Source organism: Schistocerca cancellata, unplaced genomic scaffold (assembly GCF_023864275.1).
Source record: "Schistocerca cancellata isolate TAMUIC-IGC-003103 unplaced genomic scaffold, iqSchCanc2.1 HiC_scaffold_1147, whole genome shotgun sequence".
Taxonomy (NCBI): Eukaryota; Metazoa; Arthropoda; class Insecta; order Orthoptera; family Acrididae; genus Schistocerca; species Schistocerca cancellata.
The window spans coordinates 3518090-3590178 of record NW_026047146.1 but is presented as its reverse complement, the minus strand read 5'-3'; positions in this window follow the sequence as shown (position 1 = coordinate 3590178).

Below are 72089 nucleotides of genomic sequence, written 5' to 3'. Positions count from 1 at the left end.
GGAGAAGTCATAGAACCCGTAGTATATCTTAGCGTCGCAAGGTCTGTGTTAATGCAGTAAAGAGCGAATAGTGCATCGAAAAGGAGATACTCATATCCAAAAAGAAAATCCTGTCGTTTCCATAGAAATGTTACTCGATGTAGATGGGATGTCATAGAACCCATAGTATTACATAGCGACGCAATTTCTGTATTAATTCGTCAATGTGAGGGAGCGAGGGATGCGGTGGAGAAGGAATAGTGCATCGGAAAGCAGATACTCTTGTCCCAAAAGAAAATTCTGTCGTTTCCATAGAAACGTTACTCGATGTAGATGAGATGTCGTAGAAGCCATAGTATTTCATAGCGACGCAATTTCTGTGTTAATTCGTCAATGTGAGGGAGCGGGGTTGCAGTAAAAAAGGAATAGTGCATCGCAAAGGAGATACTCGTATCCCAAAAGATAATCCTGTCGTTTCCATAGAAACGTTACTCGATTTAGAAGGAGATGTCATAGAACCCATAGTATCTCATAGCGACGCAATTTCTGTGTTAGTTCGTCAATGTGAAGGAGCGAGGGATGCAGTAAAGAATGAATAGTGCATCAGAAAGGAGATACTCTTATCTCAAAGGAAAATCCTTTCGTATCCATAGAAACGTTACTCGGTTTAGAAGCAGAAGTCATAGAACCCGTAGTATTTCATAGCGTCGCAAGGTCTGTGTTAATTCGTCAATGTGAGGGAGCGAGGGATGCTGTAAAGAAGGAATAGTGCATCGGAAAGGAGATACTCGTATCCCAAAGGGAAATCCAGTCGTTTCCATAGAAACGTTACTCGATTTAGATGGAGATGCCATAGAACCCATAGTATTTCATAGCGACGCAATATCTGTATTAATTCGTCAATGTGATGGAGCGAGGGATTCAGTGAAGAAGGAATAGTGCATCGGAAAGAAGATACTAGTATCCCAAAATAAAATTCTGTCGTTTCCATAGAAACGTTACTCGATGTAGATGAGATGTTATAGAACCCATAGTATTTCATAGCGACGCAATTTCTGTGTTAATTCGTCAATGTGAGGGAGTAGTTTTGCAGTAAAGAAGGAATAGTGCATCGGAAAGGAGATACTCGTATCCCAAAAGAAAATCCTGTCGTTTCCATTGAAACGTTACTCGATTTAGATGGAGATGTCGTAGAACCCATAGTATTTCATAGCGACGCAATTTCTGTGTTAATTCCTCTATGTGAGAGTGCGAGGGATGAAGTAAAGAAGGAATTGTGCATCGGAAGGGAGATATTCGTAACCCAAAAGACGATCATGTCGTTTCCAAAGAAACGTTACTCGATTTAGAAGGAGATGTCATAGAACCCACAGTATTTCGTAGCGACGCAATTTCTGTGTTAATTCGTCAAGGTGAGGGAGCGAGGGATGCAGTAAAGAAACAAAGGTGCATCGGAAAGGAGATTGTCGTATCCCAAAAAAAAAAAAAAATCCTATCGTTTCCATAGAAACGTTACTCGATTTAGAAGTAGATGTCATAGTACCGATAGTATTTCATAGCGACGCAATTTCAGTGTTAATTCGTCAATGTGAGGGAGCGAGGGATGCAGTAAACATGGAATAGTGCATCGAAAAAGAGATACGCGTATTTAAAAAGGAAATCCCTTCTTTTTTATAGAAACGTTACTCGATTTAGAAGGAGACGTCATTGAACCCATAGTATTTCATAGCGACGCAGTTTCTGTGTTAATTCTTCTATGTGAGGGGGCGAGGGATGATGTAAAGAAGGAATAGTGCAACGGAATGGAGATATTCGTATCCTAAAACAGCATCATGTCGTTTCCATAGAAACGTTACTCGGTTTAGAAGGAGAAGTCATAGAACCTGTAGTATTTCATAGCGTCGCAAGGTCTGTGTTAATTCGTCAATGTGAGGGAGCGAGGGATGCTGTAAAGAAGGATTAGTGCATCGGAAAGGAGATACTCGTATCCCAAAGTAAAATCCTGTCATTTCCATAGAAACGTTACTCGATTTAGATGGAGATGTCATAGAAGCCATGGTATTTCATAGGGTCGCAATCTCTGTGTTAATTCGTCAATGTGAGGCTGCGAGGGTTGCGGTAAAGTAGGAATAGTGCATCGGAAAAGAGATACTCGTATCTCAAAGGAAAATCCTTTTGTATCTATAAAAATGTTACTCGGTTTAGATGGAGAAGTCATAGAACCCGTAGTATTTCATAGCGTCGCAAGGTCTGTGTTAATTCGTCTATGTGACGGAGCGAGATATGCAGTAAGGAAGGAATAGTGCATCGGAAAGGAGATACTCAATACCAAAAAGAAAATCCTAACGTTTCCATAGAAATGTTACTCGACGTAGATGAGATGTCATAGAACCCATAGTATTTCATAGCGACGCAATTTCTGTGTTAATTCGTCAATGTGAGGGAGCTAGGGATGCAGTGAAGAAGGAATAGTGCATCGGAAAGGAGATACTCATATCCAAAAAGAAAATCCTGTCGTTTCCATAGAAACTTTACTCGATGTAGATGAGGAGTCGTAGAAGCCATAGTATTTCATAGCGACGCAATATCTGTGTTAATTCGTCAATGTGAGGGAGCGAGAGATGCAGAAAAAAATGAATAGGGCTTCGGAATGTAGATAGTCGTATCCCAAAAAAAAAAAAACCAATCGTTTCCATGGAAACGTCACTCCTTTTAGATGGAGAAGTCATAGAAGCCATGGTATTTCGTAGGGACGCTATCTCTGTGTTAATTCTTCAATGTGAGGGAGCGAGCGACGCAGTAAAGAACGAATAGTGCATCGGAAAGGAGATACTCGTATCCCAGAAGAAAATCGTGTTGTTTCCATAGAAAAGTAACTCGATTTAGAAGGAGATGTCATAGTACCGATAGTATTTCATAGCGACGCAATTTCTGAGCTAATTCGTCGATGTGAGTTAGCGATGGATGCAGAAAAGGAGGAATAGAGTATCGGAAAGGAGATACCCGTATCCGAAAAACAAATCCTGTCGTATTAATAGAAACGTTACTCGATTTAGAAGTAGATGTCATAGAACATATGGTATTTCATAGCGACGGAATTTCTGTGTTAATTCGTCAATGTGAGGGAGCGAGGGATGCAGTAAAGAAGGAAGAGTGCATCGGAAAGGAGATGCTCGTATCTCAAAGGAGAATCCTTTCGTATCCATAGAAACGTTACTCGGTTTAGAGGGAGATGTCATAGAACCCATAGTATTTCATAGCGTCGCAATTTCTGTGTTAATTCGACAATGTGAGGGAGCGAGGTATGCTGTAAAGTATTAATAGTGCATCGGAATAGAGATACTCGTATCCCAAAGGAAAATCCTTTCGTTTCCATAGAAAAGTTACTCGATTTAGATTGAGATGTCGTAGAACCCATAGTATTTCATAGCGAAGCAATCTCTGTGTTAATTCGTCAATGTGAGGGAGCGAGAGATGCAGTGAAGAAGGAATAGTGCATCGGAAAGGTGATACTAGTATCCCAAAAGGAAATTCTGTCGTTTCCACAGAAACGTTACTCGATGTAGATGAGATGTCGTAGAACCCATAGTATTTCATAGCGACGCAATTTCTGTGTTAATTCGTCAATGTGAGGGAGCGAGGGATGCAGTAAAGTAGGAATAGTGCATCGGAAAGGAGATACACGTAACTCAAAGGAAAATTCTTTCGTATCCATAGAAACGTTACTCGCTTTTGAAGAAGAAGTCATAGAACCCATAGTACTTCATAGCGTCGCAATTTCTGTGTTAATTCGTCAATGTGTGGGTGCGAGGGATGCAGTAAAGAAGGAATAGTGCATCGCAAAGGTGACAGCCGTATCCCAAAAGAAAATCCTTTCGTTTCCATAGAAACGTTACTCGATTTGGGAGGAGAAGACATAGAACCCATAGAATCTCGTAGCGACGCAATTTCATTGTTATTTCGTCTATGTGAGGGAGCGAGGGATGCAGTGAAGAAGGAATAGTGCATCGGAAAGGAGATGCTCATATCCCTAAAGAAAATCCTGACGTTTCCATAGAAACGTTACTCGATTTAGAAGGAGATGTCATAGTACCGATAGCATTTCATAGCGACGCAATTTCAGTGCTAATTCCTCAATGTGTGGGAGCGAGGATTGCAGTAGAGAAGGAGTAGTGCATCGGTAAGGAGATACTCGTATCCCATAAGAAAATAAGGTCCTTTCCATACAAACGCTTCTCGATTTAGAAGAAGAAGTCAGAGAAGCCATAGTATTTCATAGGGACGCAATGTCTGTGTTAATACGTCATTGTGAGGGAGCGAGGGATGCAGTAGAGAAGGAATAGTGTATCGAAAGGAGATACTCGTATTTTAAAGGAAAATCTTTTCGTATCCATAGAAACTTTACTGGGATTAGAAGGAGAAGTCATAGAACAAATAGTATATTATAGTGCCGCTATTTCTGTGTTAATTCGTCAATGTGAGGGAGCGAGGGATGCAGTAAAAGAGGAATAGTGCATCATAAGGAGATATGCGTATCCTAAAAGAAAATCCAGTCGTTTCCATAGAAACGTTTCTCGATATAGAAAATAATGTCATATAACCCATTGTATATCTTTGCCACGTAATGTCTGTGTTAATTCATCAATATGAGGGAGCGAGGGTGCAGTAAAGAAGGAATAGAGCATCGGAAACGAGATAGTCGTATCCCAAAATAAAATCCTTTCGTTTTCGTAGAAACGTTACTCGATTTAGGAGTAGAAGTCATAGAACCCACAGATTCTCGTAGCGACGCAATATCAGTGTTAATTCGTCAATGTGAGGTAGCGAAGGATGCAGTAAAGAAGGAATAGTGCATCGGAAAGGAGATACACATATTCCAAAGGAAAATCCTGTCGTTTCCATAGAAACGTTACTCGATTTAGAATGAGAATTCATAGAAATCATAGTATTTCATAGCGACGCAATTTCTGTGTTAATTCGTCAATGTGAGGGAACGAGGGATGCAGTAGAGAAGGAATAGAGCATCGGAAAGGAGATAGTCGTATCCCAAATGAGAATCCAGTCGTTTCCATAAAAACATTACTCGATTTAGAAGGACATGTCATAGAGCCCATAGTATTTCATAGCCACGCAATTTGGGTGTTAATTCGTCAATGTGAGGGAGCGAGGAATGCAGTAAAGAAGGATTAGTGAATCGGAATGGAATAGTCGTATCAAAAAAGAAAATCCTGTCGTCTCCATAGAAACGTTACTCTATTTAGAAGGAGTTCACATAGAACACATAGTATTTCATAGCGACGTAATCTCTGTCTTAATGCGTCATTGTGAGAGAGCGAGGGAAGCAGTAAAGAAGGAAAAGTGCATCGGAAAGGAGAAACTCGTATCCCAAAAGAAAAGCCTGTATTTTCCATGAAAACGTTACTCGATTTAGAAGGAGATGTCATTGAACACATAGTATTTCATAGCGACGCAATTTTTGTGTTAATTCGTCTATGTGTGGGAGCGAGGGATGCAGTAAAGAAGGAATAGAGCATCTGAAAGAAGATAGTTGTATCCCAAAAGAAGGAGACGTCATAGAACACATAGTATTTCATAGCGACGCAATTTCTATGTTGATTCGTCAATGTGAGCGAGTGAGGGATGCAGTAAAGAAGAAATAGTGCATCGGAAAGGAGATAGAAGGAGATAGTCGTAACCCCCCCCCAAAAAAAAAAAAAAAAAAAAAAAAAAAAAAAAAAAAAAAAAAAAAACTCGTGTCGTTTCCATAGAAACATTACTCGATTTAGAAGGAGATGTCATAGGCCCCACAGTATTTCATATCAACGCAATTTCTGTGTTAGTTCGTCAAACTGAGGGAGCGAGGGATGCAGAAAAGAAGGAATAGTGCATCGGAAAGTAGAATCTCGTATCAAAAACTAAAATCCATTCGTTTCCATAGAAACGTTACTCGATTTAGAAGGAGAAGTTATAGAACCCATAGTATTTCATAGCGACGCAATTTCTGTGTTAATTCGTCAATGTGATGGTGCGAGGGATGCAGCGAAAAGGAATAGTGCATCGGAAAGGAGATACTCGTATCCCAAAAGAAAATCCTGTCGTTTCCATAGAAACGTTACTCGATTTAGAATGAGAATTCATAGAAACCATAGTATTTTGTAGCGTCGCAATTTAGGTGTTAATTCGTCATTGTGATGGAGCGAGGGAAGCAGTAAAGAAGGAATAGAGCATCGGAAAGGAGATAGTCGTATCCCAAAAGAAAGTCCATTCGTTTCCATAGATACGTTACCCGATTTAGAAGGAGAAGTCACAGAACCCTTAGTATTTCATAGCGACGCAAAGATAGATCCATTATCATTTAGCTACAAAATAGCAGGTCAGCAACTGGAAGCAGTTAATACCTTAAATTATCTGGGAGTACGCATTAGGAGTGATTTAAAATGGAACGATCATATAATGTTGATTGTCGGTAAAGCAGATGCCAGACTGAGATTCATTGGAAGAATCCTAAGGAAATGCAATCCGAAATTAAAGGAAGTAGGTTACAGTACGCTTGTTCGCCCACTGCTTGAATACTACTCAGCAGTGTGGGATCTGTACCAGATAGGGTTGATACAAGACATAGAGAAGATCCAATGGAGAGCAGCGCGCTTCGTTACAGGATCATTTAGTAATCGCGAAAGCGTTACGGAGATGATAGATAAACGCCAGTGGAAGACTCTGCAGGAGAGACGCTCAGTAGCTCGGTACGGGCTTTTGTCAAAGTTTCGAGAACATACCTTCACTGAAGAGTCAAGCAGTATATTGCTCCCTCCTACGTATATCTCGCGAAGAGACCATGAGTATAAAATCAGAGAGATTAGAGCCCACACAGAGGCATACCGACAATCCTTCTTTCCACGAACAATACGAGACTGGAATAGAAGGGAGAACCGATAGAGGTACTGAAGGTACCCTCCGCCACACACCGTCAGGTGGAATGCGGAGTATAGATGTAGATGTAGATGTAGAATCTCTGTGTTAATGCGCCAATGTGATAGAGCGAGGGATGCAGTAAAGAAGGAGTAGTGAATCGGAAAGAAGATAGTCGTATCCCAAAAGAAAATCCTGTCGTTTCCATTGAATCGTTACTCGATTTAGAAGGAGATGACATCGAACCCATAGTATTTCATAGCGACCCAATTTCTGTGCTAATTCGTCAATAAGAGAGGGCGAAGGATACAGTAAAGAGGGAATAGTACATCGGAAAGGAGATAGTCGTATCCCAAAAGAAAATCCTGTCGTTTCCATAGAAACGTTACTTGATTTAGAAGGAGATGTCATAGAAGCCATAGTATTTCATGGCGACGGAATTTCTGTGTTAATTCGTCAATGTGAGGGAGCAAGGGATGCAGCAAAGAAGGAATAGTACATCGAAAATGAGATACTCGTATCCCAAAAGAAAACCTTGTCGTTTATATAGAAACGGTACTCGATTTAGAAGGAGATGTCATAGAACTCATAGTATTTTATAGCGTCGCAATTTCTGTGTTAATTCGTCAATGTGAGAGAGCGAGGGATGCAGTAAAGTAGGAATAGTGCATCTGAAGGAAAATAGGCGTATCCCAAAAGAAGGAGATGTCATAGAACACATCGGAAAGGAGATAGTCGTATCAAAAAAAAAAAAAATCGTGTCGTTTCCATAGAAACGTTACTCGATTTAGGAGATGTTATAGGACCCACAGTATTTCATAGCAACGCAAAACAAAATCCTGTCGTTTCCATTGAAACGTTACTCGATTCAGAAGGAGATGTCATCGCACCCATAGTATTTCATAGCGACGCATATCTGTGTTAATTTTTCAATGTGAGAGAGCGAGGGATGCAGTAAACAAGGAATAGTGCATCGGAAAGGAGATACTAATATCCCAAAAGAAAATCCTGTCGTTTCCATAGAAACGTTACTGCATTTGAAAGGAGATGTCATAGAACTCATAGTATTTTATAGCGACGCAATTTCTGTGTTAATTCGTCAATGTAAGGCAGCGAGGGACGCAGTGAAGATGAAATAGTTCATCGGAAAGGAGATACTCGTATCACAAGAGAAAATTGAGTCGTTTCCATAGAAAAGTTACTCGATTTACAAGGAGAAGTCATAGAACCCATGGTATTTCATCACGACACAACTTCTGTGTTAATTCGTCAATGTGACGGGGCGAGGGATGCAGCGAAGAAAAAATAGTGCATCGGAAAGGAGATACTCGTATCGCAAAACAAAATCATCTCGTTTCCATTGAAACGTTACTCGATTTAGAATGAGAATTCATAGATACCATAGTATTTCGTAGCGTCGCCATTTCTGTGTTAATTCGTCAATGTGAGGGAGCGAGCGATGCAGTATAGAGGGAGTAGTGCATCGGAAAGGAGATACTCGTATCCCAAAAGAAAATCCTAACGTTTCAATAGGAACGTTACTCGATTGAGAAGGATAAGTCATAGAACACATAGTATTTCATAGGGACGGAATTTCTGTGTTAATTCGTCAATGTGAGTGAGCGAGGGATTCAGTAAAGAGGTAATACTGCATCGGTAGGAGAAACTCGTGTCCCAAAAGAAAATCCTGTAATTTCCATAAATACTTTACTCGATTTAGAAGGAGACGTCATAGAACCCACAGTATTTCATAGCGACGCAATTACTGTGTTAATTCGTCAATGTGAGGGCGCGAAGGATGCAGTAAAGAAGGTGTAGTGCATCGGAAAGAAGATAGTCGTATCCCAAAAGAAAATACTGTCGCTTCCATAGAAACGTTACTCGATTTAGTAGGAGATGTCATGGAACCTATTGTATTTCATTGCGACGAAATTTCTGTGTTAAATTGTCAATGTGAGAGAGCGAGGGATGCAGTAAAGAAGGAATAGTGCATCGGAAAGGAGATACTCGAAACCTAATAGAAGATACTGTCGTTTCCGTAGAAACGTTACTCGATTTAGGAGGATATGTAATAGAACCCATAGTATAACATAGCGACGCTATTTCTGTGTTAATTAGTCTATGAGAGGGAGCGAGGGATGCAGAAAAGGAGGAATAGAGCGTCGGAAATGAGATACTCGTATCCCAAAAGAAAATCCTGTCGTTTCCATAGAAACGTTACTCCATTTAGAAGGAATGTCATAGAATCCATAGTATTTCATAGCGTTGCAATTTCTGTGTTGATTCGTGAATGTGAAGGAGCGAGGGTTGCAGCAAAGAAGGAATAGTGCATCGGAAAGGAGATAGTCGTTTCCCATAATAAAATCCGGTCGTTTCCATAGAAACGTTACTCGATTAAGAAGGAGAAGTCATAGAACCTATAGTATTTCATAGCGACACAATTTCTGTGTTAATTCGTCAATGTGAGGGAGCGAGGGATGCAGTAAAGCAGGAATAGTGCGTCGGAAAGGAATTAGTCGTATCCCAAAAGAAGATCTTGTCGTTTCCATAGAAACGATACTCGATTTAGATGGGGATGTCGTAGAAGCCATAGTATATCTTAGCGACGCAATATGTGTGTTAATACGTCAATGTGAGGGAGCGAGGGATCAGTACAGAAGGAATAATGCATCGGAAAGGAGATACTCGTATCCCAATAAAAACGCTTTCTTTTCCATAGAAACGTTACTCGATTTAGAAGAAGAAGTCATAGAACCCATAGTATCTCATAGCGACGCAATTTCTGTGTTAATTCGTGAAAGTGAGGGAGCGAAGGATGCGGTAAAGAAGGAGTAGTGCACCGGAAAGAAAATAGTCGTATGCCAAAAGAAAATTCTGTCGTTTCCATAGAAACGTTACTCGATTTAGAAGGAGATGTCATAGAACGCATAGTATTTCATAGCGACGTACTTTCTGTGCTAATTTGTCAATGTGAGAGAGCTAGGGACGCAGTAAAGAAGGAATAGTGCATCGGAAAGGAGATAGACGTATCCCAAAAGAAAATCTTGTCGTTTATATAGAAACGGTACTCGATTTAGAAGGAGATGTCATAGAACTCATAGTATTTTATAGCGTCGCAATTTCTGTGTTAATTCGTCAATGTGAGAGAGCGAGGGATGCAGTAAAGTAGGAATAGTGCATCTGAAAGAAAATAGGCGTATCCCAAAAGAAGGAGATGTCATAGAACACATCGGAAAGGAGATAGTCGTATCAAAAAAAAAAAAAAAATCGTGTCGTTTCCATAGAAACGTTACTCGATTTAGGAGATGTTATAGGACCCACAGTATTTCATAGCAACGCAAAACAAAATCCTGTCGTTTCCATTGAAACGTTACTCGATTCAGAAGGAGATGTCATCGCACGCATAGTATTTCATAGCGACGCATATCTGTGTTAATTTTTCAATGTGAGAGAGCGAGGGATGCAGTAAACAAGGAATAGTGCATCGGAAAGGAGATACTAATATCCCAAAAGAAAATCCTGTCGTTTCCATAGAAACGTTACTGCATTTGAAAGGAGATGTCATAGAACTCATAGTATTTTATAGCGACGCAATTTCTGTGTTAATTCTTCAATGTAAGGCAGCGAGGGACGCAGTGAAGATGAAATAGTTCATCGGAAAGGAGATACTCGTATCACAAGAGAAAATTGAGTCGTTTCCATAGAAAAGTTACTCGATTTACAAGGAGAAGTCATAGAACCCATGGTATTTCATCACGACACAACTTCTGTGTTAATTCGTCAATGTGACGGGGCGAGGGATGCAGCGAAGAAAGAATAGTGCATCGGAAAGGAGATACTCGTATCGCAAAACAAAATCATCTCGTTTCCATTGAAACGTTACTCGATTTAGAATGAGAATTCATAGATACCATAGTATTTCGTAGCATCGCCATTTCTGTGTTAATTCGTCAATGTGAGGGAGCGAGCGATGCAGTATAGAGGGAGTAGTGCATCGGAAAGGAGATACTCGTATCCCAAAAGAAAATCCTAACGTTTCAATAGGAACGTTACTCGATTGAGAGGATAAGTCATAGAACACATAGTATTTCATAGGGACGGAATTTCTGTGTTAATTCGTCAATGTGAGTGAGCGAGGGATTCAGTAAAGAGGTAATACTGCATCGGTAGGAGAAACTCGTGTCCCAAAAGAAAATCCTGTAATTTCCATAAATACTTTACTCGATTTAGAAGGAGACGTCATAGAACCCACAGTATTTCATAGCGACGCAATTACTGTGTTAATTCGTCAATGTGAGGGCGCGAAGGATGCAGTAAAGAAGGTGTAGTGCATCGGAAAGAAGATAGTCGTATCCCAAAAGAAAATACTGTCGCTTCCATAGAAACGTTACTCGATTTAGTAGGAGATGTCATGGAACCTATTGTATTTCATTGCGACGAAATTTCTGTGTTTAATTGTCAATGTGAGAGAGCGAGGGATGCAGTAAAGAAGGAATAGTGCATCGGAAAGGAGATACTCGAAACCTAATAGAAGATACTGTCGTTTCCGTAGAAACGTTACTCGATTTAGGAGGATATGTAATAGAACCCATAGTATAACATAGCGACGCTATTTCTGTGTTAATTAGTCTATGAGAGGGAGCGAGGGATGCAGAAAAGGAGGAATAGTGCGTCGGAAATGAGATACTCGTATCCCAAAAGAAAATCCTGTCGTTTCCATAGAAACGTTACTCCATTTAGAAGGAATGTCATAGAATCCATAGTATTTCATAGCGTTGCAATTTCTGTGTTGATTCGTGAATGTGAAGGAGCGAGGGTTGCAGCAAAGAAGGAATAGTGCATCGGAAAGGAGATAGTCGTTTCCCATAATAAAATCCGGTCGTTTCCATAGAAACGTTACTCGATTAAGAAGGAGAAGTCATAGAACCTATAGTATTTCATAGCGACACAATTTCTGTGTTAATTCGTCAATGTGAGGGAGCGAGGGATGCAGTAAAGCAGGAATAGTGCGTCGGAAAGGAATTAGTCGTATCCCAAAAGAAGATCTTGTCGTTTCCATAGAAACGATACTCGATTTAGATGGGGATGTCGTAGAAGCCATAGTATATCTTAGCGACGCAATATGTGTGTTAATACGTCAATGTGAGGGAGCGAGGGATCAGTACAGAAGGAATAATGCATCGGAAAGGAGATACTCGTATCCCAATAAAAACGCTTTCTTTTCCATAGAAACGTTACTCGATTTAGAAGAAGAAGTCATAGAACCCATAGTATCTCATAGCGACGCAATTTCTGTGTTAATTCGTGAAAGTGAGGGAGCGAAGGATGCGGTAAAGAAGGAGTAGTGCACCGGAAAGAAAATAGTCGTATGCCAAAAGAAAATTCTGTCGTTTCCATAGAAACGTTACTCGATTTAGAAGGAGATGTCATAGAACGCATAGTATTTCATAGCGACGTACTTTCTGTGCTAATTTGTCAATGTGAGAGAGCTAGGGACGCAGTAAAGAAGGAATAGTGCATCGGAAAGGAGATAGACGTATCCCAAAAGAAAATCCTGTCGTTTCCATAGAAATGATACTTGATTTAGAAGGAGATGTCATAGAAGCCATAGTATTTCATGGCGACGGAATTTCTGTGGTAATTCAATAATGTGAGGGAGCGAGGGATGCAGCAAAGAAGGAATAGTGCATCGGAAAGGAGATAGTCGTATCAAAAAAAAAAAAAACAAAAAAAAACGTGTCGTTTCTATAGAAACGTTACTCGATTTAGAAGGAGATGTTATAGGACCCACAGTATTTCATAGCAACGCAATTACTGTTATAATTCGTCAATGTGAGGGAGCGAGGGATGCAGTAAAGAAGGAATAGTGCATCGGAAAGGAGATACTCGTATCACAACAGAAAATCCAGTCGTTTCCATAGAAAAGTTACTCGATTTACAAGGAGAAGTCATAGAATCCATAGTATTTCATAGCGACGCATCTTCTGTGTTAATTCGTCATTGTGAGGGGGCGAGGGATGCAGCGAAGAAGGTGTAGTGCATCGGAAAGGAGATACTCGTATCCCAAAAGAAAATCCTGTCGTTTCCCTGGAAACGTTACTCGATTCAGAAGGAGATATCATACACTCCTGGAAATTGAAATAAGAACATCGTGAATTCATTGTCCCAGGAAGGGGAAACTTTATTGACACATTCCTGGGGTCAGATACATCACATGATCACACTGACAGAACCACAGGCACATAGACACAGGCAACAGAGCATGCACAATGTCGGCACTAGTACAGTGTATATCCACCTTTCGCAGCAATGCAGGCTGCTATTCTCCCATGGAGACGATCGTAGAGATGCTGGATGTAGTCCTGTGGAACGGCTTGCCATGCCATTTCCACCTGGCGCCTCAGTTGGACCAGCGTTCGTGCTGGACGTGCAGACCGCGTGAGACGACGCTCCATCCAGTCCCAAACATGCTCAATGGGGGACAGATCCGGAGATCTTGCTGGCCAGGGTAGTTGACTTACACCTTCTAGAGCACGTTGGGTGGCACGGGATACATGCGGACGTGCATTGTCCTGTCGGAACAGCAAGTTCCCTTGCCGGTCTAGGAATGGTAGAACGATGGGTTCGATGACGGTTTGGATGTACCGTGCACTATTCAGTGTCCCCTCAACGATCACCAGTGGTGTACGGCCAGTGTAGGAGATCGCTCCCCACACCATGATGCCGGGTGTTGGCCCTGTGTGCCTCGGTCGTATGCAGTCCTGATTGTGGCGCTCACCTGCACGGCGCCAAACACGCATACGACCATCATTGGCACCAAGGCAGAAGCGACTCTCATCGCTGAAGACGACACGTCTCCATTCGTCCCTCCATTCACGCCTGTCGCGACACCACTGGAGGCGGGCTGCACGATGTTGGGGCGTGAGCGGAAGACGGCCTAACGGTGTGCGGGACCGTAGCCCAGCTTCATGGAGACGGTTGCGAATGGTCCTCGCCGATACCCCAGGAGCAACAGTGTCCCTAATTTGCTGGGAAGTGGCGGTGCGGTCCCCTACGGCACTGCGTAGGATCCTACGGTCTTGGCGTGCATCCGTGCGTCGCTGCGGTCCGGTCCCAGGTCGACGGGCACGTGCACCTTCCGCCGACAACTGGCGACAACATCGATGTACTGTGGAGACCTCACGCCCCACGTGTTGAGCAATTCGGCGGTACGTCCACCCGGCCTCCCGCATGCCCACTATACGCCCTCGCTCAAAGTCCGCCAACTGCACATACGGTTCACTTCCACGCTGTCGCGGCATGCTACCAGTGTTAAAGACTGCGATGGAGCTCCGTATGCCACGGCAAACTGTCTGACACTGACGGCGGCGGTGCACAAATGCTGCGCAGCTAGCGCCATTCGACGGCCAACACCGCGGTTCCTGGTGTGTCCGCTGTGCCGTGCGTGTGATCATTGCTTGTACAGCCCTCTCGCAGTGTCCGGAGCAAGTATGGTGGGTCTGACACACCGGTGTCAATGTGTTCTGTTTTCCATTTCCAGGAGTGTAGAACCCATAGTATTTCATAGCGATGTACCTTCTGTGTTAATTCGTCAGTGTGAGGCTGCGAGGGATGCAGCGAAGAAGGAATAGTGCAGCGGAAAGGAGATACTCGTATCGCAAAACAAAATCCTGTCGTTTACATTGACACGTTACTCTATTTAGACGGAGATGTGAAAGAACCCAAGGAATTTCATAGCGACGGAATTTCAGTGTTAATTCGTTAATGTGAAGGAGCGAGGGATGCAGTAGAGAAGGAATAGTGAAACGGACAGGTGATAGCCGTATCCCAAAAGAAAATCCTGTCGTTTCCATAGAAACGTTACTCGACCAGAAGGAGATGTCATCGAACCCATAGTATTTCATAGCGACGCAAATTCTGTGTTTATTTTTCAATGTGAGAGAGCGAGGGATGCAGTAAAGAAAAAAATAGTGCATCGGAAAGGAGATACTCGTATCCCAAAAGGAAATACTGTCGTGACATAGAAACGTTACTGGATTTGAAAGGAGATGTCATAGAACTCATAGTATTTTATAGCGACGCAATTTCTGTGTTAATTCGTCAATGTGAGGGAGCGAGTGATGCAGTGAAGAAGGAATAGTGCATCGGAAAGGAGATACTCGTATCCCAAAACAAAATCCTGTCGTTTCCATAGAAACGTTACTCGATTTAGAATGAGAATTCATAGATACATTAGTATTTCGTAGCGTCGCAATTTGTGTGTTAATTCGTCAATATGAGGAATCGAGGGATGCAGAAAAGAAGAAATAGTGCATCGGAAAGGAGATAGTCGTATCCAAAAACAATATCGTGCCGTTTCCATTGAAACGTTACTTGATTTTGAAGGAGATGTCATAGGATTCACAGTTTTTCATATCAACGCAATTTCTGTGTTAATTCGTCAATGTGAGGGAGCGAGGGATGCAGTAAAGAAGGAATAGTGCATCGGAAAGGAGATACTCGTATCACAAAAGAAAATCCAGTCGTTTCCATAGAAAAGTTACTCGATTTACAAGGAGAAGTCATAGAACCCATAGTATTTCATAGCGACGCAACTTCTGTGTTAATTCGTCAATGTGAGGGGGCGAGGGATGCAGCAAAGAAGGAATAGTGCATCGGAAAGGAGATACTCGTATCGCAAAACAAAATCCTGTCGTTTCCATTGGAATGTTACTTGATTTAGAATGAGAATTCATATATACCATAGTATTACGTAGCGTCGCAATTTCTGTGATAATTCGTCAGTGTGAGGGAGCGAGAGATGCAGTAAAGAAGGAATAGTGCATCGGAAAGGAGATACTCGTATCACAAAAGAAAATCCATTCGTTTCCATAGAAAAGTTACTCGATTTACAAGGAGAAGTCATTGAAACCATAGTATTTCATAGCGACGCAACTACTGTATTAATTCGTCAATGTGAGGGAGCGAAGGATGCAGTAAAGAAGGAATAGTGCATCGGAAAGGAGATACTCGAATCCTAAAAGAAAATACTGTCGTTTCCATAGAAACGTTACTCGTATTAGGAGGATATGTAATAGAACCCATAGTATTTCATAGCGACGCTATTTCTGTGTTAATTCGTCAATGTGAGGGAGCGAGGGATGCAGAAAATGAGGAATAGTGCGTCGGAAATGAGATACTCGTATCCCAAAAGAAAATCCTGTCGTTTCCATAGAAACGTTACTCCATTTAGAAGGGATGTCATAGAGCCCATAGTATTTCTTAGCGTTGCAATTTCTGTGTTGATTCGTCAATATGCGGGAGCGAGGGAAGCAGTAAAGAAGGAATAGTGCATCGGAAATGAGATAGTCGTATCCCAAAAGAGAATCCTGTCGTTTCCATAGAAACGTTACTCGATTTAGAAGAAAAAGTCATAGAACGCGTAGCATTTCATAGCGACGCAATTTCTGTGTTAATTCGTCAATGTGAGCGAGCGAGGGAAGCAGTAAAGGTGGAATAGTGCATCGGAAAGTAGATACTCTTATCCCAAAAGAAAATCCTGTCGTCTCTCTAGAAACGTTACACGATTCAGAAGGGGATGTCATAGGACTCATAGTATTTCATAGCGACGTAATTCCTGTGTTAATTCGTCAATGCGACGGAGCAAGGGATGCAGTAAAGGAGGAATAGTGCAACGGACAGGAGATAGTCGTATCCCAAAAGAAAATCCTGTCGTTTAGACACAACTGATACTCCATTTAGAATTTGAACTCATAGAACCCATAGTATATCATAGCCCCACAATATCTGTGTTAATTCGCCAATGTGGGGGAGCGAGGGTTGCTGTAAAGATGGAATAGTGCAACGGACAGGAGATAGTCGTATCCCAAAAGAAAATCCTGTCGTCTCCATAGAAACGTTACGCGATTAAGATGGAAATGTCATAGAACCCATAGTATATCATAGCGACGCTATTCCTGTGTTGATTCGTCAATTTGAATGCGCGAGGAATGCAGTAATGAAATAAAAGTGCATTGGCAAGGAGATATTCGTATCCTAAAAGAAAATCCAGTCTTTTCAGTAGAAACGTTATTCGATTTAGAAGGAGAAGTCATGGAACTCATAGTATTTCATAACGACGCAGTTTCTGTGTTAATTCGTGAATCTGAGGGAGCGATGGATGCAGTAAAGGAATAATAGTGCATCGGAAAGGAGATACCAGAATCCCAAAAGAAAATTCTGTCATTTCCATAGAAACGGTTCTCGGTTTAGAAGAAGATGTCATAGAACCCATAGTATTTCATAGCAACGCAATTTCTGTGTTAATTCGTCTATGTGAGGGAGCGAAGGATGCAGTAAAGAAGGAATAGTGCATCGGAAAGGAGATAGTCGTATCCCAAAAGAAAATCCTGTCGTTTCCATGGAAACGTTACTCTATTTAGAAGGAGATGTCAAAGAACCCATAGTATTTCATAGCGACGGAATTTCAGTGTTAATTCGTCAATGTGAGGGAGCGAGGGATGCAGTAGAGAAGGAATAGTGCAACGGACAGGAGGTAATCGTATCCCAAAAGAAAATCTACATCTACATCTACATCTATACTCCGCGAGCCACCTTACGGTGTGTGGCGGAGGGTACTTATTGTACCACTATCTGATCCCCCCTTCCCTGTTCCATTCACGAATTGTGCGTGGGAAGAACGACTGCTTGTAAGTCTCCGTATTTGCTCTAATTTCTCGGATCTTTTCGTTGTGATCATTACGCGAGATATATGTGGGCGGTAGTAATATGTTGCCCATCTCTTCCCGGAATGTGCTCTCTCGTAATTTCGATAATAAACCTCTCCGTATTGCGTAACGCCTTTCTTGAAGTGTCCGCCACTGGACCTTTTTCAGCATCTCCGTAACGCTCTCGCGCTGACTAAATGGCCCCATGACGAATCGCGCTGCTTTTCGCTGGATCATGTCTATCTCTTCTATTAATCCAACCTGGTAAGGGTCCCATACTGATGAGCAATACTCAAGAATCGGACGAACAAGCGTTTTGTAAGCTACTTCTTTCGTCGATGAGTCACATTTTCTTAGAATTCTTCCTATGAATCTCAACCTGGCGCCTGCTTTTCCCACTATTTGTTTTATGTGATCATTCCACTTCAGATCGCTCCGGATAGTAACTCCTAAGTATTTTACGGTCGTTACCGCTTCCAATGATTTACCACCTATGGCATAATCGTACTGGAATGGATTTCTGCCCCTATGTATGCGCATTATATTACATTTATCTACGTTTAGGGAAAGCTGCCAGCTGTCGCACCATGCATTAATCCTCTGCAGGTCTTCCTGGAGTACGTACGAGTCTTCTGATGTTGCTACTTTCTTGTAGACAACCGTGCCATCTGCAAATAGCCTCACGGAGCTACCGATGTTGTCAACTAAGTCATTTATGTATATTGTAAACAATAAAGGTCCTATCACGCTTCCTTGCGGTACTCCCGAAATTACCTCTACATCTGCAGATTTTGAACCGTTAAGAATGACATGTTGTGTTCTTTCTTCTAGGAAATCCTGAATCCAATCACAAACCTGGTCCGATATTCCGTAAGCTCGTATTTTTTTCACTAAACGTAAGTGCGGAACCGTATCAAATGCCTTCCTGAAGTCCAGGAATACGGTATCAATCTGCTCGCCAGTGTCTACGGCACTGTGAATTTCTTGGGCAAATAGGGCGAGCTGAGTTTCACATGATCTCTGTTTGCGGAATCCATGTTGGTTATGATGAAGGAGATTTGTATTATCTAAGAACGTCATAATACGAGAACACAAAACATGTTCCATTATTCTACAACAGATTGACGTAAGCGAAATAGGCCTATAATTATTCGCATCTGATTTATGACCCTTCTTGAAAATGGGAACGACCTGCGCTTTCTTCCAGTCGCTAGGTACTTTACGTTCTTCCAGCGATCTACGATAAATTGCTGATAGAAAGGGGGCAAGTTCTTTAGCATAATCACTGTAGAATCTTAAGGGTATCTCGTCTGGTCCGGATGCTTTTCCGCTACTAAGTGATAGCAGTTGTTTTTCAATTCCGATATCGTTTATTTCAATATTTTCCATTTTGGCGTCCGTGCGACGGCTGAAGTCAGGGACCGTGTTACGATTTTCCGCAGTGAAACAGTTTCGGAACACTGAATTCAGTATTTCTGCCTTTCTTCGGTCGTCCTCTGTTTCGGTGCCATCGTGGTCAACGAGTGACTGAATAGGGGGATTTAGATCCGCTTACCGATTTTACATATGACCAAAACTTTTTAGGGTTCTTGTTTAGATTGTTTGCCAATGTTTTATGTTCGAATTCGTTGAATGCTTCTCTCACTGCTCTCTTTACGCTCTTTTTCGCTTCGTTCAGCTTTTCCTTATCAGCTATGATTCGACTACTCTTAAACCTATGATGAAGCTTTCTTTGTTTCCGTAGTACCTTTCGTACATGATTGTTATACCACGGTGGATCTTTCCCCTCGCTTTGGACCTTAGTCGGTACGAACTTATCTAAGGCGTACTGGACGATGTTTCTGAATTTTTTCCATTTTTGTTCCACATCCTCTTCCTCAGAAATGAACGTTTGATGGTGGTCACTCAGATATTCTGCGATTTGTGCCCTATCACTCTTGTTAAGCAAATATATTTTCCTTCCTTTCTTGGCATTTCTTATTACACTTGTAGTCATTGATGCAACCACTGACTTATGATCACTGATACCCTCTTCTACATTCACGGAGTCGAAAAGTTCCGGTCTATTTGTTGCTATGAGGTCTAAAACGTTAGCTTCACGAGTTGGTTCTCTATCTGCTCGAAGTAATTCTCGGACAAGGCAGTCAGGATAATGTCACAAGAGTCTCTGTCCCTGGCTCCAGTTCTGATTGTGTGACTATCCCATTCTATACCTGGTAGATTGAAGTCTCCCCCTATTACAATAGTATGATCATGAAACTTCTTCACGACGTTCTGCAGGTTCTCTCTGAGGCGCTCAACTACTACGGTTGCTGATGCAGGTGGTCTATAGAAGCATCCGACTATCATATCTGACCCACCTTTGATACTTAGCTTAACCCAGATTATTTCACATTCGCATTCGCTAATAACTTCACTGGATATTATTGAATTCTTTACTGCTATAAATACTCCTCCACCATTGGCGTTTATCCTATCCTTGCGGTATATATTCCATTCTGTGTCTAGGATTTCGTTACTGTTCACTTCCGGTTTTAACCAACTTTCCGTTCCTAATACTATATGCGCACTATTTCCTTCAATAAGAGATACTAATTCAGGAACCTTGCCCTGGATACTCCTGCAGTTTACCAATATTACGTTAACTTTTCCTGTTTTTGGTCTCTGAGGACGGACGTTCTTTATCAACGATGATAATGTCCTCTCTGGTAAGCCGTCAGGTATTTTATCGTTTCGCCCAAGGGGGGGTCCCTCTAACCTAAAAAAACCCCCGTGTACACGCCACACGTACTCTGCTACCCTAGTAGCTGCTTCCGGTGTGTAGTGCACGCCTGACCTGTCTAGGGGGGCCCTACAGTTCTCCACCCAATAACGGAGGTCGATGAATTTGCAACCATTATAGTCGCAGAGTCGTCTGAGCCTCTGGTTTAGACCCTCCACACGGCTCCAAACCAGAGGACCGCGATCGACTCTGGGCACTATGCTGCAGATATTAAGCTCAGCTTGCACTCCGCGTGCGATGCTGGTTGTCTTCACCAAATCAGCCAGCCGCCGGAAGGAACCAAGGATGGCCTCAGAACCCAAGCGGCAGGCGTCATTCATTCCGACATGTGCTACTATCTGCAGCCGGTCACACCCAGTGCGTTCAATAGCTGCCGGAAGGGCCTCCTCCACATTACGGACGAGACCCCCTGGCAGGCACACCGAGTGCACACTGGCATTCTTCCCCGACCTACCCGCTATTTTCCTGAGGGGCTCCATAACCCGCCTAACGTTGGAGCTCCCTATAACTAATAGGCCCGCCCTCTGTGACTGTCGGGACCTTGCCGGAGAATCGGCCACTGGCCCAACAGGCGAGGCATCCTGTGGTGGCTCGGAAACGATGTCATCACCACTAGGAAGCACCCTGTACCTGTTGGAAAGGGGTAAGGCAGCCGCCATGCGGCCAGATCCCACCTTCGCCTTTCGGCCAGGCACGCGCGAGCCCACCACTGTCCGCCATTCACCCTGGAGTGATGGCTGACCGGTAAGATGCTCACTGCCGGAAGACGCAGCGACATCAGGGGTTCTATGTGATTCCAAGGCCACCGAAGTAGGCATAGGTCTCACCACAGTTGCCCCAACGCCACTACGAGCCGACGCCTGCGCCTCGAGCTCGATGAGCCTCACAGAGAAAGCCTCCACCTGCCCCCGAAGAGTGGCCAATTCTCCTTGCGTCCGCTCACAACAACCACAGTCCCTACACATGACTATGTTTACCCTACCGTATACGGTGACAAATTCCCAAGATAATCTTCTGATGAGCTACTCTGATAATCAAGAAACACTCACTGAAATACGAGACGCGAAAACTACGCTAGGTTTTCCCAGAAAAACTATTTAAAAGCTAAGCGCAGCAAATAAGTACAAAAACGCTTTATACAAACAGTACTCGCTGCTGCTGGTGCTCTCGCTCTGGCTGTCACAAGACAACTGCTGATTCAAGTGACTAGTGGCTAACGGCCGCGAAACAAACAAAGACGGTTTTAGGGCGCTTTCTGTTCTAAACGATCAAGAAAACACTAAGAAATCTAACACGAAAACTACGTAAAGTTTTATCAAGAACTGTTAGTTACTATGCAGAGCAGATAAACACAAATAGAATCCCTTCCTTAGTGGAAGGTCGTAAACAAAATGCAAAATGAACGCTTTATACAAACAGTACTCGCTGCTGCTGGTGCTCTCGCTCTGGCTGTCACAAGACAACTGCTGATTCAAGTGACTAGTGGGTAAGGGCCGCGAAACAAACAAAAGACGGTTTTAGGGCGATTTCTGTTCAAAACGATCAAGAAAACACTAAGAAATCTAACACGAAAACTACGTAAAGTTTTATCAAGAACTGTTAGTTACTATGCAGAGCAGATAAACACAAATAGAATCCCTTCCTTAGTGGAAGGTCGTAAACAAAATGCAAAATAAACGCTTTATACAAACAGTACTCGCTGCTGCTGGTGCTCTCGCTCTGGCTGTCACAAGACAACTGCCTGTTGTTTCCATAGAAACGTTACTGGATTTAGAAGGAGAAATCTTAGAACCCATTGTATTTCATAGCGACGCAATTTCTGTAATAATTCGTCAATGTGAGCGAGCGAGAGATGCAGTAAAGAAGGAATAGTGCATCGGAAAGGAGATACTCGTATCCCAAAAGAAAATCCTGTTGTTTCTATAGAAACGTTCCTGGATTTAGAAGGAGAATTCCTATAACCCATAGTATTACATAGCGACGCAATTTCTGTGTTAATTCGTTAATGTGAGGGGGCGAGAGGTGCAGTAAAGAAGGAATAGTGCATGGGAAAGGAGATACTCAGATGCCAAAAGAAAATCCTGTCGTTTCCATAGAAACGTTCCTCGATTTAGAAGGAGAAGCCCTATAACACACAGTATTTCAAAGCGACGCAATTTATGTGTTAATTCGTCAATGTGAGGGAGCGAGAGATGCAGTAAAGAAGGAATAGTGCATCGGAAAGGAGATACTCGTATCCTAAAAGAAAATCCTGTCGTTTCCATAGAAACGTCTCTCGATGTAGAAAGAGAATTCCTATAACCCATAGTATTTCACAGTGACGCAATTTCTGTGTTAATTCGTCAGTGTGAGGGAGCGAGAGATGCAGTAAAAAAGGAATAGTGCATCGGAAAGGAGATACTCGTATCGCAAAAGAAAATCCTGTCAATTCCATAGAAACGTTCCTCGATTTAGAAGGAGAATTCCTATTGCCTATAGTATTTCATAGCGACGCAATTTCAGAGTCAATTCGTCAATGTGAGGGAGCGAGAGATGCAGTAAAGAAGGAATAGTGCACCGGAAAGAAGATACTCGTATCCCAAGAGAAAATCCTGTCGTCTCCATAGAAACGTTCCTCGATTTAGAAGAAGAATTTCTATAACCCATAGTATTTCATAGCGACGCAATTTCTGTGTTAATTCGTCAACGTGAGGGAGCGAGAGATGCAGTAAAGAAGGAATAGTGCATCGGAAAGGAGATACTCGTATCCCAAAAGAAAATCTTGTCGTTTCCACAGAAACGTGCCTCGATTTAGAAGGAGAACCCTATAACCCATAATATTTCATAGCGACGCAATTTCTGTGTTAATTCGTTAATGTGAGGGGGCGAGAGGTGCAGTAAAGAAGGAATAGTGGATCGGAAAGAAAATACTCGTATCGCAAAAGCAAATCCTGTCGCTTCCATAGAAACGTTACTCGATTAGAAGGAGAATTCCCTTAACCCATAGTATTTCATAGCGACGCAATTTCAGAGGCAATTCGTCAATGTGAGGGAGCGAGAGATGCAGTAAAGAAGGAACAGTGCATCGGAAAGGAGATACTCGTATCCCAAAAGAAAATCCTGTCGTTTCCATAGAAACGTTCCTCGATTTAGAAGGAGAATTCCTATAACCCATAGTATTACATAGCGACGCAATTTCTGTGTTAATTCGTTAATGTGAGGGGGCGAGAGGTGCAGTAAAGAAGGAATAGTGCATGGGAAAGGAGATACTCAGATGCCAAAAGAAAATCCTGTCGTTTCCATAGAAACGTTCCTCGATTTAGAAGGAGAAGCCCTATAACACACAGTATTTCAGAGAGCCGCAATTTCTGTGTTAATTCGTCAATGTCATTGAGCGAGAGATGCAGTAAAGAAGTAGTAGTGCATCGGAAAGGAGATACTAGTATCTCAAAAGAAAATCCTGTCGTTTCCATAGAAACGTCCGTCGATTTAGAAAGAGAATTCCTATAACACATAGTATTTCACAGTGACGCAATTTCTGTGTTAATTCATCAATGTGAGGGAGCGAGAGATGCAGTAAAGAAGGAGTAGTGCATCGGAAAGGAGATACTCGTATCCCAAAGAAAATCCTGTCGTTTCCATAGAAATGTTCCTCGATTTAGAAGGAGAAGCCCTATAACACATAGTATTTCACAGCGACGCAATTTCTGTGTGAATTCGTCAATGTCATTGAGCGAGAGATGCAGTAAAGAAGGAATAGTGCATCGGAAAGGAGTTACTAGTATCCCAAAAGAAAATCCTGTCGTTTCCATAGAAACGTCCCTCGATTTAGTGGGAGAATTCCTATAACCCATAGTATTTCACAGTGACGCAATTTCTGTGTTAATTCGTCAATGTGAGGGAGCGAGAGATGCAGTAAAGAAGCAGTAGAGCATCGGAAAGGAGATACTCGTATCCCAAAGAAAATCCGGTTGTTTCCATAGAAACGTTACTCGATTTGGAAGGAGAATTCCTAAAACACATAGTATTTCATAGCGACGCAATTTCTGTGTCAATTCGTCAATGTGAGGGAGCGAGAGATGCAGTAAAGAAGGAATAGTGCTTCGGAAAGGAGATACTCGTGTCCCAAAAAAAAATCCTGTCGTTTCCATAGAAACGTTACTCGATTTAGAAGGAGAATTCCTATAACCCATAGTATTTCATAGCGACGCAATTTCTGTGTTAATTCGTCAATGTGAGGGGGCGACAGTTGCAGTAAAGAAGGAATAGTGCATGGGAAAGGAGATACTCGTATGCCAAAAGAAAATCCTGTCGTTTCCATAGAAACGTTCCTCGATTTAGAAGGAGAATTCCTATAACCCATAGTATTTCCCAGTGACGCAATTTCTGTGTTAATTCGTAATTGTGAGGGAGCGAGAGATGCAATAAAGAAGGAGTAGTGCATCGGAAAGGAGATACTCGTATCCCAAAGAAAATCCTGTCGTTTCCATAGAAACTTTCCTCGATTTAGAAGGAGAGTTCCTATACACCATAGTATTTCATAGTGACGCAATTTCTGTGTTACTTCGTCAATGTGAGGGAGCGAGAGATGCAGTAAAGAAGGAATAGTGCATCGGAAAGGAGATACACGTATTCAAAAGGAAAATCCTGTCGTTTCCATAGAAACGTTCCTCAATTTAGAAGGAGAATTCCTATAAGGCATAGTATTTCATAGCGACGCAATATCTGTGTTAATTAGTCAATATGAAGGAGCGAGAGATGCAGTACAGAAGGAATAGTGCATCGGAAAGGAGATACTCGTATCCCAAAAGAAAATCCTGTCGTTTCCATAGAAACGTTACTCGATTTAGTAGGAGACGTCATTGAACGCATAGTATTTCATAGCGACGCAATTTCTGCGTTAATTCGTCAGTGTGAGGGAGCGAGAAATGCAGTAAAGAAGAAATAGAGCATTGGAAAGGAGATACTCGTATCCCAAAAGAAAATCCTCTCATTTTCATTGAAACGTCCCTCGATTTAGAAGGAGAATTCCTATAACCCATAGTATTTCGTAGCTACGCAATTTCTGTGTTAATTCGTCAATGTGAGTGAGCGAGAAATGCAGTAAAGAAGGAATAGAGCATTGGAAAGGAGATACTCGTATCCCAAAAGAAAATCCTCTCGTTTTCTTAGAAACGTCCGTCGATTTAGAAGGAGAATTCCTATAACCCATAGTATTTCTTACCTACGCAATTTCTGTGTTAATTCGTCAATGTGAGGGAGCGAGAAATGCAGTAAAGAAGGAATAGAGCATTAGAAAGGCAATACTCGTAACCCATAAGAAAATTATGTCGTTGCCACAGAAACGTTCCTCGATTTAGAAGGAGAACTCCTATAACCCATAGTATTTCATAGCGGCGCAATTTCTGTGTTAATTCGTCAATGTGAGGGAGCGAGTGATGCAGTACAGAAGGAATAAAGCATCGGAAAGGAGTTCCTCGTAGCCCAAAAGAAAATCCTGTCGTTTCCATAGAAACGTTCCTCGATTTAGAAGGAGAATTCCTATAACACATAGTTCTTCATAGCGACGCAATTTCTGTGTTAATTCGTCAATGTGAGGGAGCGAGAGATGCAGTAAAGAAGGAATAGTGCATCGGAAAGGAGATACTCGTATCGCAAAAGAAAATCCTGTCGTTTCCATAGAAACGTTCCTCGTTTTAGAAGGAGAATTCCTATAACCTATAGTATTTCATAGCGACGCAATTTCTGTGATAATTCGTCAATGTGATGGAGCGAGAGATGCAGTAAGGAAGGAATAGTGCATCGGAAAGGAGATACTCGTATCCCAAAAGAAAATCCTGTCGTTTCCATAGAAACGTTCCTCGATTTAGAAGGGGAATTCCTATAACCCAGTGTATTTCATAGCGACGCAATTTCTGTGATAATTCGTCAATGTGAGGGAGCGAGAGATGCAGTAAAGAAGGAATAGTGCATCGGAAAGGAGATTCACGTATCCAAAAGAAAATACTGTCGTTTCCATAGAAACGTTCTTTGATTTAGAAAGAGAACTCCTATAACACATAGTATTTCATAGCGACGCAATTTCTGTGTCAATTCGTCAATGTGTGGAAGCGAAAGATGCAGTAAAGAAGGAATAGTGCATCGGAAAGGAGACACTCGTATCCCAAAAGAAAATCATGTCGTTTCTATAGAGACGTTCCTGGATTTAGAAGAATTCCTATAACCCATAGTATTTCATAGCGACGCAATTTCTGTGTTAAATTGTCAATGTGAGGGAGCGAAAGATACAGGAAAGAAGAAATAGTGCATCGGAAAAGAGATACTTGTATCCCAAAAGAAAATCCTGTCGTTTCCATTGAAACGTCCCTCGATTTAGAAGGAGAATTCCTATAACCCATTGTTTTTCATAGTGACGCAATTTATGTGTTAATTCGTCAATGTGAGGGAGCGAGAGATGCAGTAAAGAAAGAATAGTGCAGCGGAAAGGAGATACTTGTATCGCAAAAGAAAATCCCGTCGTTTCCATAGAAACGTTCCTCGATTTAGAAGGAGAATTCGTGTAACCCATAGTCTTTCATAGCGACGCAATATCTGTGTTAATTCGTCAATGTGATGTTGCAAGAGATGCAGTAAAGAAGGAATAGTGAATCGGAAAGGAGATACTTGTATCCCAAAAGAAAATCCTGTCGTTTCCATAGAAACGTTCGTCGATTTAGAAGGAGAATTCCTATAACCCATAGTATTTCATAGCGACGCCATTTCTGTGATAATTCGTCAATGTGAGGGAGCGAGAGATGCAGTAAAGAAGGAATAGTGCACCGGAAAGGATATACTCGTATCCCAAAAGAAAATCCTGTTGTCTCCATAGAAACGTTCCTCGATTTAGAAGAAGAAATTCTATAACCCATAGTATTTCATAGCGACGCAATTTCTGTGTTAATTCGTCAATGTGAGGGAGCGAGAGTTGCAGTACAGAAGGAATAGTGCATCGGAAAGGAGATACTCGTATCCCAAAAGAAAATCCTCTCGTTTCCATTGAAACGTGCCTAGATTTAGAAGGAGAACCCCTATAACCCATAGTATTTCATAGCGACGCAATTTCTGTGTTAATTCGTCAGTGTGAGGGAGCGAGAGATGCAGTAAAGAAGGAAAAGTGCATCGGGAAGGAGATACTCGTATCCAAAAGAAAATCCTGTCGTTTCCATAGAAACGTTCCTCGATTTAGATGGAAAACCCCTAAAACCCATAGTATTTCATAGCGACGCAATATCTGTGTCAATTCGTCAATGTGAGGGAGCGAGAGATGCAGTAAAGAAGGAATAGTGCATCGGAAAGGAGACACTCGTATCCCAAAAGAAAATCCTGTCGCTTCCATGGAAACGTTACTCGATTTAGAAGGAGAATTCCTATAACCCATAGTATTTCATAGGGACGCCATTTCTGTGTTAATTCGTCAATGTGAGGGGGCGAGAGATGCAGTAAAGAAGGAATAGTGCATCGGAAAGGAGATACTCGTATGCCAAAAGACAATCCTGTCGTTTCCATAGAAACGTTCCTCGATTAAGAAGGAGAATTCCTATAGCCCATAGTATTTCATAGCGACGCAATTCCTGTGTTAATTAGTCAATGTGAAGGAGCGAGAGATGCATTAAAGAAGGAATAGTGCATCGGAAAAGAGATACTCGTATCCCAATAGAAAATCCTGTTGTTTCCATAGAAACGTCCCTCGATTTAGAAGGAGAATTCCTCTAACTGATAGTACATCACAGTGACGCAATTACTGTGTTAAATCGTCAATGTGAGGGAGCGAGAGATGCTGTAAAGAAGGAATAGTGCATCGGAAAGGAGATACTTGTATCGCAAAGGAAAATCCTGTCGTTTCCATAGAAACGTTCCCCGATTTAGGAGAATTCCTATAACCCATAGTATTTCATAGCGAAGCAATTTCTGTGTTAATTCGTCAATGTGATGGTGCGAGAGATGCGGTAAAGAAGGAATAGTGCATCGGAAAGGAGATACTCGTATCCCAAAAGAAAATCCTGCCGCTTCCTAAGAAACTTTCCACGATTTAGAAGGAGAAATCCTATAACCCATAGTATTTCATAGCGACGCAATTTTGTGATAATTCGTCAATGTGAGGGAGCGAGAGATGCAGTAAAGAAGGAATAGTGCACCGGAAAGGAGATACTCGCATCCCAAAAGAAAATCCTGTCGTTTCCATAGAAACGTTCCTCGATTTAGAAGGGGAATTCCTATAACCCATAGTATTTCATAGCGACGCAATTTCTCTGTTAATTCGCAGTGTGAGGGAGCGAGAGATGCAGTAAAGAAGGAATAGTGCATCGGGAAGGAGATACTCGTATCCAAAAGAAAATCCTGTCGTTTCCATAGAAACGTTCCTCGATTTAGATGGATAACCACTAAAACCCATAGTATTTCATAGCTACGCAATTTCTGTGTCAATTCATCAATGTGAGGGAGCGAGTGATGCAGTAAAGAAGGAGTAGTGCATCGGAAAGGAATCACTCGTTTCCCAAAAGAAAATCCTGTCGTTTCCATGGAAACGTTACTCGATTTAGAAGGACAATTCCTATAACCCATAGTATTTCATAGGGACGCAATTTCTGTGTTAATTCGTCAATGTGAGGGGGCGAGAGGTGCAGTAAACAAGGGATAGTGCATGGGAAAGGAGATACTCGTATGACAAAAGAAAATCCAGTCGTTTCCATAGAAACGTTCCTCGATTTAGAAGGAGACGCCCCATAACACATAGTATTTCATAGTGACGCAATTTCTATGTGAATTCGTCAATGTGATGGATCGAGAGATGCAGTAAAGAAGGAATAGTGCATCGGAAAGGAGATACTCGTATGCCAAAAGACAATCCTGTCGTTTCCATAGAAACGTTCCTAGATTAAGAAGGAGAATTCCTATAACCCATAGTATTTCATAGCGACGCAATTTCTGTGTTAATTAGTCAATGTGAAGGAGCGAGGGATGCATTAAAGAAGGAATAGTGCATCGGAAAGGAGATACTCGTATCCCAAAAGAAAATCCTGTTGTTTCCATAGAAACGTCCCTCGATTTTGAAGGAGAATTCCTCTAACTGATAGTATATCACAGTGACGCAATTTCTGTGTTAATTCGTCAATGTGAGGGAGCGAGAGATGCTGTAAAGAAGGAATAGTGCATCGGAAAGGAGATACTCGTATCGCAAAGGAAAATCCTGTCGTTTCCATAGAAACGTTCCTCGATTTAGGAGAATTCCTATAACCCATAGTATTTCATAGCGACGCAATTTCTGTGTTAGTTCGTCAATGTGATGGTGCGAGAGATGCAGTAAAGAAGGAATAGTGCATCGGAAAGGAGATACTCGTATCCCAAAAGAAAATCCTGCCACTTCCATAGAAACTTTCCACGATTTAGAAGGAGAAATCCTATAACCCATAATATTTCATAGCGACGCAATTTTGTGATAATTCGTCAATGTGAGGGAGCGAGAGATGCAGTAAAGAAGGAATAGTGCACCGGAAAGGAGATACTCGTATCCCAAAAGAAAATCCTGTCGTTTCCATAGAAACGTTCCACGATTTAGAAGGGGAATTCCTATAACCCATAGTATTTCATAGCGACGCAATTTCTGTGATAATTCGTCAATGTGAGGGAGCGAGAGATGCAGTAAAGAAGGAATAGTGCATCGGAAAGGAGATACTCGTATCCAAAAGAAAATACAATCGTTTCCATAGAAACGTTCTTTGATTTAGAAGGAGAACTCCTATAACACATAGTATTTCATAGCGACGCAATTTCTGTGTCAATTCGTCAATGTGAGGGGGCGAGAGATGCAGTAAAGAAAGAATAGTGCATCGGAAAGGAGATACTCGTATCCCAAAAGAAAATCCGGTCGTTTCTATAGAGACGTTCCTGGATTTAGAAGAATTCCTATAACCCACAGTATTTCATAGCGACGCAATTTCTGTGTTAAATTGTCAATGTGAGGGAGCGAAAGATACAGGAAAGAAGAAATAGTGCATCGGAAAAGAGATACTTGTACCCCAAAAGAAAATCCTGTCGATTCCATTGAAACGTCCCTCGATTTAGAAGGTGAATTCCTATAACCCATTGTTTTTCATAGCGACGCAATTTATGTGTTAATTCGTCAATGTGAGGGAGCGAGAGATGCAGTAAAGAAGGAATAGTGCAGCGGAAAGGAGATACTTGTATCGCAAAAGAAAATCCTGTCGTTTCCATAGAAACGTTCCTCGATTTAGAAGGAGAATTCCTATAACCCATAGTATTTCATAGCGACGCAATTTCTGTGTTAATTCGTAGTGTGAGGGAGCGAGAGATGCAGTAAAGAAGGAATAGTGCATCGGAAAGGAGATACTCGTATCCCAAAAAAAAATCCTGCCGCTTCCATAGAAACTTTCCACGATTTAGAAGGAGAAATCCTATAACCCATAGTATTTCATAGCGACGCAATTTTGTGATAATTCGTCAATGTGAGGGAGCGAGAGATGCAGTAAAGAAGGAATAGTGCTCCGGAAAGGAGATACTCGTAACCCAAAAGAAAATCCTGTCGTCTCCATAGAAACGTTCCTCGATTTAGGAGAAGAATTTCTATAACCCATAGTGTTTCATAGCGACGCAATTTCTGTGTTAATTCGTCAATGTGAGGGAGCGAGTGATGCAGTAAAGAAGGAATAGTCTATCGGAAAGGAGATACTCGTATCCCAAAAGAAAATCCTGTCGTTTCCATAGAAACGTTCCTATATTTAGAAGGAGAACCCCTATAACGCATAGTATTTCATAGCGACGCAATTTCTGTGTTAATTCGTCAATGTGAGGGAGCGAGAGATGCAGTAAAGAAGGAATATTGCATCGGAAAGGAGATACTCGTATCCAAAAGAAAATCCTGTCGTTTCCATAGAAACGCTCTTTGATTTAGAAGGAGAACTCCTAAAACACGTAGTATTTCCTAGCGACGCAATTTCTATGTCAATTCGTCAATGTGGGGGAGCGAGAGATGCAGTAAAGAAGGAATAGTGCATCGGAAAGGAGATACTAGTATCACAAAAGAGAATCCTGTCATTTCCATAGATACGTCCATCGATTTAGAAGGAGAATTCCTATAACCCATAGTATTTCACAGTGACGCAATTTCTGTGTTAATTCGTCAATGTGAGGGAGCGAGAGATGCAGTAAAGAAGGAATAGTGTATCGGAAAGGAGATACTCGTATCCCAAAAGAAAATCCTGTCGTTTCCATAGAAACGCTCCTCGATTTGGTAGGAGAATTCCTATAACCCATAGTATTTCATAGCGACGCAATATCTGTGTTAATTAGTCAATGTGAAAGAGCGAGAGATGCATTAAAGAAGGAATAGTGCATCGGAAAGGAGATACACGTATCCCAAAGGAAAATCCTGTCGTTTCTATAGAAACATTACTCGATTTAGAAAGAGACGTCATTGAACCCGTAGTATTTCATAGCGACGCAATTTCTGCGATAATTCGTCAATGTGAGGGCGCGAGAAATGCAGTAAAGAAGGAATAGAGCATTGGAAAGGAGTTACTCGTATCCCAAAAGAAAATCCTCTCGTTTTCATGGAAACGTCCCTCGATTTAGAAGGAGAATTCCTATAACCAATAGTATTTCGTAGCTACGCAATTTCTGTGTTAATTCGTCAATGTGAGGGAGCGAGAAATGCAGTAAAGAAGGAATAGTGCATCGGAAAGGAGATACTCGTTTCGCAAAAGAAAATCCTGTCGTTTCCATAATTCGTCCCTCGATTTAGAATGAGAATTCCTATAACCCATAGTATTTCACAGTGACGCAATTTCGGTTTTAATTCGTCGATGTGAGGGAGCGAGAGATGCAGTAAAGAAGGAATAGTGCATCGGAAAGGAGATACTCATTTCCCAAAAGAAAATCCTGTCGTTTGCATAGAAACGTTACTCGATTTAGAAAGAGACGTCATTGAACCCATAGTATTTCATAGCGACGCAATTTCTGCGATAATTCGTCAATGTGAGGGAGCGAGAAATGCAATAAAGAAGGAATAGAGCATTGGAAAGGAGATACTCGTATCCCAAAAGAAAATCCTCTTGTTTCCATAGAAACGTCCCTCGATTTAGGAGGAGAATTTCTATAACACATAGTATTTCACAGTGACGCAATTTCTGTGTTAATTCGTCAATGTGAGGGTGCGAGAGATGCAGTAAAGAAGGAATAGTGCATCGGAAAGGAGATACTCGTATCGCAAAAGAAAATCCTGTCGTTTCCATAGAAACGTTCCTCGGTTTAGAAGGAGAAATCCTATAACCCATAGTACTTCATAGCGACGCAATTTCTGTGATAATTCGTCAATGTGAGGGAGCGAGAGATGCAGTAATGAAGGAATAGTGCACCGGAAAGGAGATACTCGTATCCCAAAAGAAATTCCTATCGTCTCCATAGAAACGTTCCTCGATTTAGAACAAGAATTTCTATAACCCATAGTATTTCATAGCGACGCAATTTCTGTGTTAATTTGTCAATGTGAGGGAGCGAGTGATGCAGTAAAGAAGGAATAGTGGATCGGAAAGGAGATACTCGTATCCCAAAAGAAAATCCTCTCGTTTTCATGGAAACGTCCCTCGATTTAGAAGGAGAATTCCTATAACCCATAGTATTTCGTAGCTACGCAATTTCTGTGTTAATTCGTCAATGTGAGGGAGCGAGAAATGCAGTAAAGAAGGAATAGAGCATTGGAAAGGAGATACTCGTATCCCAAAAGAGAATCCTGTCGTTTCCATAGAAACGTTCCTCGATTTAGAAGGAGAACTCCTATAACCCATAGTATTTCATAACGTCGCTATTTCTGTGTTAATTCGTCAATGTGTGGGAGCGAGAGATGCAGTACAGAAGGAATAGTGCATCGGAAAGGAGATACTCGTATCCCAAAACAAAATACTGTCGTTTCAATAGAAACGTTCCTCGATTTAGAAGGAGAATTCCTATAACCCATAGTATTTCATAGCGACGCAATTTCTGTGTTAATTAGTCAATGTGAAGGAGCGAGAGATGCAGTAAAGAAGAAATAGTGCATCGGAAAGAAGATACTCGTATCCCAAAAAAAATCCTGTCGTTTCCATAGAAACGTTACTCGATTTAGAAGGAGACGTCATTGAACCCATAGAATTTCATAGCGACGCAATTTCTGCGTTAATTCGTCAATGTGAGGGAGCGAGAAATGCAGTAAATAAGGATTAGAGCATTGGAAAGGAGATACTCGTATCCCAAAAGAAAATCCTCTCGTTTTCATAGAAACGTCCCTCGATTTAGAAGGAGAATTCCTATAACCCATAGGAATTTCGTAGCTACGCAATTTCTGTGTTAATTCGTCAATGTGTGGGGGAGCGAGAAATGCATTAAAGATGGAATAGAGCATTGGAAAGGAGATACTCGTATCCCAAAAGAAAATACTGTCGTTTCCATAGAAACGGCCCTCGATTTTGAAGGAGAATTCCCAGAACCCATAGTATTTCACAGTGACGCAATTTCTGTGTTAATTCGTCAATGTGAGGGAGCGAGAGATGCAGTAAAGGAGGAATAGTGCATCGGAAAGGAGATACTCGTATCCAAAAGAAAATCCTGTCGTTTCCATAGAAACGTTCTTAGATTTAGAAGGAGAACTCCTATAACACATAGTATTTCATAGCGAAGCAATTTCTGTGTAAATTCGTCAATGTGAGGGAGTGAGAAATGCAGTAAAGAAAGAATAGAACATTGGAAAGGAGATACTCGTATCTCAAAAGAAAATCCTGTCGTCTCCATAGAAACGTCCCTCGATATAGAAGGAGAATTCCCATAACGCATAGTAGTTCACAGTGACGCAATTTCTGTGTTAATTCGTCAATGTGAGGGAGCGAGAGATGCAGTAAAGAAGGAATAGAGCATTGGAAATGAGATACTCGTATCCCAAAAGAAAATCCTGTCGTTTCCATAGAGAAGTTCCTCGATTTAGATGGAGAATTCCTATAACCAATAGTATTTCATAGCGACGCAATTTCTGTAATAATTTGTCAATGTGAGGGAGCGAGAGATACAGGAATGAAGGAATAAAGCATCGGAAACGAGTTCCTCGTATCCCAAAAGAAAATCCTGTCGTTTCCATAGAAACGTTCCTCGATTTAGAAGCAGAATTCCTATAACCCATAGTTTTTCATAGCGACGCAATTTCTGTGATAATTCGTCAATGTGAGGGAGCGAGAGATGCAGTAAAGAAGGAATAGTGCATCGGAAAGGAGATACTCGTATCCCAAAAGAAAATCCTGTCGTTTCTATAGAAACGTTCCTGGATTTAGAAGGAGAATTCCTATAACCCATAGTATTTCATAGCGACGCAATTTCTGTGTTAAATTGTCAATGTGAGGGAGCGAGAGATACAGGAAAGAAGAAATAGTGCATCAGAATGGAGATACTTGTATCCCAAAAGAAAACCCTGTCGTTTCCATAGAAACGTCGCTCGATTTAGAAGGAGAATTCCTATAACCCATAGTATTTCACAGTGACGCAATTTCTGTGTTAATTCGTCAATGTGAGGGAGCGAGAGATGCAGTAAAGAAGGAAAAGTGCAGCGTAAAGGAGATACTTGTATCGCAAAAGAAAATCCTGTCGTTTCCATAGAAACGTTCCTCGATTTAGAAGGAGAATTCCTATAACCCATAGTATTTCATAGCGACGCAATTTCTGTGTTAATTAGTCAATGTGAATGAGCGAGAGATGCATTAAAGAAGGAATAGAGCATCGGAAAGGAGATACACGTATCCCAAAGGAAAATCCTGTCGTTTCCATAGAAACGTTACTCGATTACTCGATTTAGAAAGAGACGTCATTGAACCCATAGTATTTCATAGCGACGCAATTTCTGCGATAATTCGTCAATGTGAGGGCGCGAGAAATGCAGTAAAGAAGGAATAGAGCATTGGAAAGGAGATACTCGTATCCCAAAAGAAAATCCTCTCGTTTTCATAAAACGTCCCTCGAATTAGAAGGAGAATTCCTATAACCTATATTCTATTTCGAAGCTACGCAATTTCTGTGTTAATTCGTCAATGTGAGGGAGCGAGAAGTGCAGTAAAGAAGGAATAGTGCATCGGAAAGGAGATACTCGTTTCGCAAAAGAAAATCCTGTCGTTTCCATATATACGTCCCTCGATTTAGAATGAGAATTCCTATAACCCATAGTATTTCACAGAGACGCAATTTCGGTTTTAATTCGACAATGTGAGGGAGCGAGAGATGCAGTAAAGAAGGAATAGTGCATCGGAAAGGAGATACTCGTATCCTAAAAAAAAATCCTGTCGGTTCTATAGAAACGTTACTCGATTTAGAAAGAGACGTCATTGAACCCATAGTATTTCATAGCGACGCAATTTCTGCGATAATTCGTCAATGTGAGGGAGCGAGAAATGCAGTAGAGAAGGAATAGAGCATTGGAGAGGAGATACTCGTATCCCAAAAGAAAATCCTCTCTTTTTCATAGAAACGTCCCTCGATTTAGAAGGAGAATTCCTATAACACATAGTATTTCACAGTGACGCAATTTCGGTGTTAATTCGTCAATGTTAGGGAGCGAGAGATGCAGTAAAGAAGGAATAGTGCATCGGAAAGGAAATACTCGAATCGCAAAAGAAAATCCTGTCGTTTCCATAGAAACGTTCCTCGATTTAGAAGGAGAATTCCTATAACCCATAGTATTTCATAGCGACGCAATTTCTGTGTGAATTCGTCAATGTGATGGATCGAGAGATGCAGTAAAGAAGGAATAGTGCATCGGAAAGGAAATACTCGAATCGCAAAAGAAAATCCTGTCGTTTCCATAGAAACGTTCCTCGATTTAGAAGGAGAATTTCTATAACCTATAGTGTTTCATAGCGACGCAATTTCTGTATTAATTAGTCAATGTGAAAGAGCGAGAGATGCATTAAAGAAGGAATAGTGCATCGGAAAGGAGATACACGTATCCCAAAGGAAAATCCTGTCGTTTCTATAGAAACGTTACTCGATTTAGAAAGAGACGTAATTGAACCCGTAGTATTTCATAGCGACGCAATTTCTGCGATAATTCGTCAATGTGAGGGCGCGAGAAATGCAGTAAAGAAGGAATAGAGCATTGGAAAGGAGTTACTCGTATCCCAAAAGAAAATCCTCTCGTTTTCATGGAAACGTCCCTCGATTTAGAAGGAGAATTCCTATAACCAATAGTATTTCGTAGCTACGCAATTTCTGTGTTAATTCGTCAATGTGAGGGAGCGAGAAATGCAGTAAAGAAGGAATAGTGCATCGGAAAGGAGATACTCGTTTCGCAAAAGAAAATCCTGTCGTTTCCATAATTCGTCCCTCGATTTCGAATGAGAATTCCTATAACCCATAGTATTTCACAGTGACGCAATTTCGGTTTTAATTCGTCAATGTGAGGGAGCGAGAGATGCAGTAAAGAAGGAATAGTGCATCGGAAAGGAGATACTCATTTCCCAAAAGAAAATCCTGTCGTTTGAATAGAAACGTTACTCGATTGAGAAAGAGACGTCATTGAACCCATAGTATTTCATAGCGACGCAATTTCTGCGATAATTCGTCAATGAGAGGGAGCGAGAAATGCAGTAAAGAAGGAATAGAGCATTGGAAAGGAGATACTCGTATCCCAAAGGAAAAGCCTCTCGTTTTCATAGAAACGTCCCTCGATTTAGAAGGAGTATTCCTATAACCCATAGTATTTCGTAGCTACGCAATTTCTGTTTTAATTCGTCAATGTGAGGGAGCGAGAAATGCAGCAAAGAAGGAATAGTGCATCGGAACGGAGATACTCGTTTCACAAATGAAAATCCTGTCGTTTCCATAGAAACGTCGCTCGATTTAGAAAGAGAGTTCCTATAACCCATAGTATTTCACAGTGACGCAATTTCGGTGTTAATTCGTCAATGTTAGGGAGCGAGAGATGCAGTAAAGAAGGAATAGTGCAGCGGAAAGGAAATACTCGTATAGCAAAATAAAATCCTGTCGTTTCCATAGAAACGTTCCTCGATTTAGAAGGAGAATTCCTATAACCCATAGTATTTCATAGCGACGCAATTTCTGTGTGAATTTGTCAATGTGATGGATCGAGAGATGCAGTGAAGAAGGAATAATGCATCCGAAAGGAGATACTCGTATCCCAAAAGAAAATCCCGTGATTTCCATAGAAACGTTCCTCGATTTAGAAGGAGAATCCCTATAACCCATAGTATTTCATAGGGTCGCAATTTCTGTGTTAATTAGTCAATGTGAAGGAGCGAGAGATGCATTAAAGAAGGAATAGTGCATCGGAAAGGAGATACTCGTATCCCAAAAGAAAATCTTGTCGTTTCCATCGAAACGTTACCCGATTTAGAAAGAGACGTCATTGAACCCATAGTATTTCATAGCGACGCAATTTCTGTGATACTTCGTCAATGTGAGGGAGCGAGAAATGCAGTAAAGAAGGAATAGAGCATTGGAAAGGAGATACTCGTATCCCAAAAGAAAATCCTCTCGTTTTCATAGAAACGTCCCTCGATTTTGAAGGAGAATTCCTATAACCCATAGTATTTCATCGCGACGCAATTTCTGTGATAATTCGTCAATGCGTGGGACCGAGAGATGCAGTAAAGAAGGAATAGTGCATCGGAAAGGAGATACTCGTATACCAAAAGAAAATCCTCTTGTTTCCATAGAAACGTCCCTCGATTTAGGAGGAGAATTTCTATAACACATAGTATTTCACAGTGACGCAATTTCTGTGTTAATTCGTCAATGTGAGGGTGCGAGAGATGCAGTAAAGAAGGAATAGTGCATCGGAAAGGAGATACTCGTATCGCAAAAGAAAATCCTGTCGTTTCCATAGAAACGTTCCTCGGTTTAGAAGGAGAAATCCTATAACCCATAGTACTTCATAGCGACGCAATTTCTGTGATAATTCGTCAATGTGAGGGAGCGAGAGATGCAGTAATGAAGGAATAGTGCACCGGAAAGGAGATACTCGTATCCCAAAAGAAATTCCTATCGTCTCCATAGAAACGTTCCTCGATTTAGAACAAGAATTTCTATAACCCATAGTATTTCATAGCGACGCAATTTCTGTGTTAATTAGTCAATGTGAAGGAGCGAGAGATGCAGTAAAGAAGAAATAGTGCATCGGAAAGAAGATACTCGTATCCCAAAAAAAATCCTGTCGTTTCCATAGAAACGTTACTCGATTTAGAAGGAGACGTCATTAAACCCATAGTATTTCATAGCGACGCAATTTCTGCGTTAATTCGTCAATGTGAGGGAGCGAGAAATGCAGTAAATAAGGATTAGAGCATTGGAAAGGAGATACTCGTATCCCAAAAGAAAATCCTCTCGTTTTCATAGAAACGTCCCTCGATTTAGAAGGAGAATTCCTATAACCCATAGTATTTCATAGCGACGCAATTTCTGTGTTAATTAGTCAATGTTAATGAGCGAGAGATGCATTAAAGAAGGAATAGTGCATCGGAAAGGAGATACACGTATCCCAAAGGAAAATCCTGTCGTTTCCATAGAAACGTTACTCGATTACTCGATTTAGAAAGAGACGTCATTGAACCCATAGTATTTCATAGCGACGCAATTTCTGCGATAATTCGTCAATGTGAGGGCGCGAGAAATGCAGTAAAGAAGGAATAGAGCATTGGAAAGGAGATACTCGTATCCCAAAAGAAAATCCTCTCGTTTTCATAAAACGTCCCTCGAATTAGAAGGAGAATTCCTTTAACCTATATTCTATTTCGAAGCTACGCAATTTCTGTGTTAATTCGTCAATGTGAGGGAGCGAGAAGTGCAGTAAATAAGGAATAGTGCATCGGAAAGGAGATACTCGTTTCACATATGAAAATCCTGTCGTTTCCATTGAAACGTCGCTCGATTTAGAAAGAGAGTTCCTATAACCCATAGTATTTCACAGTGACGCAATTTCGGTGTTAATTCGTCAATGTTAGGGAGCGAGAGATGCAGTAAAGAAGGAATAGTGCAGCGGAAAGGAAATACTCGTATCGCAAAATAAAATCCTGTCGTTTCCATAGAAACGTTCCTCGATTTAGAAGGAGAATTCCTATAACCCATAGTATTTCATAGCGACGCAATTTCTGTGTGAATTTGTCAATGTGATGGATCGAGAGATGCAGTGAAGAAGGAATAGTGCATCCGAAAAAAGATACTCGTATCCCAAAAGAAAATCCTGTCGTTTCCATAGAAACATTCTTCGATTTAGAAGGAGAATCCCTATAACCCATAGTATTTCATAGCGTCGCAATTTCTGTGTTAATTAGTCAATGTGAAGGAGCGAGAGATGCATTAAAGAAGGAATAGTGCATCGGAAAGGAGATACTCGTATCCCAAAAGAAAATCTTGTCGTTTCCATCGAAACGTTACTCGATTTAGAAAGAGACGTCATTGAACCCATAGTATTTCATAGCGACGCAATTTCTGTGATACTTCGTCAATGTGAGGGAGCGAGAAATGCAGTAAAGAAGGAATAGAGCATTGGAAAGGAGATACTCGTATCCCAAAAGAAAATCCTCTCGTTTTCATAGAAACGTCCCTCGATTTAGAAGGAGAATTCCTATAACCTATAGTATTTCATCGCGACGCAATTTCTGTGATAATTCGTCAATGCGTGGGACCGAGAGATGCAGTAAAGGAGGAATAGTGCATCGGAAAGGTGATACTCGTATACCAAAAGAAAATCCTCTTGTTTCCATAGAAACGTCCCTCGATTTAGGAAGAGAATTCCTATAACACATAGTATTTCACAGTGACGCAATTTCTGTGTTAATTCGTCAATGTGAGGGTGCGAGAGATGCAGTAAAGAAAGAATAGTGCATCGGAAAGGAGATGTATCGCAAAAGAAAATCCTGTCGTTTCCATTGAAACGTTCCTCGGTTTAGAAGGAGAAATCCTATAACCCATAGTACTTCATAGCGACGCAATTTCTGAGATAATTCGTCAATGTGAGGGAGCGAGAGATGCAGTAATGAAGGAATAGTGCACCGGAAAGGAGATACTCGTATCCCAAAAGAAATTCCTATCGTCTCCATAGAAACGTTCCTCGATTTAGAACAAGAATTTCTATAACCCATAGTATTTCATAGCGACGCAATTTCTTTGTTAATTAGTCAATGTGAAGGAGCGAGAGATGCAGTAAAGAAGAAATAGTGCATCGGAAAGAAGATACTCGTATCCCAAAAAAAATCCTGTCGTTTCCATAGAAACGTTACTCGATTTAGAAGGAGACGTCATTGAACCCATAGTATTTCATAGCGACGCGATTTCTGCGTTAATTCGTCAATGTGAGGGAGCGAGAAATGCAGTAAATAAGGATTAGAGCATTGTAAAGGAGATACTCGTATCCCAAAAGAAAATCCTCTCGTTTTCATAGAAACGTCCCTCGATTTAGAAGGAGAATTCCTATAACCCATAGGAATTTCGTAGCTACGCAATTTCTGTGTTAATTCGTCAATGTGAGGGAGCGAGAAATGCAGTAGAGAAGGAATAGAGCATTGGAAAGGAGATACTCGTATCCCAAAAGAAAATACTGTCGTTTCCATAGAAACGGCCCTCGATTTTGAAGGAGAATTCCCAGAACCCATAGTATTTCACAGTGACGCAATTTCTGTGTTAATTCGTCAATGTGAGGGAGCGAGAGATGCAGTAAAGGAGGAATAGTGCATCGGAAAGGAGATACTCGTATCCAAAAGAAAATCCTGTCGTTTCCATAGAAACGTTCTTAGATTTAGAAGGAGAACTCCTATAACACATAGTATTTCATAGCGAAGCAATTTCTGTGTAAATTCGTCAATGTGAGGGAGTGAGAAATGCAGTAAAGAAAGAATAGAACATTGGAAAGGAGATACTCGTATCTCAAAAGAAAATCCTGTCGTCTCCATAGAAACGTCCCTCGATATAGAAGGAGAATTCCCATAACGCATAGTAGTTCACAGTGACGCAATTTCTGTGTTAATTCGTCAATGTGAGGGAGCGAGAGATGCAGTAAAGAAGGAATAGAGCATTGGAAATGAGATACTCGTATCCCAAAAGAAAATCCTGTCGTTTCCATAGAGAAGTTCCTCGATTTAGATGGAGAATTCCTATAACCAATAGTATTTCATAGCGACGCAATTTCTGTAATAATTTGTCAATGTGAGGGAGCGAGAGATACAGGAATGAAGGAATAAAGCATCGGAAACGAGTTCCTCGTATCCCAAACGAAAATCCTGTCGTTTCCATAGAAACGTTCCTCGATTTAGAAGCAGAATTCCTATAACCCATAGTTTTTCATAGCGACGCAATTTCTGTGATAATTCGTCAATGTGAGGGAGCGAGAGATGCAGTAAAGAAGGAATAGTGCATCGGAAAGGAGATACTCGTATCCCAAAAGAAAATCCTGTCGTTTCTATAGAAACGTTCCTGGATTTAGAAGGAGAATTCCTAAAACCCATAGTATTTCATAGCGACGCAATTTCTGTGTTAAATTGTCAATGTGAGGGAGCGAGAGATACAGGAAAGAAGAAATAGTGCATCAGAATGGAGATACTTGTATCCCAAAAGAAAACCCTGTCGTTTCCATAGAAACGTCGCTCGATTTAGAAGGAGAATTCCTATAACCCATAGTATTTCACAGTGACGCAATTTCTGTGTTAATTCGTCAATGTGAGGGAGCGAGAGATGCAGTAAAGAAGGAAAAGTGCAGCGTAAAGGAGATACTTGTATCGCAAAAGAAAATCCTGTCGTTTCCATAGAAACGTTCCTCGATTTAGAAGGAGAATTCCTATAACCCATAGTATTTCATAGCGACGCAATTTCTGTGTTAATTAGTCAATGTGAATGAGCGAGAGATGCATTAAAGAAGGAATAGAGCATCGGAAAGGAGATACACGTATCCCAAAGGAAAATCCTGTCGTTTCCATAGAAACGTTACTCGATTACTCGATTTAGAAAGAGACGTCATTGAACCCATAGTATTTCATAGCGACGCAATTTCTGCGATAATTCGTCAATGTGAGGGCGCGAGAAATGCAGTAAAGAAGGAATAGAGCATTGGAAAGGAGATACTCGTATCCCAAAAGAAAATCCTCTCGTTTTCATAAAACGTCCCTCGAATTAGAAGGAGAATTCCTATAACCTATATTCTATTTCGAAGCTACGCAATTTCTGTGTTAATTCGTCAATGTGAGGGAGCGAGAAGTGCAGTAAAGAAGGAATAGTGCATCGGAAAGGAGATACTCGTTTCGCAAAAGAAAATCCTGTCGTTTCCATATATACGTCCCTCGATTTAGAATGAGAATTCCTATAACCCATAGTATTTCACAGAGACGCAATTTCGGTTTTAATTCGACAATGTGAGGGAGCGAGAGATGCAGTAAAGAAGGAATAGTGCATCGGAAAGGAGATACTCGTATCCTAAAAGAAAATCCTGTCGGTTCTATAGAAACGTTACTCGATTTAGAAAGAGACGTCATTGAACCCATAGTATTTCATAGCGACGCAATTTCTGCGATAATTCGTCAATGTGAGGGAGCGAGAAATGCAGTAGAGAAGGAATAGAGCATTGGAGAGGAGATACTCGTATCCCAAAAGAAAATCCTCTCTTTTTCATAGAAACGTCCCTCGATTTAGAAGGAGAATTCCTATAACACATAGTATTTCACAGTGACGCAATTTCGGTGTTAATTCGTCAATGTTAGGGAGCGAGAGATGCAGTAAAGAAGGAATAGTGCATCGGAAAGGAAATACTCGAATCGCAAAAGAAAATCCTGTCGTTTCCATAGAAACGTTCCTCGATTTAGAAGGAGAATTCCTATAACCCATAGTATTTCATAGCGACGCAATTTCTGTGTGAATTCGTCAATGTGATGGATCGAGAGATGCAGTAAAGAAGGAATAGTGCATCGGAAAGGAAATACTCGAATCGCAAAAGAAAATCCTGTCGTTTCCATAGAAACGTTCCTCGATTTAGAAGGAGAATTTCTATAACCTATAGTATTTCATAGCGACGCAATTTCTGTGTTAATTAGTCAATGTGAAAGAGCGAGAGATGCATTAAAGAAGGAATAGTGCATCGGAAAGGAGATACACGTATCCCAAAGGAAAATCCTGTCGTTTCTATAGAAACGTTACTCGATTTAGAAAGAGACGTAATTGAACCCGTAGTATTTCATAGCGACGCAATTTCTGCGATAATTCGTCAATGTGAGGGCGCGAGAAATGCAGTAAAGAAGGAATAGAGCATTGGAAAGGAGTTACTCGTATCCCAAAAGAAAATCCTCTCGTTTTCATGGAAACGTCCCTCGATTTAGAAGGAGAATTCCTATAACCAATAGTATTTCGTAGCTACGCAATTTCTGTGTTAATTCGTCAATGTGAGGGAGCGAGAAATGCAGTAAAGAAGGAATAGTGCATCGGAAAGGAGATACTCGTTTCGCAAAAGAAAATCCTGTCGTTTCCATAATTCGTCCCTCGATTTCGAATGAGAATTCCTATAACCCATAGTATTTCACAGTGACGCAATTTCGGTTTTAATTCGTCAATGTGAGGGAGCGAGAGATGCAGTAAAGAAGGAATAGTGCATCGGAAAGGAGATACTCATTTCCCAAAAGAAAATCCTGTCGTTTGAATAGAAACGTTACTCGATTGAGAAAGAGACGTCATTGAACCCATAGTATTTCATAGCGACGCAATTTCTGCGATAATTCGTCAATGAGAGGGAGCGAGAAATGCAGTAAAGAAGGAATAGAGCATTGGAAAGGAGATACTCGTACCCCAAAGGAAAAGCCTCTCGTTTTCATAGAAACGTCCCTCGATTTAGAAGGAGTATTCCTATAACCCATAGTATTTCGTAGCTACGCAATTTCTGTTTTAATTCGTCAATGTGAGGGAGCGAGAAATGCAGCAAAGAAGGAATAGTGCATCGGAACGGAGATACTCGTTTCACAAATGAAAATCCTGTCGTTTCCATAGAAACGTCGCTCGATTTAGAAAGAGAGTTCCTATAACCCATAGTATTTCACAGTGACGCAATTTCGGTGTTAATTCGTCAATGTTAGGGAGCGAGAGATGCAGTAAAGAAGGAATAGTGCAGCGGAAAGGAAATACCCGTATAGCAAAATAAAATCCTGTCGTTTCCATAGAAACGTTCCTCGATTTAGAAGGAGAATTCCTATAACACATAGTATTTCATAGCGACGCAATTTCTGTGTGAATTTGTCAATGTGATGGATCGAGAGATGCAGTGAAGAAGGAATAATGCATCCGAAAGGAGATACTCGTATCCCAAAAGAAAATCCCGTGATTTCCATAGAAACGTTCCTCGATTTAGAAGGAGAATCCCTATAACCCATAGTATTTCATAGGGTCGCAATTTCTGTGTTAATTAGTCAATGTGAAGGAGCGAGAGATGCATTAAAGAAGGAATAGTGCATCGGAAAGGAGATACTCGTATCCCAAAAGAAAATCTTGTCGTTTCCATCGAAACGTTACTCGATTTAGAAAGAGACGTCATTGAACCCATAGTATTTCATAGCGACGCAATTTCTGTGATACTTCGTCAATGTGAGGGAGCGAGAAATGCAGTAAAGAAGGAATAGAGCATTGGAAAGGAGATACTCGTATCCCAAAAGAAAATCCTCTCGTTTTCATAGAAACGTCCCTCGATTTTGAAGGAGAATTCCTATAACCCATAGTATTTCATCGCGACGCAATTTCTGTGATAATTCGTCAATGCGTGGGACCGAGAGATGCAGTAAAGAAGGAATAGTGCATCGGAAAGGAGATACTCGTATACCAAAAGAAAATCCTCTTGTTTCCATAGAAACGTCCCTCGATTTAGGAGGAGAATTTCTATAACACATAGTATTTCACAGTGACGCAATTTCTGTGTTAATTCGTCAATGTGAGGGTGCGAGAGATGCAGTAAAGAAGGAATAGTGCATCGGAAAGGAGATACTCGTATCGCAAAAGAAAATCCTGTCGTTTCCATAGAAACGTTCCTCGGTTTAGAAGGAGAAATCCTATAACCCATAGTACTTCATAGCGACGCAATTTCTGTGATAATTCGTCAATGTGAGGGAGCGAGAGATGCAGTAATGAAGGAATAGTGCACCGGAAAGGAGATACTCGTATCCCAAAAGAAATTCCTATCGTCTCCATAGAAACGTTCCTCGATTTAGAACAAGAATTTCTATAACCCATAGTATTTCATAGCGACGCAATTTCTGTGTTAATTAGTCAATGTGAAGGAGCGAGAGATGCAGTAAAGAAGAAATAGTGCATCGGAAAGAAGATACTCGTATCCCAAAAAAAAACCTGTCGTTTCCATAGAAACGTTACTCGATTTAGAAGGAGACGTCATTGAACCCATAGTATTTCATAGCGACGCAATTTCTGCGTTAATTCGTCAATGTGAGGGAGCGAGAAATGCAGTAAATAAGGATTAGAGCATTGGAAAGGAGATACTCGTATCCCAAAAGAAAATCCTCTCGTTTTCATAGAAACGTCCCTCGATTTAGCAGGAGAATTCCTATAACCCATAGGAATTTCGTAGCTACGCAATTTCTGTGTTAATTCGTCAATGTGTGGGGGAGCGAGAAATGCAGCAAAGAAGGAATAGAGCATTGGAAAGGAGATACTCGTATCCCAAAATAAAATCCTGTCGTTTCCATAGAAACGGCCCTCGATTTAGAAGGAGAATTCCCAGAACCCATAGTATTTCACAGTGACGCAATTTCTGTGTTAATTCGTCAATGTGAGGGAGCGAGAGATGCAGTAAAGGAGGAATAGTGCATCGGAAAGGAGATACTCGTATCCAAAAGAAAATCCTGTCGTTTCCATAGAAACGTTCTTAGATTTAGAAGGAGAACTCCTATAACACATAGTATTTCATAGCGAAGCAATTTCTGTGTAAATTCGTCAATGTCAGGGAGTGAGAAATGCAGTAAAGAAAGAATAGAACATTGGAAAGGAGCTACTCGTATCTCAAAAGAAAATCCTGTCGTCTCCATAGAAACATCCCTCGATTTAGAAGGAGAATTCCCATAACGCATAGTAGTTCACAGTGACGCAATTTCTGTGATAATTCGTCAATGTGAGGGAGCGAGAGATGCAGTAAAGAAGGAATAGAGCATTGGAAATGAGATACTCGTATCCCAAAAGAAAATCCTGTCGTTTCCATAGAAAAGTTCCTCGATTTAGATGGAGAATTCCTATAACCAATAGTATTTCATAGCGACGCAATTTCTGTAATAATTTGTCAATGTGAGGGAGCGAGAGATACAGGAAAGAAGGAATAAAGCATCGGAAAGGAGTTCCTCGTATCCCAAAAGAAAATCCTGTCGTTTCCATAGAAACGTTCCTCGATTTAGAAGCAGAATTCCTATAACCCATAGTTCTTCATAGCGACGCAATTTCTGTGATAATTCGTCAATGTGAGGGAGCGAGAGATGCAGTAAAGAAGGAATAGTGCATCGGAAAGGAGATACTCGTATCCCAAAAGAAAATCCTGTCGTTTCTATAGAAACGTTCCTGGATTTAGAAGGAGAATTCCTATAACCCATAGTATTTCATAGCGACGCAATTTCTGTGTTAATTAGTCAATGTGAATGAGCGAGAGATGCATTAAAGAAGGAATAGTGCATCGGAAAGGAGATACACGTATCCCAAAGGAAAATCCTGTCGTTTCCATAGAAACGTTACTCGATTACTCGATTTAGAAAGAGACGTCATTGAACCCATAGTATTTCATAGCGTACAATTTCTGCGATAATTCGTCAATGTGAGGGCGCGAGAAATGCAGTAAAGCAGGAATAGAGCATTGGAAAGGAGATACTCGTATCCCAAAAGAAAATCCTCTCGTTTTCATAAAACGTCCCTCGAATTAGAAGGAGAATTCCTATAACCTATATTCTATTTCGAAGCTACGCAATTTCTGTGTTAATTCGTCAATGTGAGGGAGCGAGAAGTGCAGTAAATAAGGAATAGTGCATCGGAAAGGAGATACTCGTTTCACATATGAAAATCCTGTCGTTTCCATTGAAACGTCGCTCGATTTAGAAAGAGAGTTCCTATAACCCATAGTATTTCACAGTGACGCAATTTCGGTGTTAATTCGTCAATGTTAGGGAGCGAGAGATGCAGTAAAGAAGGAATAGTGCAGCGGAAAGGAAATACTCGTATCGCAAAATAAAATCCTGTCGTTTCCATATTAACGTTCCTCGATTTAGAAGGAGAATTCCTATAACCCATAGTATTTCATAGCGACGCAATTTCTGTGTGAATTTGTCAATGTGATGGATCGAGAGATGCAGTGAAGAAGGAATAGTGCATCCGAAAAAAGATACTCGTATCCCAAAAGAAAATCCTGTCGTTTCCATAGAAACATTCTTCGATTTAGAAGGAGAATCCCTATAACCCATAGTATTTCATAGCGTCGCAATTTCTGTGTTAATTAGTCAATGTGAAGGAGCGAGAGATGCATTAAAGAAGGAATAGTGCATCGGAAAGGAGATACTCGTATCCCAAAAGAAAATCTTGTCGTTTCCATCGAAACGTTACTCGATTTAGAAAGAGACGTCATTGAACCCATAGTATTTCATAGCGACGCAATTTCTGGGATACTTCGTCAATGTGAGGGAGCGAGAAATGCAGTAAAGAAGGAATAGAGCATTGGAAAGGAGATACTCGTATCCCAAAAGAAAATCCTCTCGTTTTCATAGAAACGTCCCTCGATTTAGAAGGAGAATTCCTATAACCTATAGTATTTCATCGCGACGCAATTTCTGTGATAATTCGTCAATGCGTGGGACCGAGAGATGCAGTAAAGGAGGAATAGTGCATCGGAAAGGTGATACTCGTATACCAAAAGAAAATCCTCTTGTTTCCATAGAATCGTCCCTCGATTTAGGAAGAGAATTCCTATAACACATAGTATTTCACAGTGACGCAATTTCTGTGTTAATTCGTCAATGTGAGGGTGCGAGAGATGCAGTAAAGAAAGAATAGTGCATCGGAAAGGAGATGTATCGCAAAAGAAAATCCTGTCGTTTCCATTGAAACGTTCCTCGGTTTAGAAGGAGAAATCCTATAACCCATAGTACTTCATAGCGACGCAATTTCTGAGATAATTCGTCAATGTGAGGGAGCGAGAGATGCAGTAATGAAGGAATAGTGCACCGGAAAGGAGATACTCGTATCCCAAAAGAAATTCCTATCGTCTCCATAGAAACGTTCCTCGATTTAGAACAAGAATTTCTATAACCCATAGTATTTCATAGCGACGCAATTTCTTTGTTAATTAGTCAATGTGAAGGAGCGAGAGATGCAGTAAAGAAGAAATAGTGCATCGGAAAGAAGATACTCGTATCCCAAAAAAAATCCTGTCGTTTCCATAGAAACGTTACTCGATTTAGGAGGAGACGTCATTGAACCCATAGTATTTCATAGCGACGCGATTTCTGCGTTAATTCGTCAATGTGAGGGAGCGAGAAATGCAGTAAATAAGGATTAGAGCATTGTAAAGGAGATACTCGTATCCCAAAAGAAAATCCTCTCGTTTTCATAGAAACGTCCCTCGATTTAGAAGGAGAATTCCTATAACCCATAGGAATTTCGTAGCTACGCAATTTCTGTGTTAATTCGTCAATGTGAGGGAGCGAGAAATGCAGTAGAGAAGGAATAGAGCATTGGAAAGGAGATACTCGTATCCCAAAAGAAAGTCCTGTCGTTTCCATAGAAACGGCCCTCGATTTAGAAGGAGAATTCCCAGAACCCATAGTATTTCACAGTGACCTAATTTCTGTGTTAATTCGTCAATGTGAGGGAGCGAGAGATGCAGTAAAGGAGGAATAGTGCATCGGAAAGGAGATACTCGTATCCAAAAGAAAATCCTGTCGTTTCCATAGAAACGTTCTTAGATTTAGAAGGAGAACTCCTATAACACATAGTATTTCATAGCGAAGCAATTTCTGTGTAAATTCGTCAATGTGAGGGAGTGACAAATGCAGTAAAGAAAGAATAGAACATTGGAAAGGTGATACTCGTATCTCAAAAGAAAATCCTGTCGTCTCCATAGAAACGTCCCTCGATTTAGAAGGAGAAATCCAATAACGCATAGTATTTCACAGCGACGCAATTTCTGTGTTAATTCGTCAATGTGAGGGAGCGAGAGATGCAGTAAAGAAGGAATAGAGCATTGGAAATGAGATACTCGTATCCCAAAAGAAAATCCTGTCGTTTCCATAGAAAAGTACCTCGATTTAGATGGAGAATTCCTATAACCAATAGTATTTCATAGCGACGCAATTTCTGTAATAATTTGTCAATGTGAGGGAGCGAGAGATACAGGAAAGAAGGAATAAAGCATCGGAAAGGAGTTCCTCGTATCCCAAAAGAAAATCCTGTCGTTTCCATAGAAACGTTCCTCGATTTAGAAGGAGAATTCCTATAACCCATAGTTTTTCATAGCGACGCAATTTCTGTGATAATTCGTCAATGTGAGGGATCGAGAGATGCAGTAAAGAAGGAATAGTGCATCGGAAAGGAGATACTCGTATCCCAAAAGAAAATCCTGTCGTTTCTATAGAAACGTTCCTGGATTTAGAAGGGGAATTCCTATAACCCATAGTATTTCATAGCGACGCAATTTCAGTGTTAAATTGTCAATGTGAGGGAGCGAGAGATACAGGAAAGAAGAAATAGTGTATCGGAATGGAGATACTTGTATCCCAAAAGAAAACCCTGTCGTCTCCATAGAAACGTCGCTCGATTTAGAAGGAGAATTCCTATAACCCATAGTATTTCACAGTGACGCAATTTCTGTGTTACTTCGTCAATGTGAGGGAGCGAGAGATGCAGTAAAGAAGGAATAGTGCAGCGTAAAGGTGATACTTGTATCGCAAAAGAAAATCCTGTCGTTTCCATAGAAACGTTCCTCGATTTAGAAGGAGAATTCCTATAACCCATAGTATTTCATAGCGACGCAATTTCTGTGTTAATTAGTCAATGTGAATGAGCGAGAGATGCATTAAAGAAGGAATAGTGCATCGGAAAGGAGATACACGTATCCCAATGGAAAATCCTGTCGTTTCCATAGAAACGTTACTCGATTACTCGATTTAGAAAGAGACGTCATTGAACCCATAGTATTTCATAGCGACGCAATTTCTGCGATAATTCGTCAATGTGAGGGCGCGAGAAATGCAGTAAAGAAGGAATAGAGCATTGGAAAGGAGATACTCGTATCCCAAAAGAAAATCCTCTCGTTTTCATAAAACGTCCCTCGAATTAGAAGGAGAATTCCTATAACCTATATTCTATTTCGAAGCTACGCAATTGCTGTGTTAATTCGTCAATGTGAGGGAGCGAGAAGTGCAGTAAAGAAGGAATAGTGCATCGGAAAGGAGATACTCGTTTCGCAAAAGAAAATCCTGTCGGTTCCATATATACGTCCCTCGATTTAGAATGAGAATTCCTATAACCCATAGTATTTCACAGTGACTCAATTTCGGTTTTAATTCGTCAATGTGAGGGAGCGAGAAATGCAGTAAAGAAGGAATAGAGCATTGGAAAGGAGATACTCGTCTCCCAAAAGAAAATCCTCTCGTTTTCATAGAAACGTCCCTCGATTTAGAAGGAGAATTCTTATAACCCATAGTATTTCATAGCGACGCAATTTCTGTGATAATTCGTCAATGTGTGGGAGCGAGAGATGCAGTAAAGAAATAATAGTGCATTGGAAAGGAGATACTCGTATACCAAAGGAAAATCCTCTTGTTTCCATAGAAACGTCCCTCGATTTAGGAGGAGAATTCCTATAACCCATAGTATTTCTCAGTGACGCAATTTCTGTGTTAATTCGTCAATGTGAGGGAGCGAGAGATGCAGTAAAGAAGGAATAGTGCATCGGAAAGGAGATACCCGTATCGCAAAAGAAAATCCTGTCGTTTCCATAGAAACGTTCCTCAATTTAGAAGGAGAATTCCTATAACCCATAGTATTTCATAGCGACGCCATTTCTGTGATAATTCGTCAATGTGAGGGAGCGAGAGATGCAGTAAAGAAGGAATAGTGCACCGGAAAGGAGATACTCGTACCCCAAAAGAAAATCCTGCCGTCTCCATAGAAACATTCCTCGATTTAGAAGAAGAATTTCTATAACCCATAGTATTTCATAGCGACGCAATTTCTGTGTTAATTCGTCAATGTGAGGGAGCGAGTGATGCAGTAAAGAAGTAATAGTGGATCGGAAAGGAGATACTCGAATCCCAAAAGAAAATCCTCTCGTTTTCATGGAAACGTCCCTCGATTTAGAAGGAGAATTCCTATAATTCATAGTATTTCGTAGCTACGCAATTTCTGTGTTCATTCGTCGATGTGAGGGGGCGAGAGGTGCAGTAAAGAAGGAATAGTGCATCGGAAAGGAGATACTCGTATCCAAAAGAAAATCCTGTCGTTTCCATAGAAACGTTCTTTGATTTAGAAGGAGAAGCCCCATAACACATAGTATTTCATAGTGATGCAATTTCTATGTGAATTCGTCAATGTGATGTATCGAGAGATGCAGTAAAGAAGGAATAGTGCATCGGAAAGGAGATACTCGTATCGCAAAGAAAATCCTGTCGTTTCCATAGAAACGTTCCTCGATTAAGAAGGAGAACTCCTATAACCCATAGAATTTCACAGCGACGCAATTTCTGTGTTCATTCGTCAATGTGATGGTGCGAGAGATGCAGTAAAGAAGGAATAGTGCATCGGAAAGGAGATACTCGTATCCCAAAAGAATGTCCTGTCGTTTCCATAGAAACGGCCCTCGATTTAGAATGAGAATTCCTATAACCCATAGTATTTCATAGCGACGCAATTTCTGTGATAATTCGTCAATGTGAGGGAGCGGGAGATGCAGTAAAGAAGGAATAGTGCACCGGAAAGGAGATACTCGTACCCCAAAAGAAAATCCTGTCGTCTCCATAGAAACGTTCCTCGATTTAGAAGAAGAATTCCTATAACCCATAGTATTTCATAGCGAAGCAATTTCTGTGTTAATTCGTCAATGTGAGGGAGCGAGTGATGCAGTAAAGAAGGAATAGTTTACCGGAAAGCAGATACTCGTATCCCAAAAGAAAATCCTGTCGTTTCCATAGAAACGTTCCATGATTTAGAAGGAGAACCCCTATAACCCATAGTATTTCATAGCGACGCAATTTCTGTGTTAATTCGTCAATGTGAGGGAGCGAGAGATGCAGTAAAGAAGGAATAGTGCATCGGAAAGGAGATACTTGTATCCCAAAAGAAAATCCTGTTGTTTCCATAGAAACGTCCCTCGATTTAGAAGGAGAATTCCTCTAACCCACAGTATTTCACAGTGACGCAATTTCTGTGTTAATTCGTCAATGTGAGGGAGCGAGAGATGCAGTAAGGAAGGAATAGTGCATCGGAAAGGAGATACTCGTATCCGAAAAGAAAATCCTGTCGTTTCTATAGAAACTTTCCTGGATTTAGAAGGAGAATTCCTATAACCCATAGTATTTCATAGCGACGCAATTTCTGTGTGCATTCGTCGATGTGAGGGGGCGAGAGGTGCAGTAAAGAAGGAATAGTGCATGGGAAAGGAGATACTCGTATGCCAAAAGAAAATCCTGTCGTTTCCATAGAAACGTTCCTCGATTTAGAATGAGAATTCCTATAACCCATAGTATTTCATAGCGACGCAATTTCTGTGATAATTCGTCAATGTGAGGGAGCGGGAGATGCAGTAAAGAAGGAATAGTGCACCGGAAAGGAGATACTCGTACCCCAAAAGAAAATCCTGTCGTCTCCATAGAAACGTTCCTCGATTTAGAAGAAGAATTTCTATAACCCATAGTATTTCATAGCGAAGCAATTTCTGTGTTAATTCGTCAATGTGAGGGAGCGAGTGATGCAGTAAAGAAGGAATAGTTTATCGGAAAGCAGATACTCGTATCCCAAAAGAAAATCCTGTCGTTTCCATAGAAACGTTCCTTGATTTAGAAGGAGAACCCCTCTAACCCATAGTATTTCATAGCGACGCAATTTCTGTGTTAATTCGTCAATGTGAGGGAGCGAGAGATGCAGTAAAGAAGGAATAGAGCATCGGAAAGGAGATACTCGTATCCCAAAAGAAAATCCTGTTGTTTCCATAGAAACGTCCCTCGATTTAGAAGGAGAATTCCTCTAACCCATAGTATTTCACAGTGACGCAATTTCTGTGTTAATTCGTCAATGTGAGGGAGCGAGAGATGCAGTAAGGAAGGAATAGTGCATCGCAAAGGAGATACTCGTATCCGAAAAGAAAATCCTGTCGTTTCTATAGAAACTTTCCTGGATTTAGAAGGAGAATTCCTATAACCCATAGTATTTCATAGCGACGCAATTTCTGTAATAATTCATCAATGTGAGGGAGCGAGAGATGCAGTACAGAAGGAATAGTGCACCGGAAAAGAGATCCTCGTATCCCAAAAGAAAATCCTGTCGTCTCCATAGAAACGTTCCTCGATTTAGAAACAGAATTTCTATAACCCATAGTATTTCATAGCGACGCAATTTCTGTGTTAATTCGTCAATGTGAGGGAGCGAGTGAAGCAGTAAAGAAGGAATAGGGGATCGGAAAGGAGATACTCGTATCCCAAAAGAAAATCCTGTCTTTTCCATAGAAACGTTCCTCGATTTAGAAGGAGAACCCCTATAACACATAGTATTTCATAGCGACGCAATTTCTGTGTTAATTCGTCAATGTGAGGGAGCGAGAGATGCAGTAAAGAAGGAATATTGCAACGGAACGGAGATACTCGTATCCAAAAGAAAATCCTGTCGTTTCCATAGAAACGTTCTTTGACTTAGAACGAAAACTCCTAAAACACATAGTATTTAATAGCGACGCAATTTCTGTGTCAATTCGTCAATGTGAGGGAACGAGAGATGCAGTAAAGAAGGAATAGTGCATGGGAAATTAGATACTCGTATCCCAAAAGAAAATCCTGTCGTTTCCATAGAAACGTTCCTCGATTTAGAAGTGGAAGCCCTATAATACATAGTATTTCACAGCGACGCAATTTCTGAGTTAATTCGTCATTGTGAGGGAGCGAGAGATGCAGTAAAGAAGGAGTAGTGCATCGGAAAGGAGATACTAGTATCCCAAAAGAAAATCCTGTCGTTTCCATAGAAACGTTCTTTGATTTAGAAGGTGAGCGCCTATAACACATAGTATTTCATAGCGACGCAATTTCTGTGTCAATTCGTCAATGTGAGGGAGCGAGGGATGCAGTAAAGAAGGAATAGTGCATCGGAAAGGAAATACTCGTATCCCAAAAGAAAATGCTGTCGTTTCTATAGAAAAGTTCCTGGATTTAGAAGGAGAATTCCTATAACCCATAGTATTTCATAGCGACGCAATTTCTGTGTTAAATTGTCGATGTGAGGGTGCGAGAGATACAGGATAGAAGAAATAGTGCATGGGAAAGGAGATACTTGCATCCCAAAAGAAAATCCTGTCGTTTCCATAGAAACGTCACTCGATTTAGGAGGAGAATTCCTATAACCCATAGTTTTTCATAGCGACGCAATTTATGTGTTAATTCTTCAATGTGAGGGAGCGAGAGATGCAGTAAAGAAGGAATAGTGCACCGGAAAGGAGATACTCGTATCCCAAAAGAAAATCCTGTCATCTCCATAGAAAAATTCCTCGATTTAGAAGAATAATTTCTATAACACATAGAATTTCATAGCGACGCAATTTCTGTGTTAAGTCGTCGATGTGTGGGGGCGAGAGGGGCAGTAAAGAAGGAATAGTGCATGGGAAAGGAGATACTCGTATGCCAAAAGAAAATCCTGTCGTTTGCATAGAAACGTTCCTTGATTTAGAAGGAGAAGCCCTATAACACATAGTATTTCATAGTGATGCAATTTCTATGTGAATTCGTCAATGTGATGTATCGAGAGATGCAGTAAAGAAGGAATAGTGCATCGGAAAGGAGATACTCGTATCGCAAAAGAAAATCCTGTCGTTTCCATAGAAACGTTCCTCGATTAAGAAGGAGAACTCCAATAACCCATAGTATTTCATAGCGACGCAATTTCTGTGTTCATTCGTCAATGTGATGGTGCGAGAGATGCAGTAAAGAAGGAATAGTGCATCGGAAAGGAGATACTCGTATCCCAAACGAAAATCCTGTCGTTTCCATAGAAACGTCCCTCGATTTAGAATGAGAATTCCTATAACCCATAGTATTTCACAGCGACGCAATTTCTGTGATAATTCGTCAATGTGAGGGAGCGGGAGGTGCAGTAAAGAAGGAATAGTGCACCGGAAAGGAGATACTCGTACCCCAAAGAAAATCCTGTCGTCTCCATAGAAACGTTCCTCGATTTAGAAGTAGAATTTCTATAACCCATAGTATTTCATAGCGAAGCAATTTCTGTGTTAATTCGGCAATGTGAGGGAGCGAGTGATGCAGTAAAGAAGCAATAGTTTATCGGAAAGCAGATACTCGTATCCCAAAAGAAAATCCTGTCGTTTCCATAGAAACGTTCCTCGATTTAGAAGGAGAATTCCTATAACCCATTGTGTTTCATAGCGACGTAATTTCTGTGTGAATTCGTCAATGTGATGGATCGAGAGATGCAGTAAGGAAGGAATAGTGCATGGGAGATTAGATACTCGTATCCCAAAACAAAATCCTGTCGTTTCCATAGAAACGTTCGTCGATTTAGAAGGAGAATTCCTATAACCCATAGTATTTCATAGCGACGCAATTTCTGTGATAATTCGTCAATGTGTGGGAGCTAGAGATGCAGTAAAGAAGGAATAGTGCATCGGAAAGGAGATACTCGTGTACCAAAAGAAAGTCCTCTGGTTTCCATAGAAACGTCCCTCGATTTAGGAGGGGAATTCCTAAAACCCATAGTACTTCACAGTGACGCATTTTCTGTGTTAATTCGTCAATGTGAGGGAGCGAGAGATGCAGTAAAGAAGGAATAGTGGATCGGAAAGGAGATACTCGTATCCCAAAAGAAAATCCTCTCGTTTTCATGAAAACGTCCCTTGATTTAGAATGAGAATTCCTATAACCCATAGTATTTTTCAGTGACGCAATTTCGGTGTTAATTCGTCAATGTGAGGGAGCGAGAGATGCAGTACAGAAGGAATAGTGCATCGGAAAGGAGATACTCGTATCCCAAAAGAAATTCCTGTCGTTTCTATCGAAACGTTACTCGATTTAGAAAGAGATGTCATTGAACAAATAGTATTTCATAGCGACGCAATTTCTGCGATAATTCGTCAATGTGAAGGAGCGAGAAATGCAGTAAAGAAGGAATAGAGCATTGGAAAGGAGATACTCGTATCCCAAAAGAAAATCCTCTCGTTTTCATAGAAACGTCCCTCGATTTAGAAGGAGAATTCCTATAACCCGTAGTATTTCGGAGCTACGCAATTTCTGTTTTAATTCGTCAATGTGAGGGAGCGAGAAATGCAGTAAAGAAGGAATAGTGCATCGGAAAGGAGATATTCGTTTCGCAAAAGAAAATCCTGTCGTTTCCATAGAAACGTCCCTCGATTTAGAAGGAGAATTCCTATAACCCATAGTATTTCACAGTGACGCAATTTCGGTCTTAATCCGTCAATGTGAGGGAGAGAGATGCAGTAATGAAGGAATAGTGCACCGGAAAGGAGATACTCGTATCCCAAAAGAAAATCCTGTCGTCTCCATAGAAACGTTCCTCGATTTAGAAGGAGAATTCCTATAACCCGTAATATTTCATAGCGTCGCAATTTCTGTGTTAATTAGTCAATGTGAAGGACCGATAGATACATTAAAGAAGGAATAGTGCATCGAAAGGAGATACTCGTATCCCAAAAGAAAATCCTGTTGTTTCCATAGAAACGTCCCTCCATTTAGAAGGAGAATTCCTATAACGCATAGTATTTCACAGTGAAGCAATTTCTGTGTTAATTCGTCAATGTGATGGTGCGAGAGATGCAGTAAAGAAGGAATAGTGCATCGGAAAGGAGATACTCGTATCCCAAAATAAAATCCTATCGTTTCCATAGAAACGTTCCTCGATTTAGAAGGAGAATTCCTATAACAAATAGTATTTCATAGCGACGCAATTTCTGTGATAATTCGTCAATGTGAGGGAGCGAGAGATGCAGTAAAGAAGGAATAGTGCACCGGAACGGAGATACTCGTATCCCAAAAGAAAATCCTGTCGTCTCCATAGAAACGTTCCTCGATTTAGAAGGAGAATTTCTATAACCCATAGTATTTCATAGCGACGCAATTTCTGTGTTAATTCGTCAATGTGAGGGAGCGAGTGATGCAGTAAAGAAGGAATAATGGATCGGAAAGGAGATACTCGTATCCCAAAAGAAAATCCTGTCGTTTCCATATAAACGTGCCTCGACTTAGAAGGAGAACACCTATAACCCATAGTATTTCATAGCGACGCAATTTCTGTGTCAATTCGTCAATGTGAGGGAGCGGAAGATGCAGTAAAGAAGGAATAGTGCATCGGAAAGGAGATACTCGTATCCCAAAAGAAAATCCTGTCGTTTCCATAGAAACCTTACTCGATATAGAAGGAGAATTCCTATAACCCATAGTATTTCATAGCGACGCAATTTCTGTGTTAATTCGTCAATGTGATGGTGCGAGAGATGCAGTAAAGAAGGAATAGTGCATCGGAAAGGAGATACTCGTATCCCAAAAGAAAATCCTGTCGTTTCCATAGAAACGTTCCTCGATTTAGAAGGAGATTTCCTATAACCCGTAGTATTTCATAGCGACGCAATTTCTGTGATAATTCGTCAATGTGAGGGAGCGAGAGATGCAGTAAAGAAGGAATAGTGCACCGGAAAGGAGATACTCGTATCCCAAAAGAAAATCCTGTCGTCTCCATAGAAACGTTCCTCGATTTAGAAGGAGAATTTCTATAACCCATAGTATTTAATAGCGACGCAATTTCTGTGTTAATTCGTCAATGTGAGGGAGTGAGTGATGCAGTAAAGAAGGAATAGTGGATCGGAAAGGAGATACTCGTATCCCAAAAGAAAATCCTGTCGTTTCCATATAAACGTGCCTCGATTTAGAAGGAGAACCCCTATAACACATAGTATTTCATAGCGACGCAATTTCTGTGTTAATTCGCCAATGTGAGGGAGCGAGAGATGCAGTTAAGAAGGAATAGTGCATCGGAAAGAAGATACTCGTATCCAAAAAAAAATCCTGTCGTTTCCATACAAACGTTCATTGATTTAGAAGGGGAACTCCTAAAACACATAGTATTTCATAGCGACGCAATTTCTGTGTCAATTGGTCAATGTGAGGGAGCGAGAGATGCAGTAAAGAAGGAATAGTGCATCGGAAAGGAGATACTCGTATCCCAAAAGAAAATCCTGTCGTTTCCATAGAAACCTTACTCGATATAGAAGGAGAATTCCTATAACCCATAGTATTTCATAGCGACGCAATTTCTGTGTTAATTCGTCAATGTGATGGTGCGTTAGATGCAGTAAAGAAGGAATAGTGCATCGGAAAGGAGATACTCGTATCCCAAAAGAAAATCCTGTCGTTTCCATAGAAACGTTACTCGATTTAGAAGGAGAATTCCTGTAATCCATAGTATATCATAGCGACGCAATTTCTGTGTTAATTCGTCAATGTGAGGGGGCGAGAGGTGCAGTAAAGAAGGAGTAGTGCATGGGAAAGGAGATACTCGTATCCCAAAAGAAAATCCTGTCGTTTCCATAGAAACGTCCCTCGATTTAGAAGGAGAATTCCTATAACCCATAGTATTTCACAGTGATGCAATTTCTGTGTTAGTTCGTCAATGTGAGGAAGCGAGAGATGCAGTAAAGAAGGAATAGTGCATCGGAAAGGAGATACTCGTATCGGAAAAGAGAATCCTGTCGTTTCCATTGAAACGTTTCTCGATTTAGAAGGAGAATTCCTATAACCCATAGTATTACGTAGCTGCGCAATTTCTGTTTTAATTCGTCAATGTGAGGGAGCGAGAAATGCAGTAAAGAAGGAATAGTACATCGGAAAGGAGATACTCGTGTCCCAAAAGAAAATCCTGTCGTTTCCATAGAAACGTTCCTCCATTTAGAAGGAGAATTCCAATAACCCGTAGTATTTCATAGCGACGCAATTTCTGTGTTAATTCGTCAATGTGATGGTGCAAGAGATGCAGTAAAGAAGGAATAGTGCATCGGAAAGGAGATACTCGTATCCCAAAAGAAAATCCTGTCGTTTCCATAGAAACGTTCCTCGATTTAGAAGGAGAATTCCTATAACCCGTAGTATTTCATAGCGACGCAATTTCTGTGATATTTCGTCAATGTGAGGGAGCGAGAGATGCAGTAAAGAAGGAATAGTGCATCGGAAAGGAGATACTCGTATCCCAAAAGAAAATCCTGTCGTTTCCATAGAAACGTTCCTCGATTTAGGAGGAGAATTCCTATAACCCGTAGTATTTCATAGCGACGCAATTTCTGTGATAATTCGTCAATGTGAGGGAGCGAGAGATGCAGTAAAGAAGGAATAGTGCATCGGAAAGGAGATACTCGTATCCCAAAAGAAAATCCTGTCGTTTCCATAGAAACGTCCCTCGATTTAGAAGGAGAATTCCTATAACCCATAGTATTTCACAGTGATGCAATTTCTGTGTTAGTTCGTCAATGTGAGGAAGCGAGAGATGCAGTAAAGAAGGAATAGTGCATCGGAAAGGAGATACTCGTATCGGAAAAGAGAATCCTGTCGTTTCCATTGAAACGTTTCTCGATTTAGAAGGAGAATTCCTATAACCCATAGTATTACGTAGCTACGCAATTTCTGTTTTAATTCGTCAATGTGAGGGAGCGAGAAATGCAGTAAAGAAGGAATAGTACATCGGAAAGGAGATACTCGTGTCCCAAAAGAAAATCCTGTCGTTTCCTCAGAAACGTTCCTCCATTTAGAAGGAGAATTCCAATAACCCGTAGTATTTCATAGCGACGCAATTTCTGTGTTAATTCGTCAATGTGATGGTGCGAGAGATGCAGTAAAGATGGAATAGTGCATCGGAAAAGAGATACTCGTATCCCAAAAGAAAATCCTGTCGTTTCCATAGAAACGTTCCTCGATTTAGAAGGAGAATTCCTATAACCCATAGAATTTCATAGCGACGCAGTTTCTGTGTTAATTCGTCAATGTGATGGTGCGAGAGATGCAGTAAAGAAGGAATAGTGCATCGGAAAGGAGATACTCGTATCCCAAAAGAAAGTCCTGTCGTCTCCATAGAAACGTTCCTCGATTTAGGAGAAGAATTTCTATAACCCATAGTATTTCATAGCGACGCAATTTCCGTGATAATTCGTCAATGTGAGGGAGCGAGAGATGCAGTAAAGAAGGAATAGTGCATCGGAAAGGAGATACTCGTATCCCAAAAGAAAATCCTGTCGTTTCCATAGAAACGTTCCTCGATTTAGAAGGAGATTTCCTATAACCCGTAGTATTTCATAGCGACGCAATTTCTGTGATAATTCGTCAATGTGAGGGAGCGAGAGATGCAGTAAAGAAGGAATAGTGCACCGGAAAGGAGATACTCGTATCCCAAAAGAAAATCCTGTCGTCTCCATAGAAACGTTCCTCGATTTAGAAGGAGAATTTCTATAACCCATAGTTTTTAATAGCGACGCAATTTCTGTGTTAATTCGTCAATGTGAGTGAGTGAGTGATGCAGTAAAGAAGGAATAGTGGATCGGAAAGGAGATACTCGTATCCCAAAAGAAAATCCTGTCGTTTCCATATAAACGTGCCTCGATTTAGAAGGAGAACCCCTATAACACATAGTATTTCATAGCGACGCAATTTCTGTGTTAATTCGCCAATGTGAGGGAGCGAGAGATGCAGTTAAGAAGGAATAGTGAATCGGAAAGAAGATACTCGTATCCAAAAAAAAATCCTGTCGTTTCCATACAAACGTTCATTGATTTAGAAGGGGAACTCCTAAAACACATAGTATTTCATAGCGACGCAATTTCTGTGTCAATTGGTCAATGTGAGGGAGCGAGAGATGCAGTAAAGAAGGAATAGTGCATCGGAAAGGAGATACTCGTATCCCAAAAGAAAATCCTGTCGTTTCCATAGAAACCTTACTCGATATAGAAGGAGAATTCCTATAACCCATAGTATTTCATAGCGACGCAATTTCTGTGTTAATTCGTCAATGTGATGGTGCGAGAGATGCAGTAAAGAAGGAATAGTGCATCGGAAAGGAGATACTCGTATCCCAAAAGAAAATCCTGTCGTTTCCATAGAAACGTTACTCGATTTAGAAGGAGAATTCCTGTAACCCATAGTATATCATAGCGACGCAATTTCTGTGTTAATTCGTCAATGTGAGGGGGCGAGAGGTGCAGTAAAGAAGGAGTAGTGCATGGGAAAGGAGATACTCGTATCCCAAAAGAAAATCCTGTCGTTTCCATAGAAACGTCCCTCGATTTAGAAGGAGAATTCCTATAACCCATAGTATTTCACAGTGATGCAATTTCTGTGTTAGTTCGTCAATGTGAGGAAGCGAGAGATGCAGTAAAGAAGGAATAGTGCATCGGAAAGGAGATACTCGTATCGGAAAAGAGAATCCTGTCGTTTCCATTGAAACGTTTCTCGATTTAGAAGGAGAATTCCTATAACCCATAGTATTACGTAGCTACGCAATTTCTGTTTTAATTCGTCAATGTGAGGGAGCGAGAAATGCAGTAAAGAAGGAATAGTACATCGGAAAGGAGATACTCGTGTCCCAAAAGAAAATCCTGTCGTTTCCATAGAAACGTTCCTCCATTTAGAAGGAGAATTCCAATAACCCGTAGTATTTCATAGCGACGCAATTTCTGTGTTAATTCGTCAATGTGATGGTGCGAGAGATGCAGTAAAGAAGGAATAGTGCATCGGAAAGGAGATACTCGTATCCCAAAAGAAAATCCTGTCGTTTCCATAGAAACGTTCCTCGATTTAGAAGGAGAATTCCTATAACCCGTAGTATTTCATAGCGACGCAATTTCTGTGATAATTCGTCAATGTGAGGGAGCGAGAGATGCAGTAAAGAAGGAATAGTGCTTCGGAAAGGAGATACTCGTATCCCAAAAGAAAATCCTGTCGTTTCCATAGAAACGTTCCTCGATTTAGAAGGAGAATTCCTATAACCCGTAGTATTTCATAGCGACGCAATTTCTGTGATAATTCGTCAATGTGAGGGAGCGAGAGATGCAGTAAAGAAGGAATAGTGCATCGGAAAGGAGATACTCGTATCCCAAAAGAAAATCCTGTCGTTTCCATAGAAACGTCCCTCGATTTAGAAGGAGAATTCCTATAACCCATAGTATTTCACAGTGATGCAATTTCTGTGTTAGTTCGTCAATGTGAGGAAGCGAGAGATGCAGTAAAGAAGGAATAGTGCATCGGAAAGGAGATACTCGTATCGGAAAAGAGAATCCTGTCGTTTCCATTGAAACGTTTCTCGATTTAGAAGGAGAATTCCTATAACCCATAGTATTACGTAGCTACGCAATTTCTGTTTTAATTCGTCAATGTGAGGGAGCGAGAAATGCAGTAAAGAAGGAATAGTACATCGGAAAGGAGATACTCGTGTCCCAAAAGAAAATCCTGTCGTTTCCACAGAAACGTTCCTCCATTTAGAAGGAGAATTCCAATAACCCGTAGTATTTCATAGCGACGCAATTTCTGTGTTAATTCGTCAATGTGATGGTGCGAGAGATGCAGTAAAGATGGAATAGTGCATCGGAAAAGAGATACTCGTATCCCAAAAGAAAATCCTGTCGTTTCCATAGAAACGTTCCTCGATTTAGAAGGAGAATTCCTATAACCCATAGAATTTCATAGCGACGCAGTTTCTGTGTTAATTCGTCAATGTGATGGTGCGAGAGATGCAGTAAAGAAGGAATAGTGCATCGGAAAGGAGATACTCGTATCCCAAAAGAAAGTCCTGTCGTCTCCATAGAAACGTTCCTCGATTTAGGAGAAGAATTTCTATAACCCATAGTATTTCATAGCGACGCAATTTCTGTGATAATTCGTCAATGTGAGGGAGCGAGTGATGCAGTAAAGAAGGAATAGTGGATCGGAAAGGAGATACTCGTATCCCAAAAGAAAATCCTGTCGTTTCCATATAAACGTGCCTCGATTTAGAAGGAGAACCCCTATAACACATAGTATTTCATAGCGACGCAATTTCTGTGTTAATTCGCCAATGTGAGGGAGCGAGAGATGCAGTAAAGAAGGAATAGTGCATCGGAAAGGAGATACTCGTATCCCAAAAGAAAATCCTGTCGTTTCCATAGAAACGTTACTCGATTTAGAAGGAGAACTCCTATAACCCATAGTATTTCATAGCGACACAATTTCTGTGTTAATTCGTCAATGTGAGGGGGCGAGAGATGCAGTAAAGAAGGAGTAGTGCATGGGAAAGGAGATACTCGTATCCCAAAAGAAAATCCTGTCGTTTCCATAGAAACGTCCCTCGATTTAGAAGGAGAATTCCTATAACCCATAGTATTTCACAGTGATGCAATTTCTGTGTTAGTTCGTCAATGTGAGGAAGCGAGAGATGCAGTAAAGAAGGAATAGTGCATCGGAAAGGAGATACTCGTATCGGAAAAGAGAATCCTGTCGTTTCCATTGAAACGTTTCTCGATTTAGAAGGAGAATTCCTATAACCCATAGTATTTCGTAGCTACGCAATTTCTGTTTTAATTCGTCAATGTGAGGGAGCGAGAAATGCAGTAAAGAAGGAATAGTACATCGGAAAGGAGATACTCGTGTCCCAAAAGAAAATCCTGTCGTTTCCATAGAAACGTTCCTCCATTTAGAAGGAGAATTCCAATAACCCGTAGTATTTCATAGCGACGCAATTTCTGTGTTAATTCGTCAATGTGATGGTGCGAGAGATGCAGTAAAGATGGAATAGTGCATCGGAAAAGAGATACTCGTATCCCAAAAGAAAATCCTGTCGTTTCCATAGAAACGTTCCTCGATTTAGAAGGAGAATTCCTATAACCCATAGTATTTCATAGCGACGCAATTTCTGTGTTAATTCGTCAATGTGATGGTGCGAGAGATGCAGTAAAGAAGGAATAGTGCATCGGAAAGGAGATACTCGTATCCCAAAAGAAAATCCTGTCGTTTCCATAGAAACGTTCCTCGATTTAGAAGGAGAATTCCTATAACCCGTAGTATTTAATAGCGACGCAATTTCTGTGTTAATTCGTCAATGTGAGGGAGTGAGTGATGCAGTAAAGAAGGAATAGTGGATCGGAAAGGAGATACTCGTATCCCAAAAGAAAATCCTGTCGTTTCCATATAAACGTGCCTCGATTTAGAAGGAGAACCCCTATAACACATAGTATTTCATAGCGACGCAATTTCTGTGTTAATTCGCCAATGTGAGGGAGCGAGAGATGCAGTAAAGAAGGAATAGTGCATCGGAAAGGAGATACTCGTATCCAAAAGAAAATCCTGTCGTTTCCATACAAACGTTCATTGATTTAGAAGGGGAACTCCTAAAACACATAGTATTTCATAGCGACGCAATTTCTGTGTCAATTGGTCAATGTGAGGGAGCGAGAGATGCAGTAAAGAAGGAATAGTGCATCGGAAAGGAGATACTCGTATCCCAAAAGAAAATCCTGTCGTTTCCATAGAAACGTTACTCGATTTAGAAGGAGAATTCCTATAACCCATAGTATTTCATAGCGACGCAATTTCTGTGTTAATTCGTCAATGTGAGGGGGCGAGAGGTGCAGTAAAGAAGGAGTAGTGCATGGGAAAGGAGATACTCGTATCCCAAAAGAAAATCCTGTCGTTTCCATAGAAACGTCCCTCGATTTAGAAGGAGAATTCCTATAACCCATAGTATTTCACAGTGATGCAATTTCTGTGTTAGTTCGTCAATGTGAGGAAGCGAGAGATGCAGTAAAGAAGGAATAGTGCATCGGAAAGGAGATACTCGTATCGGAAAAGAGAATCCTGTCGTTTCCATTGAAACGTTTCTCGATTTAGAAGGAGAATTCCTATAACCCATAGTATTTCGTAGCTACGCAATTACTGTTTTAATTCGTCATTGTGAGGGAGCGAGAAATGCAGTAAAGAAGGAATAGTACATCGGAAAGGAGATACTCGTGTCCCAAAAGAAAATCCTGTCGTTTCCATAGAAACGTTCCTCCATTTAGAAGGAGAATTCCAATAACCCGTAGTATTACATAGCGACGCAATTTCTGTGTTAATTCGTCAATGTGATGGTGCGAGAGATGCAGTAAAGATGGAATAGTGCATCGGAAAAGAGATACTCGTATCCCAAAAGAAAATCCTGTCGTTTCCATAGAAACGTTCCTCGATTTAGAAGGAGAATTCCTATAACCCATAGAATTTCATAGCGACGCAATTTCTGTGATAATTCGTCAATGTGAGGGAGCGAGAGATGCAGTAAAGAAGGAACAGTGCACCGGAAAGGAGATACTCGTATCCCAAAAGAAAATCCTGTCGTCTCCATAGAAACGTTCCTCGATTTAGGAGAAGAATTCCTATAACCCATAGTATTTCATAGCGACGCAATATCTGTGTTAATTCGTCAATGTGAGGGAGCGAGTGATGCAGTAAAGAAGGAATAGTGGATCGGAAAGGAGATACTCGTATCCAAAAGAAAATCCTGTCGTTTCCATATAAACGTGCCTCGATTTAGAAGGAGAACCCCTATAACACATAGTATTTCATAGCGACGCAATTTCTGTGTTAATTCGCCAATGTGAGGGAGCGAGAGATGCAGTAAACAAGGAATAGTGCATCGGAAAGGAGATACTCGTATCCCAAAAGAAAATCCTGTCGTTTCCATAGAAACGTTACTCGATTTAGAAGGAGAACTCCTATAACCCATAGTATTTCATAGCGACACAATTTCTGTGTTAATTCGTCAATGTGAGGGGGCGAGAGATGCAGTAAAGAAGGAGTAGTGCATGGGAAAGGGGATCTCGTATCCAAAAAGAAAATCCTATCGTTTCCATAGAAACGTTCCTCGATTTAGGAGAAGCCCTATAACACATAGTATTTCACAGCGACGCAATTTCTGAGTTAATTCGTCATTGTGAGGGAGCGAGAGATGCAGTAAAGAAGGAGTAGTGCATCGGAAAGGAGATACTCGTATCGCAAAAGGGAATCCTGTCGTTTCCACAGAAACGTTTCTCGATTTAGAAGGAGAATTCCTATAACCCATAGTATTTCATAGCGACGCAATTTCTGTGTTAATTCGTCAATGTGAGGGGGCGAGAGGTGCAGTAAAGAAGGAGTAGTGCATGGGAAAGGAGATACTCGTATCCCAAAAGAAAATCCTGTCGTTTCCATAGAAACGTCCCTCGATTTAGAAGGAGAATTCCTATAACCCATAGTATTTCACAGTGATGCAATTTCTGTGTTAGTTCGTCAATGTGAGGAAGCGAGAGATGCAGTAAAGAAGGAATAGTGCATCGGAAAGGAGATACTCGTATCGGAAAAGAGAATCCTGTCGTTTCCATTGAAACGTTTCTCGATTTAGAAGGAGAATTCCTATAACCCATAGTATTTCGTAGCTACGCAATTACTGTTTTAATTCGTCATAGTGAGGGAGCGAGAAATGCAGTAAAGAAGGAATAGTACATCGGAAAGGAGATACTCGTGTCCCAAAAGAAAATCCTGTCGTTTCCATAGAAACGTTCCTCCATTTAGAAGGAGAATTCCAATAACCCGTAGTATTACATAGCGACGCAATTTCTGTGTTAATTCGTCAATGTGATGGTGCGAGAGATGCAGTAAAGATGGAATAGTGCATCGGAAAAGAGATACTCGTATCCCAAAAGAAAATCCTGTCGTTTCCATAGAAACGTTCCTCGATTTAGAAGGAGAATTCCTATAACCCATAGAATTTCATAGCGACGCAATTTCTGTGATAATTCGTCAATGTGAGGGAGCGAGAGATGCAGTAAAGAAGGAACAGTGCACCGGAAAGGAGATACTCGTATCCCAAAAGAAAATCCTGTCGTCTCCATAGAAACGTTCCTCGATTTAGGAGAAGAATTCCTATAACCCATAGTATTTCATAGCGACGCAATATCTGTGTTAATTCGTCAATGTGAGGGAGCGAGTGATGCAGTAAAGAAGGAATAGTGGATCGGAAAGGAGATACTCGTATCCAAAAGAAAATCCTGTCGTTTCCATATAAACGTGCCTCGATTTAGAAGGAGAACCCCTATAACACATAGTATTTCATAGCGACGCAATTTCTGTGTTAATTCGCCAATGTGAGGGAGCGAGAGATGCAGTAAACAAGGAATAGTGCATCGGAAAGGAGATACTCGTATCCCAAAAGAAAATCCTGTCGTTTCCATAGAAACGTTACTCGATTTAGAAGGAGAACTCCTATAACCCATAGTATTTCATAGCGACACAATTTCTGTGTTAATTCGTCAATGTGAGGGGGCGAGAGATGCAGTAAAGAAGGAGTAGTGCATGGGAAAGGGGATCTCGTATCCAAAAAGAAAATCCTGTCGTTTCCATAGAAACGTTCCTCGATTTAGGAGAAGCCCTATAACACATAGTATTTCACAGCGACGCAATTTCTGAGTTAATTCGTCATTGTGAGGGAGCGAGAGATGCAGTAAAGAAGGAGTAGTGCATCGGAAAGGAGATACTCGTATCGCAAAAGAGAATCCTGTCGTTTCCACAGAAACGTTTCTCGATTTAGAAGGAGAATTCCTATAACCCATAGTATTTCGTAGCTACGCAATTTCTGTTTTAATTCGTCAATGTGAGGGAGCGAGAAATGCAGTAAAGAAGGAATAGTGCATCGGAAAGGAGATACTCGTGTCCCAAAAGAAAATCCTGTCGTTTCCATAGAAACGTTCCTCGATTTAGAAGGAGAATTCCAATAACCCGTAGTATTTCATTGCGACGCAATTTCTGTGTTAATTCGTCAATGTGATGGTGCGAGAGATGCAGTAAAGATGGAATAGTGCATCGGAAAGGAGATACTCGTATCCCAAAAGAAAATCCTGTCGTTTCCATAGAAACGTTCCTCGATTTAGAAGGAGAATTCCTATAACCCATAGTATTTCATAGCGACGCAATTTCTGTGATAATTCGTCAATGTGAGGGAGCGAGAGATGCAGTAAAGAAGGAATAGTGCACCGGAAAGGAGATACTCGCGTCCCAAAAGAAAATCCTGTCGACTCCATAGAAACGTTCCTCGATTTAGAAGGTCTAGCGTTAAAAGGTTTTTTTTTGGCTTTTAACATTTAACCAAATATAACATTGATGATGATAATTCATGGCAATATTTGCCGACAAGATAAAGAATGCAACCTTTTAACACTAGATTGCGTACTCACGGCAGTTCTCCTTGGCCGTTTCTTGGTACGACTTGGAAAAAGAGAAAAATTTATGAATGATCGACGATGCGTCGGTTCTCGATTGTGTTTAGGAGACGTACGGATTGATTGCGTGAAAATAGTTTCTCAAATGGCCTCTTAACCCGGATTGCTTTCACGCAATCAGACTCTTCAATAAAATTACCTAAGGGACCTATTTGAATAATTAAAAAATTGGAAATGAATGCAAAACAGTGAAATTTTGTAAAAAAAGTTGTCAGATCGGAAATTGAACACGTTAATGGTCTCCCAAATACAATCGAGACACCGCGATAAAGAGCGAACCTGTAACAAAGTTCATTTAAACATAAACATTATTTGTGGTTAATTTAAAGAAAAGAATAAGCATAGATTTTCTGTACAGTGAAGCATCAATATATTGTTAAAGAACAAAGGCGTTAAACTATAAACATTAACAAATTTACAATGAATACAAAACTTACATTTTTATGTTTTTCTCATACATGGAGCAGTCCAACAATCGCTGCTTCTGTATGTGTGATATTTTGTAAAAATTAAATGTCCTGGCGTGCGCGTAAGTATTTTTTATCGTCACAAAGTTTATAAAAGCGTTTTTGTTTTCTTGGTGATAACGTGGTTTTTCACACCAAAAGAAATATAACTTGTAGCGGTGCTACACAACACGTCTTAACAAGTCGGCAACCAAACATCAAAGGTAATGAAGTACATGTTAATATATCGGCGACCAGAAGTACAACCAACTATAAAGACTCTAGAATTTTCCTAACAAATGATAAATTGTTCTTTCTTCTGTTTCGCAGCTTCTTGCTATCAAGCGCTGCGGCAATGATTTTAAATATCTGCGCCCAGCGAGTCATAGTGTTTAAAAGTACCTTTTAAACGCTGGCCGCGCGTCTTGGTATAGGCGCACATTGTAAACAGATTTTGTTTCTTTACTCTCGCGTTGTCATGCTTAGTATCATTACAAACTGCAGCTCGATGGCTATCCTTTTCTCATATGCAAAATGTCTGAAATCCAATAATATCACATTGCTTCCCGCGTGAGGAGCGATGATTCCGTCAGGATCATCGAGACTCACGCGTAGTCGTGATATTATTGCTTTCGTGGAACAAGTTAGTATTACTTGCAAAAATTCTTTACAATAGATTTTACACACTGCATCAGACATAGTGGTTAACATACAGAGTATCGGGTAAGTATATTCGTACGACTGAAATTGATAGTAATTTGTCCATAGGGTAACTACATGACAATTGAACTGTGCCCTTTCTAATGTATTGTACAAGGATAACAAATGTTCATTTCTCGGTAAAAGATAATGAAATTAAGATAAAGAGACACATACATAGATACATTATACATGGCATAATAAATATTAAAAAAAATAACAAAGAAATAAATTACTTGACTTCGCAGGAAGTCTGGGTGCTGTGTGCACTCGTGGAAAAAATATGTTACAAAAAATTGACATTCTTGTTTTACAGTGATATACTACAGGAATATTTTTGTCGTTGTTTCGTCGAAGATTTCTTGCAGTAAATACGTAGCACTTTACTTATTTGTGGCTTTTATGACCTGCAAAAAAAAATGTTTCGCTACACTTGGGTAGGTATGAGTTGCACTGGGAGTGGTAGAACTTCGGGTATAAATGATAGCACTGCACTTGAGTGGGGAAATTGATTACACTTTCACAGTGGAGGAAAAGTAGGGCATCACTTTCACTGTGGAAGTTGGAGTAGTTGTCGGGGTGTGATGTTGCGTTGGAAATACGTCGTGGGTCAGGAACTGGAAGACTGGTTCTGCAACATGTTGAGCCGTATGGTGGCGGTCTCTATTTCACTTGACACTTGTCCGTGCTTCCATTTATGTTTTCGTACATGAAAAATACAGAAAAAAAATCTGTATTAGAATGTGCTTACTTACTAATAACTTAGTCTAAAAGAAAATTGGGTTAGGTAAGGATAACAATTGTTTATGTACATAAGGTCTCATTCTCTTAGGAATGCTTAGTTCTCATATTTATCTATTTTCCTGGTTTTATTTGGTTCGACACGTTTTCGTCATTACTCGGCCTGGTCAGTAAATTCGGTAGCTATTGTCAAAATCGAGCCTAAGACTCTTCCGATTAGTGTCTTTATAATTTCACAAGGTACATGAGTGCTTAATTCATTGCTTTATCATATTTTATTTTGAATGCATTTCAAACACATTTGGCATCCGCGCTCGTTGTGCAAAGAAAAATTGATTGTTGAGCGCTCAGCGTACACAGTGTTACGTCCGTTGGTCACAATCACGTGATAATAACTTGACAGTTCCACAACGCTAGCAGCAGTATTCTGCGAGAAGCAGAGCGTTTGGTGTCTACTAGCCGTGGTGTGAGTTTTTACACAGTTCTTCATTGACTGGATTACGAAAGCAGCCAGATGCGGCGACTCCCGCAGCTGTTTCGAAGAATGCGTCCGTGTAAAGGCGTACAGTACCGTTTGTGGTAAGTACAACACTTATTCACTTTCACTCTTCGGCTTTCTACATCGTGGTTTCGTGGTACAAGTACTTATAACATTACTTCACACGCGGTATTTCACACGTGTCCTTGGAGTTATCACCTTTTCAGTTCACACGTCATTGTTAATTCGTGTTCACATTTATTTGGTCGTCATGTTAAGGTTCACACGCACCACTTTTATACGTGTCCATTAATTACTTGTCTATAGTCGGTTCACACGCAGCAGCACATACGTGTCCATTTATTACTGACTGCATTATTACTAAAAAGTACAGTTAACATTTAGCATACATATCATGTCTAAAAATTATTTACAAAGAAATGTTTAGCCTGACGAAAAGCGTGTCTCTTGTTCGTAGTTTGTGCTTCCAAGGCACTTTAGGTTTACACTTTGTTCGAAATCTTGTTATTCTTTTCTTTTTACAATAGTTACTTTTTTCGCAAGTTCAGCTCTTTTATTTTCTCTCTATTACGTCGTTAGTTAGAAGACATAGTCAATGTGGCTTCGTTTACGTGATGAACAGTTCGTGTTCAAACTACCATTAGGGTAATTGGGAAGCTTGGTGTTCCCTGTCGTGCAATTGCACATAACAAATCTTAATTGAACTCGCAATTTGCGGAGAATAAGCATAGCCCGTCGACAACCAATGTGTCACGACTATCCATTCGTATAGCCTGTATGTATCAATCATGCAACCAGCTCGTAAAATTCA